The 72089-nt window shown below is 37.5% G+C and overlaps 1 protein-coding gene across 2 annotated transcripts; it reads right to left on the bottom strand.

Moving 5' to 3' along the window:
- Window positions 1-32564: 32564 nt before the first annotated feature.
- Window positions 32565-59317, bottom strand: VSTM2A (V-set and transmembrane domain containing 2A). Of its 2 annotated transcripts, none has more exons than XM_035026558.1 (5): window positions 58789-59317; window positions 56827-56993; window positions 55628-55678; window positions 51740-52076; window positions 32565-32653 (listed from the first exon to the last, which is right to left on the bottom strand). In XM_035026558.1, exons 1-5 carry the CDS (start codon window positions 58865-58867, stop codon window positions 32565-32567), a joined length of 723 nt encoding a protein of 240 aa, XP_034882449.1. In that variant the 5' UTR covers window positions 58868-59317. The 2 variants fall into 2 exon arrangements, with proteins under 2 accessions (XP_034882449.1, XP_034882450.1); XM_035026559.1 differs by lacking the exon at window positions 32565-32653 and adding an exon at window positions 32699-32775.
- Between the last annotated feature and the right edge of the window lie 12772 nt (window positions 59318-72089).

Raw genomic sequence — 72089 nt, 5'->3', positions numbered from 1 at the left:
TAGCAAGTCAAACACCCTACTGAATGCCAATCCTTTGTCAAGTGACCTGTGTTTCTTTCAGGGGGCTTTTAAGATTTGCTCGTTATCCTTGATGCTCTGAATTTCCACAATCATGATCCTTCATGTGGGTATGTTTTCATTCATTTCCAATCTGGCCAAGTTCTGTGAAAAACTCTGTTAAGATTTTTATGATAATTACATTGAATTTATAGATTAATTTGGGATGCACTGACATCTTTACAATATTTAGTCTTTCCATCCATGAACACAGAACAAATTTCATTTTTAAGATTTTGTCTTGTATTTTGCAATAAAATGTTTGATAATTTCCTCTTAAACAGCTTTACATTTCTTTTGGATATATTCTTAGGTATTTCAGTATTCCTGGGTATTCCTTTTTTTCCTATTGGGAAAGAATTGTAGTAAGAGGACATTTTATAATTGGTTTTTGCTGATACATAGACAAGCTATTGAATTCTGTATATTGGTTACTAGTAAGTTCTAATAATTTTTCTGTGGAGTATCTTTTATTGTCTTTGTAATTAATTGTGTTATCTCTAATAATGTGCAAAAAGTGATTTTGTCTCTTCCTTTATAATTATAGACCTCTTATTCATTTTCATACCTTGTTGTTATTGTCTAAACAGTATTAGTAGATATCCTTGAATTGTTCCTGACTTTAAAATGTGCTCTAATATTAAGTAGGCTAATTGCTTGGGGTCTTTGATAGACACAATATCAGGTTCAAAAGTTCACTTTGATTCCTAGTTTGCTAAGTGCGTTCTTTTTGTCATAAGTGAGTGTCATATTATCCAGTGCTTTCCCAGGATTTGTTAATATGAATGCATAATTTTTCCTGTATCTGTTAATAAAGTAGATTATATTAATTATTTTTCTAATGTTTTACATTAGAAAAATTTTACATTAGGCTATATTGGGATTAATTCTTCTTGGTCATAGTGTGCCTTGAATGCTCTTGGTACCCGCCATCCTTCCGCCAGGCTTAATACTACCCTTGCATGGCTTGGATCAGCCACCAGGGCTTCAACTGCCCCTAACAAGACCAATTCCTCTCCCTTCCTGAGATTAATCCCATTCTGCCCTATACCTCTTTTTACCTCCATTATCAAAAGAAGCCAAAGTCTTCAGGAGTTTTTTTAATCACCCAAAATCTTACCTCTTTATGGCTTTGGCTATACCTATCCTAACATGGTTCAGATTATCATCTTCCTCAACCTTGCAAATTCTTCCACAGTGTAGAGTTGGCAAAATGCGCCACATATTCAATAACTACCTCTTTTATTCCTCTTTTAACTTCTTGATGTAACTACATTTGCTATTTTCCCGGAAGCCCTCTTAGATGGTGCATGTTTTCTTTCTACACTTCTCTTACAATTGATACTAGAGTTCAGTTTATCAGATTACATTTCCCAAAGATGGCCATATCATTATATATCCCATCCCATGTGCTCTTCACACAATAAGGATGTTGATACTCTTTCATTGGGGTGTGGGGGGTCTATGTCCTCTTCTCTTGAACTTGGACCTTTACAGCTCCTTTAGTCTCTAGAATGTAGCAGAAGTGTTGCCATATAATTTCTAAGGCAAAGCAGTAAAAGGCAATGCAGCTTCTGCCTAGCTTTCTCTACCTTTGGGAGTGCTTGCCCTTATAACCCAACCAGTGTGCTAGGCCACCTGAGAGACACTTGTGGGTCCTCCAGCTCACAATCCCAGTTAGGCTCACAGCTTATATAGCCAGGAAGTGAATGAAACTTCACATGATTCCACCCTCAAGCTTTATGTTTTCTGAATGGGGCCCCAGACTTAATGGAGTAGAGATTAACTGTTCCTATTGTGGCTTGTCTAAATTCATAGACATTGATTATTGTTATTTTAAGTTTTGAGTTCATTTGTTATGCAACAATGAATAACTAATAGAGGTCTATAATGTTTCTCAGTACTGTTTCCAGATCATTATCTCAGCTTCCTCCTCACAAAACCCAAGATTTTTTGAAGCTAGCTCATTCTTTTTCAGTGTATCATGTATTACTCTTATTTCTTATTATCCCTCTTCCCTGAAATATTTTAGCTGCTAATTAGTTACCTCCTTTTCTAACTCATGATTCATACTTTTTGTTATGTCAGTATATTCATAGAAAATGTTTCCAGTACCCTGTGGCCTCTTGAGATTTCCACTTCCAATGAACCTGTCCACTAGTCCCATCAGCCTCCCATGTTTTTACCCTCAATGTTTTAGTGCCAATAATTGTAACTCCTTTATAAGCTCAGTTTTAAGTGTTCCACTTTCTAACTACAACCTTAAATTCTTTTTACTCACTACCTCTACATTCTAGTTTCAACAACTTTCGTCTCAATGAGCCCTCCAATAAATTGTCCCATGACCTGGTCACTGTCCTTCAAATTCCACTCATGACTTACTTGCTTTCTTTTCTAGCTTAGAGTTCCTGGCCCAACATTGTAATCACTTCCATAAATCTCACACTAGCTCATTTCAATTCTCCATGAACTCTGCACTTGCAACCATGGAACTGAAAGTAACCAGAGAAAAACATACAATGATAATAATGGGCCTTACATTAAACATGACCAGTACACTTAAAAGAGATTTTGGTGCTTCCTGCCAATCAGATCACATTTCCCTTATCTTTTCATTCTTCCACTCACTCAGAAGTCTCCTAAAATTTCCCAAACCCCCTTTCCTCTATCCATTCTCAAGTGATGAATTTCTGTCTTATTTCTGTTTCTATGAGGGAATACAAACTTTAAGTGAGAACTTTCACAATCCCCACCCTGATCTACCTGCATTTGTATGTAAATGTTCTGTCTTGCCTTTTATTACATTGAATGAATGTGCTCCTAAAACTAGTTCCTCCCTTTCCATAGTTACTTCGGTTCTCTCTTTCTAATTCAAGGGTGCACTTGAATCATCTCTATTTTGTATCATTAAATTTCCCTTCTACTGGACCATTTTATTATTATTATTATTATTATTATTATTTTTAAAGATTTATTTACTTATTTGAGAGAGCGAGAATGAGAGAGAGAGAGTACATGAGAGGGGGGAGGGCTAGAGGGAGAAGCAGGCTCCTTGCTGAGCAGGGAGCCCGATGCGGGACTCTATCCAGGGACTCCAGGATCATGACCTGAGCCGAAGGCAGTCGCTTAACCAACTGAGCCACCCAGGCACCCTATGATTTGATTTTTTTTTTTAAGATTTTATTTATTTATTTGAGAGAGAGAATGAGAGAGAGAGAGCACGAGAGGGAAGAGGGTCAGAGGGAGAAGCAGACCCCCCCCCCGCCAAGCAGGGAGCCCGATGTGGGACTCGATCCAGGGACTCCAGGATCATGACCTGAGCCGAAGGCAGTCGCTTAACCAACTGAGCCACCCAGGCGCCCCTGGACCATTTTAATCATCATACATGTATGCCTAAGGAACTCTTTTTTTTTTTTTTAAGATTTTATTTATTTGACAGAGAGAGACACAGCGAGAGAGGGAACACAAGCAGGGGGAGTGGGAGCGGGAGAAGCAGGCTCCCCGCTGAGCAGGGAGCCCGATGCGGGGCTCCATCCCAGGACCCTGGGATCATGACCTGAGCTGAAGGCAGATGCTTAATGACTGAGCCACCCAGGTGCCCCTGCCTAAGGAACTCTTAAAATAAATAACTCCTTTGACCCCAGCAATGTCCCACTTATCTGTCATCAATTTAAAAGAAAAATTTGAAAACATTTCCTGTACTTCCTTTTTCCATTTCATATTCTCTCATTCTCTCTTAAACCCACGCTGATAAATTTCCACTTCGACTATTCCAGAAGAACCTCACTTGACAAAGTCATCCATGATCCAAGTTGCCCATTTCAATGATAGTGTCTCATTGCTCAACTTTCTACATGACAGCAATATGTAACACAACTTGCTGTTCTGTGCTGGTTTAAATGGCATAAATGTCCAGTTATAAAAGGAACAAGTCCCAGGGATCTAATATACAGCATGGTGAGTATAGTTAATAATACTGTATTGTGTACTTAAAAGTAGCTAAGAGAGTAGATCTTAAATGTTCTCACCACACACACACACACACACACACACACACAGGGTAACTATGTAAGGTGACAGATGTGTTACCTTATTATGGTAATAATTTTGAAACATATGTGTATATCAAATCATCACATTGTATGCCTTAAAATTAACACAATTTTACATGCCAATTATATCTCAGTAAAGCTTGGGGAGAAAAAGTTTCTTCACTTGGCTTCTGGAAATGATTTAAATTTATCCCCCATCTCAAAGTGTTTCTACCAATGCAAAATCTCTTGAAGAAAAATTCCCTAGTAGTCATGTACCTCTAGGGAATTATTAAAGAGAGGCCATTTTTCATAAATAGAAATTATTTTAATCATTTAAATGGAGGAGGCAAATACACATCAGTCATTTTTCTCTCTTTACACATCTTTCTCTCCCATTTGCCCATTTTTAGCTCAGGAATAAAGCATTTTGTGGCCAGCAAAGTTTCCTCTTGTTTGGTCAACCCAATGTCTTTTTTCTTGTTTTAATAATAGTTTGAAGCATACAGTACATGGTAGATAGTGGTTGCTAATTTTATTGTTGAGAAGAAGGTGTCGTAAAGTGTAAGTAGCTTCAGGTGGCCAGAGTGGTCTTTCTGAGGGTCATTTGTCCCTATTATTCAGACACATGCTGCATCTTTTTCCATAAAAGATTTATGGCACCTTCAAAGAAAACAAAAATCCTAGAAAATGATAAATATTAAAAGTGGAGTTGACAAACAGAAAATAAACTAAAATGGGTACATAAAGTGGTGCCAAGAGTGAGGCAAATTGAATGACCTGGATCAACCATAGCATGTTTTCAACATGTCATGCTTTCAACAGACAAAACAAAAGGAAAAATGTGTTAATTATATGATGCAGTTTTCTGAAGATAAACTAAATTTTCAGAAGATGTACAGCTAGTCTGCTATAAGCACCAACCAGGACTTCCTTTGTATATAAAATGATTTTGACAGCCATCATTTTTTTTAAGGATTTTATTTATTTATTTGATAGAGATAGAGGGAGAGCACAAGCAGGGGGAGCGGCAGGCAGAGGGAGAGGAAGAGGCAGGCTCCCTGCTGAGGAAGGAGCCCGACGTGGGGCTCGATCCCAGGACCCTGGGATCATGACCTGAGCCGAAGGCAGCCGCTTAACTGACTGAGCCACCCAGACGCCCCTTGACAGCCATCATTTACGTAAGCTCTATTAATGTGTTTATAGCTTCTTTATTTTTATACCGATGCTCGTTAGATATATATGCCATTGTGCTCAAGTGAACTAGAATAACAGCAAGAATTCTCATGGCCAGTGTGGTCCAGGAATCCAGCTCAGATTTCCTTTTACTTAGAGATGAAGAGCAAGTATCTTCAGAGGAAGATGGCAATCCTTCCTCTGAAGGGTGGATTATCTTAGTGAGGTTTCTGATAACTACTGGGCAGTGACAACCTCAAGGTTGTGTACCCCCAACAGGAAGCATGGGTATACCTAATCTAAGTTTCCTAATGAGGACCAATCTTCATGACTTCACAGACAATAACTTGTGGATAGAGTTGATATTCTCTTTTGAAAGCTCGAGGTTAACAAGGCTTCTGCCTAAATAGAAATATGTTTTCATCCATTTCAATGAGATTATCTCTTACCAGTGAGCAAACTAATCAAGGAAAACAGAATGACACCAAAGAGGCTGGCTCATTTAATAAGAGCAGAAAATCACAGTTGTTAGGACACAGGACATCAGTCAAGGAGTTCAACACCAGCTCATGCCCACACAGAATAATCAACCCTTAGGCAAATTAAACATTTGCTAGAAAAGGGCAAGATTTTAATATTATTTTGGAAATTGAAGATGTTTTGGGGAGTTCTAGATGGCTCCAGATTAAAATTGGGTACCTTTTTTGCTCATGAGTTTAAAAGTGCCCCAATGTTTCCATTGTTTCAGGTTCCATTTCTGTTTTCAGATATGTGTTCAACAGTTGTTGCTGATGTGTATTTGTAATACTGGAGTCTTCTAGATTGTGTTCAATTAAACAAATCACCAGTGCATAACAAATAGCCTCCAATCACATAAAATCACTCCTGCCTTGTTAAAATCTCATTTGTTATAGGAAGTCTTAAAAACATAAGGTGCCTCCAAGGAAAAATTATTACTACTCATATTGCAAGAGGAAATAATGCTCCCTATAAATCAATACCAGCAGGAATGTTCTTATTAAAAAGGGATCCACAGGTCAATTGCTAATTTCCAGTTGACAGCATAATTTAGTAAGGCATACTGTGCCCTTATGGTGGCCGGTGATCATTTTCAGAAAGAGCAGGGGTTATTTCAGTCAGGTTCTGATAGAAGCAATTTGCAACAGAAATAAAGTAGAATCAAAGTTTCATACATCATGTTGTTTTGGATATTTCCTTTTTTAAAAAACAGCTTTAGTGAGGTATAATTGATATACAAAGAACTACACATATGTAATATGTATAATTTGTTGTTTGGACATAGGCAAACACCCATGATACCATCATTACAATCAAGGTAATAAACATATCCAACACTTTCTACAGTTTTCTTGTGTCCCTTTGTGTTTTTGTTTTTTTTGTGTTTTTTGTTTGTTTGTTTGTTTGATGTGTGTGCTAAGAATGCTTAACATGAGATCTACTTTGTTAACAAACTTTGAAGTTAACAATACTATGTTAACTATAACATTGTGTTGTACAGGCGATCTCCAGAACTTATTCATCTTGGATAACTGAACTTTATACCCATTAAATAACATCTCCCAATTTCCCCCACTTCCCAACCTCTGGCAACCACCACTGTCTCCTCTGCTTTTATGAATTTGATGATTTTAGATTCCTCACATTAGTGGAATCAAATTAGTGGATTTTAGATTCCTCACATTAGTGGAATCATTAGTAGTATTTGTCCTTCTGCACCTGGCTTATTTCACTTAGCATAATGTCCTCCAGGTTCATCCATGTTGTTGCCAATGGCAGGAATTCCTTCCATTTTAATGCCAAATAATATTCCATCATATGTGTGTGTGTATGTGTGTGAGAGAGATTTTCTTTATCTAGTCATCTGTTGATGGAAATTTAAGCTATTGTGAATGATGCTGCAATGAACATGGGAGGACAGATATCTCCTTAAGATCCTGATTTCATTTTTTTTTTTTGAGTATATACCAAGAAGTGGGATCACTGAATTTTGTGGTAGTTCTATTTTTAACTTTTTGAGGAATCTACATACTGTTTCCCGTACCTGCTACACCATTTCACATTTCCACTAATAGTGAGTTCCCATTTCTCCACAACCTTGTATGTATGTGTGTATGTATGTATCTATCTATCTATCATCTAATAGCCATCCTAATAGCTGTGAGATAATATTTCCCTGCAGTTTTGATTTATATTTTTCTGATGATTAGTTAGTTATGTTGAGCATCCTTTCATATACCTACTGGCCATTTGTATGTCTTCCTTTGAGAAATGTTTATTCAAGTCCTTTGCCCATTGTTTAATTGGGTTATTTATTTACTACTGAAATGTATGAGTTTCATATATATTTTGGATATTAACCTCTTATCAGATAATGGTTTGCAGATATTTTCTCCCATTTTGTAGGTTGTCTTTTCATTCTGTTGATTGTTTTTTTGTTGTTGTTGTGGTTTGGTTTTTGTTTTTCTTTCTGTGCAGAAGCTTTTAGTTTGATGTATCACTTGCCTATCTTTGCTTTCATTGCATGTGCTTTTGATGTCATATCCAAGAAATCATTGCCGAGACCAATGTCAAAAAGATTTTTCCATATGTTTCCTTGTAGGAGTTTTACAGTTTTAGGTCTTACATCCATTTTAAGTGAACAGTGTGTATAGATTAACGTGGGAGTCCAATTTCATTTCTTTTGCATGTGGATATTCAGTTTGCCAACACCATTTGTTGAAAACACCATTTTCCCCCATGGTGTGTTCTTGGCATTTTTGTCCAAGATCAGTTGACCATATGTGTGTGGGTTTATTTCTGGGCTCTCTCTTCTGTTACATTGGTCTATATGTCTGTCTGGCAGATATTTTCTTCAGCATTTGAATCGAAATTTAACTACGAAAGAAGTTGTGAGAGGTGATTGTCTTACACGGGCATGTTTCACCAAATGAAGCTGGGATTCCTGAAGTCAGAGGTCTAGGGAAGAATACACGGAAGGAAGAGAGGCATGTGATCTGAGTCTCTGACCTCAGGTATTAGGACAAGGTATGTAATAAGCAAGCCACCTCTTCTGTACACAGTGCTACTCATATTCACTCAAATCTCCTGAGAGGTCTTGTTAAAATGCAGATTTTGATTCAAATGGGAAGGAAGAGAACATACTGAGATTCTGCATTTCTAAGAGATTCTTAAATGATGAAGATGCTGCTTATCTAAAGGAAAACAGTTTGAGTAGCAAGGCTCTAGTCTTTTACTTTTCATCTATGACAGCCTTATCCTCTCCACAAGAGTTAGTGTTTTGTAAGAGAATATTGTTGAGAAAATATGATGCTGCCTGTTTTAATTGTCTGTTACTTTATTTTCTAAATAGGAACAACAGCTAACAGATCTTGAACATTTACTGAACACAAGTGTTGTTCTAATTAAGAACTTTACATGAACATCACATTTATTAAGTCTCAACAACTCTATGAGGTAAGTACTATCATTATCCCTAGTTTGTGTGTGAGGAAATTGAGACACTGGGTTTAACAAACATCACTAAGCCAAGTGACTTTGGACTGACACCAAAGTGTGGATGCCTGAACCTATGCTCATAAAATTTATTCTTTGTTAAAACTACCTAAGAGAGAAAACCCAGAAATAAACCTACAACTATGTGGTCGATTAATCTTCGACAAAGCAGGAAAGAATATCTGATGCAAAAGAGACAGTCTCTTCAACAAATGGTTTTGGGAAAACTGGATAGCAACACGCAGAAGAATTAAACTGGACCACTTTCTTACACCATATATAAAAATAAATTCAAAATGGATGAAAAACCTAAATGTGAGACAGGAAACCATCAAAATCCTAGAGGAGAACACAGGCAGTAACCTCTTTGACCTTGGCCACAGCAACTTCTTACTAGATATGTCTTCTGAGGCAAGGGAAACAAAAGCAAAAAATAAATGAAACAATCAACAAAACTAAAAGGCAACCTATGGAATGGGAGAAGATATTTACAAATGACATATCTGATCAAGGGTCATTATCCAAAATCTACAAAGAACTTAGCAAACTCAACACCCCCAAAATGAATAATCCAATTGCAAAATGGGCAGAAGACTCGAATACACATTTTTCCAAAGAAGACATCCAGATGGCCAACAGACACATGAAAAGATGCTCAACATCACTCATCATCAGGGAAATGCAAATCAAAACCACAATGAGATATCACCTCACACCAATCAGAATGGCTGAAATTAACAACACAGGAAATAACAGGTATTGGCGAGGGTGCAGAGAAAGGGGAACCCTCCGACACCACTGGTGGGAATGCAAGCTGGTGCAGTCACTCTGGAAAACAGTATGGAGGTTCCTCAAAGTGTTAAAAATGGAACTACCCTATGATTCAGCAATTGCACTACCAGGTATTTAACCAAAGGATACAAAAATATTAATTCAAAGGGATACATTCAGCCTGATGTTTATAGCAGCATTATCTACAACAGCCAAATTATGGAAACAGCCTGTGTCCATCGACTGACGAATGGATAAAGAAGATGTGGTATATACATATACAATGAAATATTACTCAGCCATTAAAGAATGAAATCTTCCCATTTGCAATGATGGGGACAGGGCTAGAGAATATTATGCTAAGCAAAGTAAGTCAGTCAGAGAAAGACAAATACCATATGATTTCACTCTTAGGTGGAATTTAAGAAACAAAACAAACAAACGGAGCAGGGGGAAAGAGAGACAAACCAAGAAACAGACTCTTAACCATGGTGAACAAACTGAGGATTACCAGAGGGGAGATGGTTGTGGGGGATGGGTTAAATAAGTGATAGGAATTAAGAAGTGCATTTGTTGTGATGAGCGCCAGGTGTTGTATGTAAGTATTGAATCACTAAATTGTACACCTGAAACTAATATTACACTGTATGTTAACTGGAATTTAAATAAAAACTTTAAAAAAATACCTAAGGGATGAGAAGTTCAAACTCACATTAATTGTATACTCATGAGTAAATTTTGCATAGTTCACTTGTAGGTTTTACTGGTCTCGTTTTTTCTGAATATTATTACCTTTTCACCCTATCTGGTTTAAAAGCATTGCTTACTGTTATTTCCTTGATATTTAAGAAATATATAAATACGTATTTATTTTAGATCATTTTAAAAATACAAGTAAAGGAATAAAGAAGCCCTAAATAAAAAGAATAGGAAGGTGAGTCCCCTAAGTTGAGACAACTTGGTGACAGCTCAGTGCTGAACCAACACAGTCCTTTAACATACATAAAATCCATTTTGATTTGACTACACAATTGTACAGATGGTGTCTTTTATATTGTATATGTTAATTCTTCCACCTACATTGGTGTAGGAGTATGGTAACAGTTTTTTTTTTTTTTTTTAACAAAATGACTTCACTTTCACATTTTAGAAGTAGTAGGTTGTTTCTTTTTATAAGTAAAAATTACTAAGTTGAAAAGAAGGTCTGTAAATATCCTTGATTATTATAGTTCAAAACAATGACCAATAATATTTTGCTTTATATCATGTCAGCATTAATTATGCAATATATTTATATTCATATATATGTTATTGATGTTAATATAACAGTCATTATAAGAATTTGAAACCAGAATAACTTGCTTTAAATCCTGATTCTGCCATATCATCTCCTGTGACATTAATTTATAAGTTATTTAACCTCTTTGAAACTAAGTTTTCTCATCCAAGAGAGGGGAAGGAAAAAGTGCCTGCACCATATGTTTATGAGAATGAAAGAAGTTAACAATATGTAAATATCTTAGAAATGTGTTTGCCACATTGTGAATACCTGATAATATTAGCCATCAACATGGTTATATTTTTCATAAAATTTCAGGTTTTTATGTTTTTCAATAATTTTCTATGATGTTACAAACTCTTAAATGTCTTTTACACATTAAAATACTAGTTCAATTATAGGGATGCCTGGGCGGCTTAGTCAGTTGAGCGTCTGCCTTCGGCTCAGGTCATGATCCCAGAGTTCTGGGATCGAGTCCCACATTGGGCTCCCTGCTCAGTGGGGAGCCTGCTTCTCCCTCCCCCCTGCCCCTCTCCCTTGCCCCCGCCCCTGCTCGTGCTCTCTCTCTCTGACAAATAAATAAATAAAATCTTTATAAAAAATAAAAAATAATGAAACAATAGTTCAATTATAAAACAATTGAACTGATACATAGATTATTTTTCTCATGTTTGAAGTCATTTTTTGAAAGCATACTTTTAGAATTGGTTACCAATAGTTGGACTTGATGTGTTACAACTTTTATTTTTAAAAGACTGGTAACATATGTGTCTAATTGATTTTTGTAACCAACATGAACCCTCTTTAATAAATGTCACTATTGTTGGTTCATTTGTTTTTGTTATTTATTTATACTTGAGTTTTCTTTTTGTAAAATTTGAACTAATAAAGCTCTGTCAAGGGCTTCTTTTGCTCTCAGGGTACTTGGATTAGTCTCAGCCTTTCTGACTCCCACCCTGGTCCTTCATGAATTCTCATCTCCATTCTGCAGATGCTGGACAGGCAAAGCCCCTACCTAAATGTCCAGGGATTGATCTAGTGGGTTCTGCTGGGTTGAAATGAGATCATCCTTCACTGACACCAGGCTTATTAATTGACACTGAAGAGAAGGTGGCAGAGATGAAAACCCAGTTCCCAGGTTGCTGGGACATCAGGACCCTGCCTGTCTTCTCCCGGTCAAGTCCTCCGTGAGTATGGCAGACCTCTGAGGGCAGTTCTAGATCCAGATTCGTTGTTGTTATATTAATATGAAATGCTTGCAAATCCTGGCAATGCACTAACTGTCAATCTTAGTCTTTAGAAATAGAATTTGTTTTCGCCAATGTTCATAGATGTTATTTTGGAACTTTCTAATAAGACTTCAGTTTAATCTAGGCACAACTGGTTTTCTGACTCAAACTGTAAGCTATTATAGTCTTAGGAGAAATGTTTCTAAGAATCTTTAAAGACTCTTGATCTTTTCAAATTTGATACTTCTTTTGATACCTTAAAGGCCATTTTATTTTTTTATTTTATTTTAACTGGGAGTTGGGAAATCACAAATCAGACATCAGTTTAATGCAAACCTTGATTCAGTCTCTAGTAAGGACCTGTATAGTAAGAGATTAAATCTGGTAGTTTTAATCCCAGTGCTCTTCAGCTGTCTTCCATGTCAAGATAATAAAGTGACACTTTTAATATTTTATTAGCACTTCAGGAACTCCTTCCCATGCATTATCTTATTTGCTCCTTGCAGCGACCATGTAGGATATGCAGGGCAGGACACATAATTCCCACTGACAGATGAGGAAATTGGGGATCAGGGAGGTTAAGTAGCTCATCACCAGCATGTTACTTCTCTGGTGAAAGACATCATTTTTATAGAAAGGAGCATGGTATGAGAGAAAAGACACCAGCTTAAGAAACACAGTGTCTTAGAGTCCTGTCTTTTCCCATCTTCTGTACTGTCTTGGTCTTGTCATTTAAATTCCCTGAAGTCTGTGTCTTGAAATGAGACATCTAAAATGAAACACACCCAATAACAATAACACCTTACATACAAACCCAGAGGAATAATTTGAAGTGTAAGATAATGAGTATGATTAGTAGTGAGTGGGGAAGACAGGCAAGGGTTGGAGCAGACCAACAAACAGGGAAAAGTGACAAGTAGGGGAGAAAGAGGCTGAAGATTGAGTGGAAAGTCAACTTTCAGTATGATTATTTGTATTTATTTTAATAGTGAGGAATGTGCAGACATTGTTGTCCTGGACATTATAGTATAATTCTCATAGCACCTGCTGCTTCTTCAAAATAACAGGATGGGCAGGTGTCATTTAGAGAGAAGACATTCTTTAGAAATAGCCTGAGATGTGTAGCCCCAGGCTTGAGAGATGTGTTTGTGGAGTGTAGTGTATGAGGGTGTGATGAATAAGGCTTTGGCTGGACCAGAGGGTATCTCGGAAGAATCACTGTGGGTTGAGAGTGAGACAGGAGGCTGAATCCAGACCTCAGAGACCTCTGACTGCCAGTTTATGTAATTTCTGCTGAACTGGCAAAGGAGAGACATTGACAGGTTTTAATGAAAATCATTCTGTCCATTCATTGGATGCATTTACTGGTTTCCAACCGGATTAAAGAAATTAAGTGACTTTTTGAAATTCCAAATTCTTTATAATATATGGTTTGTATATAATTATAAATGTGTACACATTTCTTAATTTATTAGATGTTGTCTATACATTTTATAATGTCCACATGTATAGACATGCTAATGCCTTATGGCAATAGGTCATGAAGCTATTCAATCTTTACATCCTCTAGTGTATATTATGGAGAAAACAGCACTGGACCTGGAATGAATAGTAGTGCATCAGTATGTATTTCAGAGCCTAATTTTGCTGATAATTTAGTTCTGGCATCAGTAATGTTATCTCTCCTACTTCTCATACTATCAGTGTAATTAGTATTTAGTTTGTAGAGATTTTTGATTGAATTTCTTCCTATAATCCTTTAAGATAAGTCTCCCAGAGCTATCTTCATTGTTGTCTAATGCCAAGAGCATCTTGCAAACTTATTTCCCAGTGCTCAGACACATTCTTTTCAAATTTATGAGTTCCCTTTTTCCATCCCTTACTCCCTGAAAGAGTAAGGAAAGGAAGGATGGTCAAATTAATATATAACAGAAATATGTGTGTCACTCTCAGCTGAGAGCACATTTAATGTCTTTACAGTTGTAATTTTAGAAGCTTATGTAAATCACTTTCATTCACTACTCTCGAATCACAGATAATAAAATGCAAGGATGCATCACAACAAACAATTAAATGATGTGCCAATGCTGACCATTCCAGCCATGCTAGAAATAGGTATATGTTTGTGCTGAGGAATATGAGAAAATACAGTGTTGCTGAATTTAAAAATGAAACGAGGTCGTCATGAAAAAAAAAATAAGGCATTCCTGTCTTAGTATACAAACTATTTTTCTTATTATGTTATGTTAATCACCATACATTACATCATTAGTTTTAGATGTAGTGTTCCATGATTCATTGTTTGCGTATAACACCCAGTGCTCCATGCAGAACGTGCCCTCTTTAATACCCATCACCAGGCTAACCCATCCTCCCACCCCCCTCCCTCTAGAACCCTCAGTTTGTTTTTCAAAGTCCATAGTCTCTCATGGTTCATCTCCCCCTCCGATTTCCCCCGCATTCATTCTTCCCCTCCTGCTATCTTCTTCTTTTTTTTTTTTTTTTAACATATAATGTATTATTTGTTTCAGAGGTACAGATCTGTGATTCAACAGTCTTGCACACTTCACAGCACTCACCATAGCACATACTTGTGGGAAACAGAACGCCCCAATGACCACTGGTGCATGTTTGCTCAGACTCCGAGGTCTCTGAGAAAACTCAAGATTGCAGGGTTAAAAATAACCCGAAAGGATCAGAGTGAAATGCCCTTGGGATGTGAGTGGTCTGTTCTAAAGTACACAGCAGAAGATGTTTTGTAGATAGGAAGCCAGCTGTAAACAGCATACTGTGCATTCCCTTCTTTCTTCTCTTATCCTATGTTAAGGTCCGAGTACAATGGTGTTTACAATTAATTGATCACAGCCAGTTACAGATTTCTTTACTCCTTCTCCACTCCCACTGCTTCACTTAACTAACCCTGTGTACGTGGAAGAATGTGCCTTACTAAGCCCCTGCTGTAAATCATTATAGACCTATGTCATTGTAGAAGGTATCTAAGAGTATGGAAAATAAACCTCGGCACCTCGGGCTGATTGCTCGGGGTCCCCTGTGCTTCGCTCTACTGTCATCTCTTTTTCTCAGTTCCTTGGCTGCCCCAGGTCCCTGACTCTCAGAGGTCGACACTACCCTCCCCAATGTCTATCACCTAGCCGCCCCATCCCTCCCACCCTCCACCACTCCAGCAACCCTCAGTTTGTTTCCTGAGATTAAGAATTCTTCATATCAGTGAGGTCATATGATACATGTCTTTCTCTGATTGACTTACTTCGCTCAGCATAATACCCTCCAGTTCCATCCACATCGTTGCAAATGGCAAGATCTCATTCCTTTTGATGGCTGCATAATATTCCATTGTATATATATATACCGCATCTGCTTTATCTATTCATCTGTCGATGGACATCTTGGCTCTTTCCACAGTCTGGCTATTGTGGACATTGCTGCTATGAACATTGGGTGCACGTACCCCTTCGGATCCCTACATTTGTATCTTTGGGGTAAATACCCAGTAGTGCAATTGCTGGATCATATGGTAGCTCTATTTTCAACTTTTTGAGGAACCTCCATACTGTTTTCCAGAGTGGCTGCACCAGCTTGCATTCCCACCAACAGTGGAGGAGGGTTCCCCTTTCTCCGCATCCCCGCCAACATCTGTTGTTTCCTGACTTGTTAATTTTAGCCATTCTGACTGGTGTGAGGTGGTATCTCATTGAGGTTTTGATTTAGATTTCCCTGATGCCGAGTGATGTTGAGCACTTTTTCATGTGTCTGTTGGCCATTTGGATGTCTTCTTTGGAAAAATGTCTGTTCAAGTCTTCTGCCCATTTCTTGATTGGATCATTTGTTCTTTGGGTGTTGAGTTTAAGAAGTTCTTTATAGATTTTGGATACTAGCCCTTTATCTGATATGTCATTTGCAAATATCTTCTCCCATTCTGTCGGTTGTCTTTTGGTTTTGTTGACTGTTTCTCTTGCTGTGCAAAAGCTTTTTATCTTGATGAAGTCCCAATAGTTCATTTTTGCCCTTGCTTCCCTTGCTTTTGGTGATGTTTCTAGGAAGAAGTTGCTGCGGCTGAGGTCAAAGAGGTTGCTGCCTGTGTTCTCCTTTAGGATGTTGATGGACTCCTGTCTCACATTGAGGTCTTTCAACCATTTTGAGTCTGTTTTTGTGTGTGGTGTAAGGAAATGGTCCATTTTCATTCTTCTGCATGTGGCTGTCCAATTTTTAAACACATCAGCCTCATCCATAACTGTCATTAAAACAGTACTTACACAAAATAGATGCTTTAAGAAAAATCTGCATAAGGTAGAGGTGGAAATGAGCTCGGTTTCAAGGCAACCAATGGTGCATCTAATACTTTCTGTATACTCTCAGAAATTTGAAATAGAAGTCGAACACAGAGGAGTTTGACTATTTTTATGATCCTACAAAGTTTGGGGCTGTGAAAAGGCTGATTAGAAGTTAGAATACTCAGAGCTCCATCAAGCTTAGACAATGAACTCAGACATTTGCATAAAGAACCTAATCAATGCATCTTCATCCTTTTCTTTTTTGGCTTTCTTTCTTCCTCCTTTCTTTTTACCTTATTTTACTTGCAAGCATTGCATTTCTATTCCAGGCAAGAGTCTACACTACTTTAGGTATACAGAGATACAATTCATGTGGGCTTATGAAATGTACCACTAGCATCTACCCAAAGATCTATGATAAGGGGTACCTGGGAGGCTCAGTCAGTTAAGCAGCTGCCTTCAGCTCAGGTCATGTTCCCAAAGTCCCAGGATGGAACCCCGTGTCAGCCTCCCCACTCAGCCTTGGAGTCTGCTTCTCCTTCTGCCCCTCCCCTTGCTCATGCTCTCTCTCACTCTCTCAAATAAATAAATAAATAAATAAAATCTTAAAAAAATCATCAAAGATCTATGCTTCACATTTTCAAACCTTTGAATTTGAAATGCAGATCGAGTGAAATCTTACAGCAAAAGAATTCCTAACTATGCATGATATAGAAATACATATGATATTGTGCTTTAAGGTCTCATCATTTATATTCTAGTTTTCTCTGCATAATGATCATCATTGTCCACTTTTTAGCAGTTTAAAGGTTTAATGTATATTTTGCATCTTGGTGTGTGAAGATTTAATTATTGTTTGACTGCATTTTTAATTGAAGATACTGACTTCATGACTTAATTAGTAACAATGGCATGTGATTTTAAAGACATAGAAATAATAGTAGAGTAATTGTTACAATGCTATCAAAATCTTTGACCTTAATCAAGCTGAGTCAGTTTGTAGTTAGAGTAACTTGATTTTTTTTGAAAGACAATAAACTGTGTTGACATATTTTAAAACACGTTAGTCATCCTTATTTTTTTTAATTAATAGATTTTATTTTTTAGAAAAATTTTAAGTTTTCAGGAAATTGAGCAGACAGTACAGAGAGCTAAGATATATTTTCTCTTGCTCCCCACTCAGTTTACCCTATAATTAAAATCTTTCATTAGTGTAATATTTGTAACAGTTGGTGAATTCATACTGATATATTATTACTAACTAAAGTCCATAGCTTCATTAGCAACTACTCTTCCTGCTGTACAGATTTGTAGGTTTTGACAAATGCACAATGTCATTTAACCACCATTACAGTATTATACACAATAGTTTCCCTGCACTGAAATTCCCCTGCACCCCACCCTTCCACAACCACTGATCATTTACTTTCTCCATTGTTTTGCTTTTCCAGAATGTCATATAGTTGGAAACATATAGTATGTAGTTTTTTCTTTCACCTAGCAATATATAGACATATACATTTAAAGTTCCTCTATACTTTTCATGGTTTGATTACTAATTTCTTTTCATCACTGAATTAAATTCCATTGCACAGATGTACCATAGTCATTTACCCATGCACTTTTTGAAGAACATCTTGGTCACCTCCGGTTTTTGGTGATTATGGATAAAGCCGCTGTGTACATTTATGTGCAAGTTTTTTGTGTGGACAGAAGTTTTCAACTCATTTGGCTAAATACTTAGGAGTTTAATTGCTAAATCACATGGTAGCAGTATATTTAGCTATGTAAGACGCTATCAAACTGTCTTCCAAAATGGCTGCACAGTTCTGAATTCCCACCAGTAATGAATGAGAGTATCTGTTGCTCAATATCCTTATTAACATCAGTGGTGTCTGTGTTTTGAATTTTAGCTGTTCTAGTAGGTGTGTAGCAGTATTTCATTATCTCAATTCAGAATTCCCCCAAGACTTATGATGTTGAGCATCTTTTCATATATCTAGTTGCCATTAGTATATTTTTCTTTAGTGAGGTGTCCACTCAGATCCTTTGTGCATATTTAAATTTTTTTCTTCTTATTAAATTTCAATAATTCTTTTTATATTTTAGATACAAGTTCTTTGTCAGATATGCATTTTACAAATATTTTCTTCTGTTCTGTGGCTTGTATTTATATTCTTTTGTAACTATCTTTCACAGAACCATCTTTTAATTTTAGTAAACTTTATCAATCTTTTCTTTCAGTATGCAGCTGGTATTGTATCTAAAACTCATTGCCAAATCTATGGTCATCTAGATTTTCTTTTATTTTTTCTTCTAGGAGTTTTATAGTTTTTGTGTTTTATATTTAGATGCATTTTGAGTTTTTGTGTTTTATATTTAGATGCATTTTGAGTTAATTTTGGGGGAAGATCTAAGATCAGCACTTATATCCATTGTTTTTCAGGTGGATACCCAGTTGTTCCAGTACCGTTTATTGAAAAAACTCTGTTTTCTTCATTGAATAGACTTTGCTCCCCTGTGAAAAATCATTGACTATATTTGTGTGGGTCTATTCCTGGGCTCTCTATTCTGCTCCATTGATCTATTTGTCTATTTTGCCAATACCACACTGTTTTGATTATTGTAGCTTTATAATAAGTCTTGAAGTTAGGTAGTGTCAGTCCTACAACTTTGTTCTTCTTTAGTATTGTCTTGACTTGAGTCATCCTTCTTATCACTGTATTGTGCTTCCCTATATGTTGATTAACTACTGTATCAGAAAATGAGCCTCATATTGATGACATAGAATTAGAGATCTGGGCTATTCTATAGTGACCTTGTCATCAAAAGTAACAATAGAAGGAAATATTTATTGTTCACCTGCTATGTGCCAGGACCTGGACAAATCACTTTGGAACTCTGCATAAGAACAGGTGGAAGGGTACTGTCTATGAAGTGTTCATTGTCAGACAGGTGTTTAATAGTTTGGCAGTATGGATACGTATAGGTTCTTGCATACTTTGGGATCTGTCATGAGCTCAGAGTTTAAGCTAAAAACAGTTATTCTGAACAAATGGCTTCAAAATTTCTATTTATTCCAGCAACAAAAATGACAGAGAGTAGTGATGTTTGAACCAAGGTTGAACAGATAATTTGAGTGAGAAAAGAATTACCTTCACAACAAATTTAATGGTAAGGCTTTTAAAAAAGTCTTAAAAGTTTCTGAGGAAAAAGCAGCTGACCAACCCAGAAATAAAATTCAGTCTGGCTTCAGACATATTTTCCATAATACTAAATGCCAAGGATCACCCAGGACATACATAGATCTACAGGTTTTGAGTTAATGAAAAGAGTATCTAATGTCTATATTCCTTCCATATTTATATTTTTAAATATATTTTCATAGTAGTTTTATAAAAAATATTCTCTTATAATTTCAGTTTCCTCTACATCATTTATTATATATATTCTTTTGTCTAAGTCTAATAACTGTTTATGTCTGTAGCCATCTAACTGGAGAGTTAGTGTCTTCTTTTCATATTTGTGATGTTCTTAAATATTAAGGATATTGTCTGTTTCTTTTTTGCCTGTCCAAGATGTTACCTTTCAAAAATTATCTTTCTTATAGAAATTTTATATTTCTCCATATTTATCTGTTAATTTCCTTTATAGTTACTTATTTCTAATGCTTTAGGCTTATAAGTTTTTTCACAAATTTTTTCATTTGTCTTTTTTTTTCCATTTGTCAAATCCACCTAGAATTCTCATGAATTCATGGTGAACAGTGACTATGCAACCCCCCTTCATCAAATCATAATTACTGATTGAATAATTCCACTTTCCTAGTTGCTTATTCATATCACCTTTATCATGTATTATTTTTTATATACACTTGAATATTTCTGGAGCATTCATTGTATTCCATTTATCTTCCTGTCAATATTTGAGCCCCAAACTACATTATTTTAATTATCATACTTTCATTATCTGGGAGGGTAACTCTGCATTCATTACTCTAAAAAAATTTTTCCTTTCTTTTCCCTCACTTCTTTTCCAAGATCAAGTTTAAAGTAATTTGGCAAAATTCTAAAAAAAAAAAAAATCCTAGCTAGAATATTTGGAAATGTGTGGCTTTGGGAAGGATTGTCATCTTTATAAATACTTTTTTGGAATATGGTACTGTTTCCAGTGATTAATTTTCTTTTGTGTCCTCAATATTTTTTGTTTATTTTCTTCCTTTAGGTCTGACATCTTTCTTCATATTGCTATTCTTATTTAATCTGGTGTGTGTGTTGTCAATGTGAATGCATTTCTTTTTTCATTATGCTTTTCTAACTGGCATGAGGAAAATGTTGTTTTTATGTATTAATATTTATCTTTTGTCATATTATAGTCAATTACTAGCCTTAATATATGCCAGTTTACCTTCTTGTGCTTTTCAGTAGATAATTATTTAACTTCAAATGATGATGATTACTTTCTTTTAAGTTTTTGTTTCTTATTTTTACATTTTACACTGGCTCAGCTAGATTATCAAATCACTGTTATCAAACAACAAATATCAAAAAATAATAACAGGGATCCCAGCTATGTTTCTTAGCTTGATGAAAGTGTTTACAGTGTTTAAATTCTAATAGTATGTTTGTTGTTGGTTTAAGATAGATTTTATTCATTTTATTGAACAAATTTCAAAATTCAAATTCAAGTTTACAAAGAGTTTTTTTTTAAAGATTTTATTTACTTATTTGAGAGAGAGAACAAGCAATAGAAAGAAAGGGAGAGAGCAAGCAAGAGCAGGGGGGAGGGGTAGAGGGAGGGGTAGAGGGAGAAGCAGACTCCCCGATGAGTAGAGACCTCAATGTGGGGCTCGAATGCAGGACCCTGGGACCATGACCTGGGTGAAGGCAGATGTTTAACCAACTGAGCCACCCAGGCACCCCTACAAAGAGTTTTTTAACACAATTTTGAACTTCATCGAGTATCATTTATCATCTGTAGAAGTGATCATTACTTTCTTAGCCATATTACAATCTTGTATTATCCTATGTCATCTTACTTAATACATTTGCCTGGGCTCCATGACTGGGGCTTCCTCATACAAAGGCTGCTTGGTGTTGCCACACTGTTGAGTATCCATCTTGCTTATAGTAAAAACCAGGGCTGAGCCCCTGACAAGGCATCATTCCCAGGAAGACCTTGTAGGTAGTAGGTTGATTACACTGGATTCTTTCCATCATGAAAGGGATGACCATTTGTTATGTCAGGAACATACAAGAATTCGTATATGAATTTCCTTCCCTTAGGTAACAGTTTTGCCAACACTATCATTCCAACGTTGCCTCTGATCAAGGAATCATTCCACAGCAGAAGTGTGCTAAAGGGTGCGTGTCCATACAATCCGCTGGTGTTACCACATACCCCATCACCCAGAAGCAGCTGGCTTGATAAAACAAAGACATGGCCCACTGAGACTCAGTTACGCCCCAGCTGGTATCAACACGCAGGAAGATAATATATGATTTGAATCAGCATCTGATATGCGGTGCTGATTTTTCCAAAGTCAGCATACAAGTGTCCAGAAAATAAGACTGGAAGTGGGAGTGGTTCCTCATACTATTACACATAATTACCCACTCACGTAAGTTTTGATTTCTGTCCCTTTCAAATTTTGCTCTTTTGGAGATTTTGGTTCTCAAGGGAGGTATGCTTCCATCAGCATACCTGTGGCTCCATTGAATTGGAAGCTGAGACGGTCACTTGCCATTCTGAGCTTTTCATGCCACTGAACTTACTATAGATTATCAAACAAGTATTTTATATTCTTTTGTGTGTGTGTTTTTAAGGATTTGATTTAATTTTTGTGTGAGAGAGAAGGAGCATGAGCAGGGGGAGGGGCAGAAAGAGAAGCAGACTCCCTGCTGAGCAGGGACCTCCCCCCCTCAACGCGGGGCTCAATCCCAGAACTCTGAGATCATGACCTGAGCCGAAGGCAGACACTTAACTGACTGAGTCACCCAGGCGCCCTTTTATATTCTTTTGTAACTTTTATTGTCTTGTCTTTTGTCTTAACATTTTATTTTCTTCCATTGTTTTCTGAGTCTATCACCCAGAATTTTGCCTATTTTATCATTTGTTCAAACAACTTTCCCTTCTATCCACTCTTTAAGGTTTTCTATTATATCATTCATTATTTTTATGTTCATCTTTATTATTTCTGCTTATCCTGTGGTTTATTTATTTATTTTTAAAATTTTATTTATTTATTTGAGAGAGAGAGAGCACAAGCAGGGAGAGAGAGTGGGAGAGGGAGAAGCAGGCTTCCTGCTGAGCAAGGAGCCCAATGCGGGACTCGATCCTAGGACCCTGTGATCATGACCTGAGCTGAAGGCAGACACTTAACCATTTAACTGACTGAGCCACCTAGGAGCCCTCCTGTGGTTCATTTGAATGATAATTTTCACTTTCTTGGGTTGAGAATACAATTTATACAGTTTTTCTTGTTTTATAGTAAAACATTTAAGAACATCCACTTTTCTCAAATTCAGATTTATGTTTACAAAACATTGATCTTGTTGTTATTGCTTTCTTTTATTTTTGGTAAGATTGAATATTTTCATGTCTATTGGCTATTTATATTTCTTTCCTTGAAAAATGTTATTTGTCCCCCATTTTTAAAAACTGAGATGTTTTCTTTTGCTTACTGATTTATTTAAGTTTTTAAAAATATGGAAGGATATTGATTTAGGTGTATCATATATGTTGAAGTGCTTTTCCCCTTAGTTCTTCTTTTGATTTGAATTTTTGCCTAAATAAAGTTTAAGTTTTATGTTGTCATTTAACTTACTCTTTCCTAACTTTATTTTGCTTGAATTTTTCCCCCAAATAGTTAATAAATTATTCCACAATTGCTGATAGAATCATTCTTTTACCAGTGATTTGGAATGCTGTCTTTATCACATGCCTTCTAATATACATATTAAATATGTACAAATATGTATATATATAATTTTGATTGTCATGAATCTGCTGTTAAAATATTTCAAGTCAAGTCCTGTATGGCCTCTAGATATCTTTTAAAAAGGGAATTTCTGGTTGCAAAACCATCCATCCATAAGTTGAACTTAAACTTTTCCCTTTATGGAGAACTAATTCCTCATGGCACTATAATGTGGGTTGATTGAGGATTGATGCTTATGGCAGGGATGTGGAAACTGAGAGTGTGACATTTTTATGTAATTATTGTACCTTTGGGGTGTTCTCAGACATTTTCTTATTGCTACATGATGGTGGACTGTTGCGGAATGTTGAACTTTATAGGTAACACTGAGTCCTGAGAGGTGGCCTAATTGCCTGGTATCCCATCTTTATTTAATCTCTACCAGGGGACAGTGATAAATGGTTTCTTAAAAGTAGATGAATAAATTGCCACATTAGACATGGCTTTCCTACAAAAATAAGTGACGTTCATAGTAATTCTCCTAGCAAGATTTTCAGCAGATCCCATATATATTAACAGGATGCCTGGAACCCAGTTGGACTTGTAGAGCTATAAGGGAGAATGGGCAGAGCTATTTCCATCATGGTCTGGACCAGGTAACAAACCTTCTTTTCCTCTGTGGGCGCTCAAACCTGGCAAACTTTCCGGTGACTCAATAAATCAGAGCTGCACAATGGACCCATGAAACATGGGACTTTTTTTAGTATTAGGAAGGATAAGATGTGACGTATTTCTCCATTTTAGAAGAAATTTTCTGGCATGCTTCAGACACTGATTCAATTTTACTTACTCTTGAATTTTGTATAAAAAGAATCCTACCATAAATATCCCTTGTTTTTAATCAACCAAGTATCAATTATAGCTTTAAAATTCATCCATAATGTTATAAATAGCCCTAGCTGAATTATTTTCTTTGCTATCCAGTATATTATTTATGAACATAGTATATATTTACATATTTTTATTGGTGTTCTTCCCAATTATGGATCATTAAAACACTTCTAAGAACATACTTATATAATACATAAATGTGGGATAATGGGCTTCATTCTCTTGTTCCTCATTCCTGAGTATAAAGGGAAAATATTCAATGTGTCATAATTGAGTATGGTATTTGCTACAGTAGTTTTGAAAATACACATTACCAGGGTGAGGAAAGACTTTTCAAGTTTTCAAGAGTTTTTAATCATGAATGGATGTTGAATTTCATCAAATGCCATTCTTTCATCTACTGAGATCTGTGCATACTTTTTTGTTCTGTTAATGTTATAGCAGGAAGTGTTGTGATCCACATCCAATGTGCCTCAGCCCTTCCATACATTCTAGCGAATTTCCCATTGCTGACATCTGCAGTTCTTTCCCTAAAGATTGTCTTGGAAGCTGCAAAAGTCTGTTCTGCCCATGCACAAGGCAGGCTTGAAGTGGTTGGAAATGAACCCTCTTACCTTCCTCCCCACATGGCCAGCCATCTTCAGCCAATGACTGGCATGGGTTGGTATTTAAATACTCTAGCTTCTCCCTTGGATGGAGATAACTCTGAGGTATGTGTTTTATACCAGATGCTTAGTTTCCCCATGGGATTAAACTCCAGTTGCCTGCAATGGTAGCTGGCTTGACAACACATTCATCTTCTGTCTTCTTTCCTTCTCTTTGATTCATGGTTCTTGAACTTCACAAATAAATCAATTATACTGCTCCAGTAAGTACCCATAATTGAACCAGCAGCTACAACTGCACTCAGCACCTATCATGCCTGTGCTAACCTGGACTCAAGACTCAGCTGGGTTTGGACTACCAAAGAAAGAGGTAAGTGCTTTATCCATGATTTTAATAGTGTCACTTATTTCTGCCATTGAAGTTTCTTATTGACTGTTTTGGTAAAGAGAAATTCCAGGTCCTTCAGAAATATGGTCATTAGCTAATTGGACAGAGAAACAATGTAGAGTCTGTCTTCTATTGCTCAAATTAGACATTTCAGCTGTGTGTTTAGGAGCTAGGAAAATAACTACAGGTGGGTATAGCGGTTTCCATGGCCAACAAGAGATTAGGGTAAATATTCTGTGAATTGCCTTCCCTTTACATCTTTCACTGGACATGCCAGGGACCCCAGGATATAGTATTAATTCTGAGTCATGGCCCAGTAACTCACCAGTTCTGAATATATCTCTTTCTTTGATACACATTTACTCTCTAAACGTCTCAGTTCCTTTGGGGGATGCTGAGAGTAATAGTGCCAGGATTCACATGAAGTATTATTATTGGGACCAGTGATCCATTTAATGAATCTGACTCTGGCAATGGGTTTGGATGAGGAGTGCAACTTTAGTGTGGTGGTTCAAAACTCTATTTCCAAGAAAAGGTAGACCACACAAATCAAGTATGTCTTCAAGAAGGTCGCTCTTCTGTTACCTCCGATTTCACAAACAACTATTCAAAACTTGGGTCAGACAATCTGATTACCTTTCTGAGGTTTCTTTCTTTCTTTCTTACTTTCTTTCTCTCTCTCTCTCTCTCTCTCTTTCTTTCTTTCCTTTCTTTCTTTCTTCTTTCTTTCTTTCTTTTTCTTTCTTTCTTTCTTTCTTTCTTTCTTTCTTTCTTTCTTTCTTTCTTTCTTTCTTTCTTTCTTCTTTCTTTCTTTCTTTCTTTCTTTCTTTCTTTCTTTCTTTCTTTCTTCTTTCTTTCTTTCTTCCTTCTTTCTTTCCTTCCTTCCTTTTCTTTTCCTTCCTTCCCTCCCTCCTTCCTTCCTTCCTTCCTTCCTTCCTTCTTCTTTCTTTTTGAGAAAGAGCAAGGGAGGGGCAGAGGGAGAGAAAATCTTAAGCAGGTTCCACATCCAGTGCAGAGCCAAGTCAGGGCTCAATCTCACGACCCTGAGATCATGACCTGAGTCAAAATCAAGAATTGGACACAACTTACTGAGCCACCCAGGCATTCCCTGGGGTTGCTTCTTATTACTGTCACCCTACATGCCTTTCCTCTAGTGATTAAATACCACCACCATAATGTCTTCTACCACTTCTCTGGTATCTTGGGATGGCCATGGTAGTAGACTTCAAATATGCTGGCATGCTATCTCTCCAATGTAGTTCTCAAAGCTTTAAAGAAGGAAATTTCTTCTGGGGGACCTCATCAGTTTTAACTAGGGGTTAAAGATCTCTCAAACACAGGAAGGGGTTCAGATGATAAGAAGCCAGAAGAAGAAAATGATACAAACTTAAAATAGAACACAAAGACCATAGACATGTACAATAACCCTATTACTCCCTTACCCCCAATATGAGTCATGTCACTTTAATACAGGAGAAAGCATGCATTTGTTTTTTTCCTTGAGTTCTCTTTGACTTCCTGGTTTTTAAAAATATAATAAGAGTTTAGAACTCAATTAAATTATGATTTTATATTATATACTGCCATTTAATTATGCTTGCCATTTATACTAAATTTTGGAATAAAATGCACCTGTGATTTTTTTTTCAGATTTTGGTTATAAAATTAATTTAGTGTTCTGTGACATGTGTTAACAAAAAGAAAGAAACAGAACAAAATAGAAAATATTAGAGTGCATTTCATTGCATGCACAGAATAAGGGTAAATACTATTTTGTGAAACTTGTTTCTTTTCATATATATACAGTAAAATACAATAAAATATGCAACGACTCCTTAGATTTAACACAATTTCAGAGCTCATATGGTAGACAGTTTATATTATGCCTATTTATTTTTAAAATTATATTTGATTCTTAGTTGGAACATATAGGAGGTAAGCATAGCCTTAAGAAGAGTAGATATATACAATTTTTCTATGAGCCTTGCCTACCTCAGAATGATTTTGTTTATTTCCCTAACAATGAAAATATAACTTAACTAAGCATAACATTATTTTGTCACAATATTTTTCCCACGGTACTCTTTAATCCATTGTCTTCCGGGGTTTATATTGTGGAAGACTCCATGATCCTATTTTTTTTTTTTTGATCACTTTTTTTCTCTGTACATGTAGAGATTTTCCCCTCCCTTTATCTTTTTAATGACAATGTTTTACCAAGTGTCTAGGAGTCTCTTTTATTTCAACCTATCTGCACTTTTAATTCATATACATGTTTTTATTTCAAATTACATTTCTAATTATAACTACTTCAGTACTATACTAAAAACAGTCCCGATTATCTCTCATTTTTTTTCTTTTCTTCCTCAAAATTATCAACTGTAAATTAGCATTAAAATGTTAAATTCCTTCATGCCTAAGATATCCTTGAGCTCTGATACAAAAGTATTACTTGACTATTTGAGAGATTCAATTTTGTTTCCCAAAGGAATCTTGCTTACAGCAAAACTATACGCAGTAAGAAGTCAGGTCTGGAGATAGCTTGTGTCTGGATCTCAGAATAACAGCTCACCTTGGAGTTTTCACAAACTGTTCTGTTCCTCTGTCCTTGCCTCATCTCTCAGGCTCTCCCTTGCCTGGTCTCATCTCCTGCCACTCTCCCCTCACTGTACCCTGGCCTCTTTCTAGTGCATGAGGCAGCCTAGATGGACTTCTCTTTGGGAGTTTTGTGCGAGATGTTTCCTCTCCCTGGAAGTTTCTCCCAGATCCTCCCCTGACAAGCTTCTTGTTCTTCAAGCTTAAATGTTGCCTCCTTCTGAGCAGCCTCCCCTGATCACTTTCAGTCATGCTCCTTTATGTCATCCTACTGGGTTTTCTTCTTAGAATTTATCACTATCTTATATTCCCTTGGTTTTGGATGTTTCCTGTCTCTTTCCCTAGGTACAGGAAAGGACTTTATCTATTCCATCACTGGAACGATGAGGTTTATAACATTTTCGGAATGATAGACTGCTCCTTTATTAATGAGCAGTTCTAAAATTAAAATTATTTGGGGGCCCCTGGCTGTCTCAGTCAGAAGAGCATGTGACTCTTGATCTCAGGGTCATGAGTTCGAGTCTCACATGGGGTGTAAAGATTACTTAAATAAAAAAAACTTTAAAATTAAAATTATTTGGGCTTCCTATTTGAAATTATGTGCACATGTATTTTGTAGCTTCCTAGTTTTAACTCTAAGACACAATCATCACAGTTTATATATTATCTCAGATTACATTTACCTTTTGCAATTATTTTTTCCTTATAGGAACTACTACTAAGTTATATTTACTATTTTGTATTTTATATAAGATCAAAACCAAGACTGCTTATTTGAATGCTATCTGTGTATATCTCATAAAATTATATTTTAAGTTCTTAGCTTTGGCTCTAAGAATTCAATGACATCATACCATATATGTTATTCCATATTGTATATGACAAATTTAAAGGGACTTTTTTTCTGGATTTAAAAATATGTTTTATTTTATGTGTATATGTATATATGTATACAAATACATACATACACACATGCATGAACGCGCACACTATTTCCCTAAACATGTCTTGTTTCTAAGAACTTTAAGGTAAATTAATTCAAAATAATAATCAGATCCTTTTAGGTGCTCAAAAACATCTAAGCATTCTTCTTTTGGGCCAGCAAATCACAATCAAATCGCTTTCAGAATCAATGAATGGAAGGGACCATCTCCATAAAACAAATATGCATATATCACCTCACACCTGTCAGAATGGCTAAAATCAACAACACAATAAACAGGTGTTGGCCAGGATGTGGAGAAAAAGGAACCCTCATGCACTGTTGGTGGGAATGCAAACTGGTGCAGCCAATCTGGAGAACAGTATGGAGGTTCCTCCAAAAGTTAAAAATAGAACTACCCTATTTTCTAGAGAGAGAGGCAAACCAAGAAACAGTGCAATTGCACTACCAGGTATTTACCCAAAGAATACAGAAACACTAATTCAAAGGGATACATACACCTCTATGTTTATAGCAGCATTATCTACAATAGCCAAATTAGGAAAACAGCCCAATGTTCCTCAACTGATGAATGGATAAAGAAGATGATACACAGGGCGCCTGGGTGGCTCAGATGGTTAAGCGTCTGCCTTCGGCTCAGGTCATGATCCCAGGGTCCTGGGATCGAGTCCCGCATCGGGCTCTCTGCTCCTTGGGAGCCTGCTTCTCCCTCTGCCTCTCTCTCTCTCTCTCTGTCTCTCATGACTAAATAAATAAAATCTTTAAAAAAAAAAAAAAAAGGAAGATGATACACACACACACACACACAATGGAATATTATTCAGTCATAAAAAAAGAATGAAATTCTGACATTTGCAATGACATGGATGGAATTAGAGAGCATCATGCTAAGCAAAACTAGTCAGTCACAGAAAGACAAATACCACATGATTTTACTCATATGTGGAATTGAAGCAACAAAACAAATGAGCATCAGGAAAAAAAGAGAGAGAGAGGCAAACCAAGAAACAAACTCTTAACTATAGAGAACAAATTGATGGTGACCAGAGGGGAGGTGGGATTAAGGAGGGCACTTGTGATGAGCACTGGGTGATGTATGGAAGTGTTGAATCACTAAATTCTATTCCTGAAACGAATATTACCCTGTATGTTAACTAACTGGAATTTAAATAAAAACTTTAAAAAATACACATATGCAAAAATATTCATATAATTTTAGTGGGTTCATAGACCCCACCAAGCTTGTTTACTAACTCAGATTAAGAGCTCCTGCTTTACACAATTTTTGCTATTTTATCCTCAAGTGTTTTCATTTGCATTGTTTCATCTGTAAGCAATTTGTAAGCCTTTAAGAAAGAACTAAAGAATTTGTTTGGATTCAGGTAAGCAATTTCAACTTTTTATGACTTCCTCTTCTGAAAAACATTTCATAATCTTAGAAATCAAAGTTGAGAATATCATATAACTTATTTTTTAATCTTTGTTTCTAGAGTCATTGTTACCTATGAGTAGTAGTCCCAGAGATACAGATACAATGTGAAAACCACTAGACAGATTTGTTAATTTTTTAAAGCTTCTGTCCAGTATTTAAGGTTACACATTAACTTTTCAAGTTTGGAGATATAGTGTGCCATGTTCTTTCTCACTGAGGCCAGTGAGTCAGACTCTCGGTATCCCACTGACAAAGAAGACTTCATTATTCTGGACATTGATACAATGAATCTAGCGAGTATTCTTTCCAAGCCAGCATATATCCTTTATTACGAGCGAGCATGGTAAACATCATTGATACAGATACACGTCTGTCTTGCTTTAGAGGTGACTAATCTCATAACCTGAACTTTGGGTAAAAGTAAATTACATGGTGGATTTTCCCAGCCTGACTGAATTTGAATCAGTATGCTAATTTACGCTTGAATGTATGTGATCTTTAGAGGCCAGATAGACTTAATAAATATTTATCTTACCATTAATTTATGCATTTTAAGTATTAAATTTTGAAAGAAAATAAATTTCTAGGTTAATAAAATAGCGCAATTAAATCCTTTATTTTTCTCATTAGACTGAAATAATGAACCAAATGGACAAAAAGAAGTCAATAAAAGTTTTAGCCTGAAACATTATTTCTCAAAGATAATGTTAAGATATTATGAAAATATGCACATTGCTTGTAATTGAATAGCAGAAAATCAATGCATTTACCTTTGAAAAGCAGAGGTATTCATTGCCTTCAAGCTTCAGTTTAGGACCTTAGCCTACGAGCTGCTGGTCCTACAAAGATGATCTTCTGGTTTTGTTATGAAAGAAAATGGAAGAATCTCTAGGTAAGGAAAACTTAGGTCATTTCTATCTCAATCTGTATCTATTCCATAGTGTATATGGAACACATTAATAGTTCTGCCTATCATTCTTTGCCAGAGTAGAGAACAGTTTCCAAATAAAATAATCTGAATTATCATAAAGCCAAAAATAAGAATGAAATATTTGAAATTATAATTCACTTAACCAGTGAAAACTTGAACACATTATCTTCTTTAGTTGGGGATTTGCAGTCATCTTTTGCATATTATATTTAGCCAACAACCAAATTTTAATTTTTAATTAGGAGACATTAAAATATAATTAGCAGCAAATAACAGAGTGACAAAGCTACAAAAATCCATAAAGGTCAAAGGAAGCAGCATCTTTAGCCACAGCAAGAAGTGTTCTTCCATGAATTTAGGTAATCATGGTGACCACTTCACCTTCTCCACATTCACCTCCAAGGCAAATTTTCTAGAAGCAACATTGTTTTTTGAAAATAATAATGATGATAGTAATATAGGGATAGCTGTCAAAACCAGAGAGTGTACATTCCTCAGAGTCAAGAGACCCTCAAACCTCAATAAACACCATATATAAAGGAACATAGCAAATTTCAACACAGCATACACACAACAAAATTAATTCATTTATCAGAGACCAATACAATTTTGAATATGCATTTTCCAGAAGGAAGCAGAGGGCAACAGTGACCATCTGCAGCTGTCAAACCTGTGGAAGTGAAACAAGGCATTACAAAATTCACACAATATATGAATTATAAATGAAAAACAAATGCTTTATCTAAAAAAAGTTGGTTGGTGGCCCAACATATAGATCTCTATATGTATATATTTATATATTTAATGATAAAAATCAGCTTGCATGAGGGTCATAGTCTATCTACTTTGAAGTTATATCACACATACTATAAGCAATTTACAGAATTTGTCAGGTTTGCATATACAGGAATTGCAAAATGAATTAAAATACATTGAAATATAGAACACTCAAAATGTATTTATATAAACCTCCCAGGATTGACAGGGATTGGCCGTAATCAGCACTTGCCACCATTGAACAAGAAATATAATCAAGAAAAAGGTGGAAAAAAATCCAAGAAAAAAGAGAAAATTAAAAAAAAAATCTTTCCTTTATTGTGTCTTATTTAAAATAACGTTCTCCTTGTTGACTCGCAGTGTTGATGATTTTGTTGTTGCCCCAAAACCGGGGTTTTGTTTGATGGTAGTTTATGTTCTGTAGCTTTTTGATTTCTGTTTGTTTCCTGCAGGTAATGTGTCTTTTAGTAGGAAATCAGTGGTATCCATAGTAAATATTTACTATACTGATGACGTTCAGGCCAATCCCTGAGCAGTCAGATGATGCTTTAAGTAGCCGAAAGAAAAGGAAAAAAAAAAAAAAAAAAGATCTGGCTATTAGAAAATGTCCTATCACTTCACACTAATTTTCTTGAAATAAAAGACCAGTGATTTGCCCAAGAAAATGTTATGAACAAAGCGTGTGATAGCCTCTTCATTTATGCTTCCGGAAGCAGGCGCTCCTTGGGTAGGTAATTAGAGAACAGTGGGTGCAGAGTGGTGCTTGGAGTTTAGGGTCAACTTTGCTGTCCGCTCCGTAGATTTTACAGGCGATTTGCTCTTTGCTTTAAGAAGAGAAAGTGATATTGGAAAAAAGTCAGCACTTTAGATTAAAGCAAAGCACCCTTCACAAAGCCACAAACAAGAAGCAGGACAGAAAGTCCATGGCTTGTAGCTATCCTCGCACCTGCGGAAGAAGTTATAAGATATTCGCTCATCTTGAAGATTTCCAATGCTCCTTATTAGGCTGTTTTAAACACATACATATATATATTTAATTAGCTCGCCAGCTTGGCTCTGGTGCTCATGAATGTCTTGGCATGCACTGCAAATAACAACACATACAAAGTATTTCAGTCCCAGGAAGTTGGTCTTGTTTTGTTTTGTCTGTTTTCAAACAATGCCATCCCATGGTTGGGAACCCTGAGAGAAACAAATCCACATACTCGTCCCTCAAGTAATTCTTTAAGGATCATTCACTCTAGTCATTTGGTTATTCCTCTATTGGTACCAAAAAAAAAAACAAAACAAAAACAAAAAACGCATCCCCTGTTTTACTACTGCGTAAGCATAAAACCACAGGAGTAGAACCAAAACAGAGCAGCAGGATTCTCAAGGGCGGGGAGAATGTGTTCTGGGATGGGTGCATGAGAGCATTTTGTTTTAGAGAAAGAGCTTTCTCAATTGTTTACTCTTGAAATCTGAGGAAAAGTTAAGTGCTATCAAGAGTTGGAAATTTTTGAAAGAGCTTGAGGACACTGTAAAGGAGAGAACTAAATGGTGTTCTTGCATTTATTTCTTCACGCATTTAATTCAGTAAGCTTCTAGCTACTAATTATGTATTAAATACCTTTATTTGTAAGAAAACAAAAATGTGATGAGGCTCTAAGAATTTCTTTCCTTTTTGGGGGGGGTCTTTCTTTTTTCTTTCTTTCTTTCTGTCTTTTTTTTTTTTTTTAAGATTTTATTTATTTATTTGACAGAGAGAGAGAGACAGCGAGAGAGGAAACACAAGCAGGGGGAGCGGGAGAGGGAGAAGCAGGCTTCCCACGGAGCAGGGAGCCCGATGCGGGGCTCGATCCCAGGACCTGGGATCATGACCTGAGCTGAAGGCAGACGCTTAATGACTGAGCCACCCAGGCGCCCCTGTCTTTCTTTTTTTTAAATTGGAGATAGATTGAAACAGTTTGAAGGGGTAAGGGCATGGAAATTCAATCTTTTGAATATTTCCGCTAAATCATGTTCAGGTCCATATTGCCAAATGATAAAAATTGAGGCAAAAACACATGCTCTCAAAACGTCACTGTAGAATAAACATTTGGGGGTTCTAAGATAGCCATTTAGTAGACTAAATCAAATCATTACTGTTTTGTTGTTGTTGTTTTTGGTTAGGTTACTCTAGTGCTGCCATTGATTGTCTTTGTTTGGTAGCGAGCCATATATTTAACATAGTATCTCCTCATAGAAACCTAATGGCTGAAGACCCTGCAGTTAATGGTGAGTCTCAGCAGGGTGCCTTCATTCAAGCCGGGTAAGAAGGTTCAACAATGCAAAAGTGATAGGTCATGTGAAGCTCTCAGCACAAAGTTCATGCAAGGGAAATATATACAATCCATGTAGAACCACTAGCATCAGAGCTTTCCAAAATTAAATATGTATTCTTATTATCTTTTGAAGAGAAATTCTTTGACAAGGATTCATTTAATCAAAAAAAAAAAAAAGAAAGGAAAAAAGAAGGAAAGAAAGGAAGGAAGGAAGGGAAGAAAGAAGGAAGGAAAGGAAGGAAGGAAGGAAGGGAAGAAAGAAGGAAGGAAAGCAAAAAAAGAAATGATTACATGGCTCTTTGAATAGCCAACTGCACTTGACACAAAGTATGTCTGATATTGATTGGGTAAAGGTTCAAGAAATGCTAAGAGCAATAAAAGCAAGCAAAATGATTCACTCTTCAAGAAAGATATTTTGTGAAATAATGGTTTCCTTTTCAGTGTAGGCATTGCAGATTGGCTCACACTTGCTCAGATCATGTATTTTGCTGCCCCTTCCTCAAATAATCAACCCTTCATAGGAAATGCCTGAGCCCATCGTTCCCAAAAAGATATGAAGGGAACCGCTACTTCATTTTGACCCAACATTTCCAACCATACTATGTCCAGCATGTGCAAGTTAAAACAAAATTTACATAAGCAGGGTAATCAGAAAGAAGCCCAACTGCATACTGTAAAGTGTATTTTAAGGTTACTAAAATTTTGAACTGCCATCAGATACGCAATATGCCATTGTAACATAGTATTTTTTTTTTCTAGTAATCATTCATCTGCTCTAGATACATGCATTTCCTAGCATATTTCTATTAAATGAAATGTATTTCTGTCAGGACAATTATAAAGCTTTTTTTTCCCCCCTGTACATTAGATTCTAAAGCAATTTTATCATCAAATCACTGGTTGTTTTTCTCTTCTGTTTTAGGTCTTGAATGAAGACATATGGACTCCTTTATCTTTGTAAATCCAAGGACTTAGTGAAACCTAAGACTCTGAAATGCTGTCATTTGTCCTATGTTCTTTTAACAAATAATCATCATAGTCCTTTCCATTCAGATGTACACTATTCTGAATATCACATTATTATCAAACATGTTATTATACTCTATTCTATAGAGAGTTATTATTATTTTTCTTAAAGTCAAACTTTGGCCACTCATCATGCTTTATTCTTACCTTCACTGATAGAAACATTTTACTTTTGTGAAATAATGACAGCCAGGACTCAGTTAGGAACCCTGAGCTCCAATTTCTTCTGCTGCCTCTCATTTCTAAGATCCCAAATAAGAAACATATTTGTTCTACGTTTTCTAAGTTGAGCATAATAACTGTTTGTGTATTATTATTATTTTTTTCATATTAGTATGACAGACATTGTGTTGGATCACCTATTTTGCTTTATTTGGTTTCTCTTGCCTTATGCCCAGGCCAGGCAGGGTGATCTGTTATTCCCTAATACGCCCATGAATTTAAGCAACTCTTCCCCTCAAATAACCTGCACCCATTTTGTGTGTTCCCACCAGCCAGTTGTAATCTCACTCCCCTCTGAACTTCACAGTATATGGGCGTTGTCTCTCCAATGGCCTCAGCATGGCCTACATTGACTTGTAATTCATTACATTCACAGCTTATCCCACTGATTACATTGTAAGCTCATTAAAGGCGAGGGACAAAACTTCAGCAATTTTTTTTATGACTCAATGTCTAAAACAATGCCTTGAAAGTTTTAAAACTTTTCCCCTTACACAAAGTTCCCTGTAAAGAAGAGAGATACTATTATCTAAATCATGCGAAGAAAATGTGCAGATAGCATGCCCAAAGAGCAGCCTAATAGAACTTAGAGATTTCTCTCTGACTCAGCATGCCATTTCATGATGTCCTTTGACTTCTATTTAATAACGATGACTTTCATTTGTTTTTATGCTTAAAGATTTTCATAGTGCTCTCTCTCTCAGGTGTAATTCCCCAAGCCTTTGTAACACAGGAAAGGTATTTTCTCCATTTTGCAAATGGAAAGGTCTAATAAGTCTCCTTAGAAGTCTAAGGAGTGCAGAAACTTAGCTTCCAGTTTTCAGCTCTTCTTATACCTCATGCAACAGCCACTGTCACATCACCTCCACTGAGATGTGGAAAAGCAAGCCTTTCTCAAGAGGCTGACTGTACCAAAAGAGAGTTTGGCTAAGGAGAAATACGAAAAAAGAAAAGAAAAGCCTCAAATATTTATCTTCACTTAATTATTATCTCAAAGAACAAAAAAGTCCATCTGTTGCTTTAAAAAAACAAAAAACAAAAAAACCCCCCAAAAACCAACCAAACAAAAAACAATCACAGCTCAGGAGTGAGACCTTGGCATTCTGTGCAATCCGGTGGAGATGGGCTGCAGTGACACCGCATCGTGAGAACCACTTCCATCAAGAGCTCAGTCCTGCATCTCCCTGCCTCATTTCACTTAGCACAACTTCCCAGACTGCAAAGTCGGCCTTGCCCCTCTCATCTGTCTGCCAGATGGAAGAACTTAGCTCCCTTTTAGCACCTTCCTTTTTAAACTATTCCATCTGTACTGCCATTTCTTCCCTGCATGCACGGTCATGAGGCTGGAAGACACTGGGCATGTTTAATAATGTAGCATCCCTCTTGTTCACATCAATTTCCAAAATGACTAAAACACACTGGGCATCTACTATGTGTCAGGGAATCTGCACTAGGTAATTTGCATGCATTGTCTTAGTTCATCCCCTCAACAGTTCTGTACAGTAAATGTACAGATCAGGAAAATGTAACTCAGTGACATGGAATACCTCACCCTAAGTCACATGGATAATAGGTGGTAAAGTAAAGAAATGAAGAAACAGCAATGCGAGTCAGATCAATTTAGAATAAGGACGTGCTTTTTTTAATGAGACTCCCTGAGGCAAATGATCTTGCTCCATTGTCTCCACATCTGTTCAGTCAAGATGTGAAGCTATTATTTGAATGTACACTAATCTTTTCAGAGAAAAATGCACTGGCCATAACATGCTTCAGAGAAAAAAAAAAAATTGATCTAACATTTCTTCTCCCCAACTCAGAATTGATAAATACGGGATACAAAAACATCATCAGACTTTTAGTTTTCCTAAACCTTAAGAAGACGTAAAGCTTGCTTTGCTCCATATAGTGTACCAAATGTCGTATGACATAATAATAGTTTGAACTTTTCATATGATAGAATTTTAGAGCTTAAAGGTTCGTCCAAATTCATTTAAATATTTGAGTAAAAGGTGGCTCCACCATCATTCCTACATGTCTTCTTCTAAGAACTTCTTTTTCTCCAAGCTTTTTACTCAATTTGATAGCCTAGAACTAAGAAAGCTAAGCTGATTGTTTTAAGTGCCACCACTAGTTAGTGATGGAGTGAGAAAGACCACCCGAGCTCTTGTCCACCAGAAAAAAGCATCAGAAGAGGATACGGGTATTGAAGTCAAAGAACTAAGAGGAGCGTTTACACAACTATCTGGATAATTTATCCCATCTAAATTATACCAGCTCTTCAAATACCCACTTTCTCTTGGCTGTGAGTATTTTCTGATAGGTAAATTTCCTATGTGAGTCCAACTTTTCATTGGTTTAGATATGAGGTACAGTCAATGCAGGGCATCTGTCTATAAATTGGAGTATAATTCTCTTCTTTTTCCTATTTAAGTATCAAGTGGAGTCAAAAGGAACAAGAAAAGAAAAAGAAAACAATTTCTCTCCTGCTGTGTGGCTCCACAGTCTGACTCCAGAGTCTTTATTTTATAAAAGTGAATATTAGTGAGGCTTATCAGCTGAGCAAACCTAAAACTGAAAATACTCCAATAATAAAAGAAGCATCAGTCAAATAATTTTGACTGTAAGGAGCCAAGTTTATAAAGAACGGAGTGTCCATTACAGCTCTAGGAACAGACAGACCCTTTGACATACTTCTCTTTTATTACAATGTCAGCTTTAAGAAATGAAAATAGCTGTGTGAGAAAATTCGAGCTGGCTTTTAATGCCATTTTTATTCAGGTTTGCACATACTAAATCACTACTTAAGGGGAAAGGTCAAATAATAGGATGATTTTATCCTATAATTTTTTGAAAAGAATATCTTTTTATTAGAATTCTTACGGATCCATTGCCAATTTCTTCCAGAAAAAAATTTTTTTTTATACATATATAATACATAAATTGCCTATTTTATTGTGCCCTGGCATGTTGGCAGTAGTTGTGTAAGTTTCCTTTTCTTTTTCCTTTTCGTCAGCAAATTTATACCTCTGTTCTAGTCATGAGGCCTCTTCTTGTAGCTGAGGGAAGGAAAAAAAAAAAGTGCAGATGCCCAAGCACACACAGTCTAATTGCCAAGGTGCATGGCTGATACGCCACTCACCACAGAATCTTCCAGACTCTATCCGTGGCAGGATATCAGGGTCCCTACCTCCTACAGTGCCTTGAGAAGGAACATGTAAAGTGCTGGTTCCTCCCACCTGCTAAGGCCATAGTGTGTCTTAAAACAGCACACGCTAGTTGTAACTCATTCATCTAAGTAAGACTGACCTTGGTGCACACAGGATGAGCAAATATTTCTTGAACACTTAGTATTTCTTTACCTCTGATAGTGGTCTCGTGAGGTCATTATAATCATCTTCCAAATGAAGGACCTGAAGCTGTTGAACCTGCAATGTGTTCGAGTTTACCCAGCTAGTAGGGGGTGCTGCTGAGGTTCAAAACCAGGTCGGTTTCAATCTACACGCTAACGTGCATCACAATTTCCTCTGGAGATTCTTCATGACTGCAAAAAAACTCTAGACTCTCAATTCTGCCTGTTAGAAATATTTGGAAATATGAGCTGCTCTGACAAAATGGAATGGAGAGCAATATAAATTAGGGGAAAACAAAATGTTTCCAGAGAGTGAAGTTTTTAATACCATGTATATTTAATAACTCTTTTAATGCATGGATAAGAATGATTTATTATTAGCACTACATTTACCAGTACATAAATAAACGCTGCTCAGGGGCTTGCAACTATTTACTCATGGAGTTTAAATATGCCTTTTGCATGTGTGTTTTCACTCTTAATTAGCATATTCTTTATTCATAATGCAAAGGTAGATATTAATCCACATCTTGTTGGAATGATCACAAATTCCCTGTTAGGGACGACACACGCACGGATAGTATTGTAGAGCATGCCAAATTTCTCAAAGGCCTTAAATAAGCACATTCAATGTGGGGAGTGGAGGAAATAATGAGGACAACTGGGGTCAAAGGGGGATGGCTCTGCATCAGAGTGGGCTGGACTGGTGTGCCCTGAGGATGCTCATATAAAGTGCACCACAGCGAGAATTACTGACTCCTGAGTGGAGAGAGAAGCAAGCTGTATTTTCATATTTGAGCCACCACTCACTAGTTGGTGAAATAAAGGATCTCTCTTTCTGCCTACACTTTGCCGCACTGTGACAGAGATGCCCCTCGCCAACATCAACAGAGAAGAATGCCTCATCAAAGAAAGAAACACATCTCACATTTGTAGGGAAATGGCAACTGAGGCACTCAGAATAAAGGCACAGAAGTAAAGGAAAGAGAAGGAAAAAAAAGTTGCAAATATGCGATTTCAATTTTCGCTTATCTTCTTACATAAATTGGAAAGTTAAGATAGCAACATAATTCATACAGTAATTTGCCTACATTTAAAAACTAATTTTAATTGGTCAGCAATGTTTGCTTTTGAGCAAAAAATTCCTTGAGGACCTAATGCCAACAGGTTATAGAAAAACACCAATTATATAGCTTCAGAAAACACACTTCTTTTGACATAAGAACAATGTTTTAAGACTTTACCCATACGCTTTCCAAATTTGAGCCAATGGTTGTAGTTTTTCCTTAATCCAGCTGTTTCAAAATTATCTAAATTAGAATGTTTTATAAATGAACTTCATAACAGAAATGACCTTAGCCATCAGAATTAAATAATTAACAGAGATGAAGCAATATATAATTTTAATCCATATCCTTTTTATCAAGGCATGCAGATACAATAAAAGTACATAGTTGCCAGGGACTGCTCATCGAACTTCCTAAACATAATTTGATACTAAATATAATTTTAAATAAATGAATATTGTTGTTATAGTATGCAACGATGGATGACCCAAGTGTATTCTCCATTAAAACATAGGTGTCTGGGTTTGTTTTGTTAGAGGTTGACCAGATTATGTAAGAATTCATGCATCCTCTCAGCAGTGGTATTATTCTAAGTGGTTTGTACTATACATAAACCAAAACATCATACCCAAGCCTTAAACATCTATTTAACTCTAATTACATGCTAAACACAATGTTAGACACTGCAATAACATAAAAAATATCAAGACATAGTTCATATCTTCAAAATACTTATATTTTCAGACTGTTGGAAATTGAGTTTTTACATTCTAAAGGGTTTTTTTTTCTATTGAGTAGTTGTGTTTCTACTGCTTGCTCTGTACTATTTTTCAAATTAACCATTTACAGCGCTAAGAGAAATCAGAAAATTAATAAATTTATTTAATTAGAAAAATTAAAACTCAAATATGTTCCAAATGGCTGAAGAAGATGCTGCTAAGAATGTGTCTATAAAATAAAACATATAAATGACACAAGAAAGAAATCAGTCCCATAACAGACCCCCTCATTTCACAACGCTTAAGACCCCCCCTACTTTACAATGTAGAGTGGCTGCTTTACTTAATCTTTATTAAAATGCTCGTGTCTGTGAAGATAATGAAACTGCTTAATGTAGTTTCTTACTTTTTATTTTTTCAAATACAAACTCTACAAAATACAAAAAATTGTATTTTTTCAAATACAAACTCTGTGGCTCCACAGTCGTCAGCTTTGTGGAATGAGGAATCCTAACTCCTAGTTTTACAATTTGCTTTAATTCCAGCATTAAGAGTTTAACCTATGTTGGGATTTTTTTAATGCATATAGGGTTCGAAATTCATGCAAAAATGCTCTCTCAGACTTTTTAAAAGACATATTAAATAAAACATAATTATCATTTATAAATCTTCCAGGGTACTAATTTTCCTTGACAGTACCAATGACTGCTCACCGCTCCGAACTCCCTCTGAACTGGGGGCTGAATGAGTCATACTAGTGAGAGGAAAAATGATTGCATGATATTTAATTTATGGACTTGACGTGTGCTTGATTAGTTTAATCAAAATAAATTTATCAAAGTCACACTCACTATATTTAGAAAAACAAAAAGAATAATTTGAGGGTCAGATTCTCCATCCAGCTCCCAGGAAATAACATACAGTGTTCTTAATTTCCATGCTACTAGCAATTTCCGAGTATGCCGCTTTCAAAGTAGTACTTTTACTATCTATATATGCACACACGTACACATGTACGTATAAATGTGTGCATGTGTGCATACATGTGCGTGTATATATATTTTTAATTTGTCACTACCTCCGCAGTCACACCCGTTATTTTACTTTGTCTTTTGTAATTGGTTGAACATATTTTATTTGTTAGTTTTCTCTCTCATGAGCTGTCATTGGTCTCTCTTTTTTTTTTTAAGATTTATTTATTTTAGAGAAAGAGAGAGAGAACACGTGGGGGGAGGGCAGAGGGAGAGAGAGGGAGAGAGAGAGAGAGAGAATCCCAAGCAGACTCCTCACTGAGCATGGAGCCCGACGTGATGCAGGGCTTGGTCTGAGAGCCCCAAGATCATGACCTGAGCGGAAATCAAGAGTCAGATGCTCAACTGACGGAGCCACCCAGGCACCCCATCATTAGCCTATTTCTAAATCTGGGAAATTTTAAATAATGTGTTTTTTTTTTCCATATAACAAAAGCAATGGATTATCATTGTATAAATGTTAATTATACACACAAAATAATCAAATAATTAAAAATCATAACATCTTGACTTTTGCTGTCCATTTTCATACATTTATCATCTTTCTATGCAAGTATCTCAGATTGACTTAAAGTTTTGTATTCTTTATTTTTTACTTTAATGTTTTGTAGCCTGTATTTCTCACGTTGTTTTCTGTATTGAGTCTTATCTAATTTCATTAAAACTTGATTTTAGAACCTGCGTAACACTCACTGCATGGTTTTAACATTTTAACACATTCAAGTAACTTCCTTACTTTTGGTCATTTGGGTATTTGCTGTTTTGGGAAGGCCTCTGTGAGAAGCATCTCCGCTCATGCCTCTGGGCTTGCTTCACTACTGATCTTTTTGGACTTTCCTTCCAGGAACATCACCTCAGGTATGAGTGGGTCACACGGTCTAAAGCCCTGTGACTGAGCTTTCCAGATAAATGTTCCTCCAGAAGGAAAGTACCAATTCACCGTGCAAGTAATCATATAGCAAAATGCCTGAGTCACTGTAACCTTGATGATACATGTTGATTCTAAAAATCTTTGCCAAGATTATATGTTTCAAGTTTTAAAAAAAGACCAGGGTTTTGACCTACAAATACTTTTGAAAAACCTGACACATTTAAAATTGAGACTGTCCATCCAAAAACATGCATATTCATTCATTTATTCCAACTTAAACTCTCTGAACAAAGTGTTCTAATGGTCTTCATATTTAGACTACTTGCGATTGTTTTTAAAAAAGCTAGATATTTTATACTTTTTGTTGTTGTTGTTGTTACTATTGAAAATTATGTATTAAGCCCCAAGTATTTTCTATTTCAGTTTTGCTGTCAAATAGAGAATTAAGTTTATTTTGATATTTCTAAATCATTTGGAATGGATTACATAATTATAGCATATGTAAAATTGAGATTATTTTCTTCTTTTCCTAAGTATTAGACACACATATTTCCTTGTCTGCTGTATCACTTTTTACTTAAATTTGATTTAATTAAACAAATGTTTTGAATTACTTATAGTAAAATGTTATTTTCACTTGCATATTTTGTAACTCTAAATCTTCAAAGCCTCAGGCCTCTGATTTTATGCTAATCTTTCTCTGATTTTTCTTTTCTGCTTAGCTCTTTAATTAATTTGAGTTCATTTGGATACATATCATAAATTACAATAATGTTTCCTTTTGTCACTTATTAATTAAATAAATCCTTCCTTAATTCTTATATTTTTAGCTCATCAGATATTAAAATATTTTATATAATTTGAGGGATTTCCAGGCTTATTTTCTTTCATCTCTATTTATTTATGTTCCTTTATTACCCTTTTAAATCATAGTTATTTAATAATACGCTTTAAAATCCTGTAGGTAAAGAGGAAGGAACCAACCATTGCTGAACTCTTTGCCATGTTTACTCTGATAGATGTTTAAAATACATCATGTCTCTTAATGCAGAAAATGGCCCCTTAGGGCATATGTGTTAATATCTGTTTTATAAATTATGGCTCTTGAGGCTCAGAGATATTTTGTACACAGCTCGCTCAACAAACAAGCTGGGGTTTACTGGTTCTAAACCCATTTTATTTTTTTCTTTTTAAAGCTTTTACCTGTTCTTACGTTTTTAGATGTATCTATGATCATTTTATGACTTTAAAAATTCTGAGGGTCTTTTTTGAAAGCTTGAATTTAATTAAGTTAGCAGCCAGTGAGCATAATTGTGGTTTCCAAATACATGCTGTTTATTCAGGCCACATAGTTCAAATTCTTAACAATCCTTTGGAATTTTATTACGCTTTACAGTAAGCATCTAGTTACAACCTTGGGCAAGACAGCTGGTCACTAATATATTTAGTATGGTTATATAGGGGAAAATTTATCATCAATTAATGGCATTGTGACAGAAGTAAAAAAGAAAGTTCTGAAATTATACATGATAAAACATAAGCCAGGAACGAATCCTTCTTTAACCCCTCACCTACACTCACCCAATAAGGAAAATACGCACCACAGCGGAGCCAGGTGGTGTAGACCATTTACTCTCAGCACCTCATTGCTCCTAACAATAATCAGAATAATAAAAAAGCATATGCAACAATATTAATACAGCAACTAGTTATCATTTCTTGAGGGCTTGATCAATGCCAAGCTCTCTCTGCATATGATTTCATTTAATTCTCAAAACTTGGTGAGGTTTATACCATAGTTCCCATTTAACAAATGAGGAAAGGGAGACATGGCCAGCTGTGAGTGACGGAGGTGACTTGGGAAGGGCCTTCCTCCTTAGCTGCTGGGCCCATGGCCCCTTGTGACTGAAATGAATGCACCTGTGTTAGGCTTTAGGCGACAACAGTGTTCCTTGGGAGAGGGGACGCCTGTCTTTTCTAGGACACGTGTTACTTTGACCAACAGAATTAAGTCTTCCAGCAACTTCTCAAACCTTTGGTTATCTATCCAGAAAGCTGCTCACCTGGCAGCTTTCTGATATCTCAAATCATGCAATCGTTAGAGACGAGCTTATAACACGGGCAATTCTGCTTTATGTCTCCTCAACTACAGAGCTCCCGGCAATCACAAGTGAATCCTAATGTGACCAGTGGTGCATTGAAAAGCCCTTCCAACATAGAGCTGGGCCTTGGTTTTATGGGCTCAGCTAGTTACTGAATTTCAATGAGTTAAATATGGGTTTGCGAGCGAATTTAGCCAGTATAGACTTTTAATCTACTTAATTCCGGTTCAAACACAGCTCTAGCAGATCCAGTGGCCTGTATTACCTAAAGCACTGCCTCAAATCTATTTTTCACCTTATTCATCGACACTTGATTTACATAGCAGCCATTTAACTGATAGAATTACAGTGATCAAATTAATTTAACCTGTGTAAGCAGCCAAGTTGGATCATTTAAACCAAAATCAACATTGAGGTCTAAATTATATTATTGGCTCACTACCGGAAGGCAACACACACTTTCCTCATATTTTAAATGAGGAAAACAGCCTCCTGCAAGACCCTCAGCCCCTCCTCTGCCTCCCCGCACCAGCTTTGAATTCTGTTTCAAGATCATGCTTGCTAAATCCGGCCATTGTTGGAGAGGAGCCATGTTTATCAGCCACAGAGGAACTTCGGGGAGCTCTTGGCTTCTAGCAGCTGTAGGAGCAGCTGTCTCTCAATGCTCAGGTTCAGCTCACGGTGAAAACACAATAATCATATTTTGGAGTTCAGAGAATCAGCATCCCTGCTGAGTGACTAGAGGCTCCATACGTAGAAACATAACTACCCCTCAACCACGGCCAGTTTTCTTGTAAGTGCCAGCTGTTGATCACCGGAGCGAAGAGAAGAGCTTCACAAAAGTCCATCTCAATCGCAGAAAATAATGGCAAAAGACCAGTTTCCGTACAAGTATTTTGTAGCATTACACACATGCATGCCTATCTCATGGTAAGTGATACAAATGTTTTCCTCATCCATAAGAACTTGTTAGAGCTAACGATTTTCATAATTTGCTGCACATAAAAATGCCTATTTTTGGTTCTAGATTCAGAGACTTCCATTCAAAAGGTGCTAGGTGGAGTCTCAGAATATGAATTTTTAACAAGCTCCCTGGTGAGTCTGGCTTGAGTCGTCTGCAGGACACTTGGAGAAACACTGTTTAGTCTCCGTCGGTTTTGGAATAGTGGTAGTATTATCTATTTATGCAAATATAATTATAAGGAAAAAAAAATAAAAACAAAGATTTACTGTCCCTGTTTTCCTTTTCTCCTGCAAACATGAACTCCATTTGTTCTAGGCACCTGGAGGAATACAAATGCAAATTGTAATGTCTGCAGCCTAGAAGTTATTGTTGGGTGACCAACTACCCCGTAGTGCCTGAGACTGAGGCTTCCCAGAACGTAGGGTGGAATCCAGCCCAGAAAGGAGGAAAGCCCCGGGGATGACTTCCTACACTACAAGCACAACAATGGATTCAAAGGAAGCATAAACAAGTTGCTGCTGAGCCTTGAAGGAGGAAACAACCAATTCTAAGAGGATCCAAGGAAGCTTTACAAAAGAATTTGCATTTGAGTAGGAACTCGGCTAGGAGGGAAAGACCCACGCAGAGACAACACATTTGCAAAGTCACAGAGGTAAGACGGTATCTGAAAACATTCAGGAAATACTAATTAAGAAGATTATGGGCGTGAGGATTGGGAACTCAGGAGAAACAAGGCTGGAAATTAGACCATGAGAAAGTTTGTGATAGTGCTTTGGAAATAGTAATTCATACTTGCTCTGTTGTGATCTGTTCGGTGCATTAACATTTAAAATTGGGAGGAACAGAAAAGATGCAGTTGTTCAAGGATATTTTAAAGAGACAGTGGGACTGAATATCGAATTCCCTGTGGCAACCGGAGGAAGAGAAAATAAGAACGTTTTCCAGGTTTCCACAAGACCTGTGTTTGTGATGATGTGATTAAAAGAATTTGGGAACACCAGAGGAAGAACATTTCTTTTTGGTGAGGAAGCTAAGATAAACTCAGTTGTTTTGAGTATTTGTGTTTAGGGGCCTCACCACCCTAAAACCTAAAACCTTGTACCCTCAAACAACATTTTTTTTTTTTTTTTAAATCTCTCAGGGTCAGTGTCAGTTGGGCTCAGCTGAGCAGTGCTGGTTGAAAAGGCAGCAGGGACTGAAGTTAAAGGCTGGGCGGCTTGGGCTTCACTCAGTAAGGTGGTCTCAAGGTAGTTGGACTTCTTAACTGGTGCCTGGCTTCCAAGAGGCCACAGCTGATGCTGCCTGCCCTCAGAAAGGCTAAATCTAGACTTGGCATTGCATGAGCCGCATAACTACTTCATACCCTAACTGTCAGAGTGGCCACGGGGCAGCCCGGGTTGGGGGCCAGGGGGGCAGGTGCTACATCCCAGTGGGTGCAGCATCAACCAACGTGCAGTCATCGCTACCTGCCACGGTGCTTGTGGAGATGGACTGGGGGACCAGGGCGAAGCCTAGTCTGGCTCTCCGGAGAGACATCGGAATCGGAGACGTGAGTGCAGGAATTTTGTGGGGAAAGTTTAGCAGTCAAAAATCTTAAAAATGGGTGATTAGATCAGGGAGTTGAGACTAGAACAGGGCTGCATTTACGAGAGAGCTCGAACTCTTTTTTTTTTTTTTTTAAGATTTTATTTATTTATTTGACAGAGAGAGAATGAGAGAGAGAGCACATGAGAGGGGGGAGGGTCAGAGGGAGAAGCAGACTCCCCGCTGAGCAGGGAGCCCGATGCAGGGCTTGATCCCAGGACCCTGGTACCATGAACCTCAGCCAAAGGCAGACACTTAACCGACTGAGCCACCCAGGCACCCCTCCTTGCTCATATTTGTAATATGTGGTTTCTCTTTTTTCCTGTTGTGTCTGGAGGTGTTTCAATTTTACTTATTTATTCAAGCTATCTGCTTTGGAGAGGTTCAAAAGTTTTCTTGAAAATCTTAAAAAAAATTTTTTTTTTAAAGATTTTATTTATTTGAGAGAGAGACAATGAGATAGAGAGAGCATGAGAGGGGGGAGGGTCAGAGGGAGAAGCAGACTCCCCGCCGAGCAGGGAGCCCGATGCGGGACTCGATCCAGGGACTCCAGGATCATGACCTGAGCCGAAGGCAGACGCTTAACCGACTGAGCCACCCAGGCGCCCCGAGAGCTCGAACTCTTAACAGCCAGTCGGAGGACAGATGCTCCTAGCAACTGCGCAGGACAAGACAGGAGAGGTGAGGGGACAGGTTTGGAGACTGCAGGGCTGGCGGTGAAGAAGGCGCTAGGAGTGGGAGTGGGCGACGGCGCCCCCTGCCGGATGGTGGCTGGCGGCTGGGGGAGGCAAGTGGGGGCTGGAGTCAGTCTGGTTTGCCAGTTTTCCAGGGCTTGGGGAGGGGTCAGTAGCAGGGAAAGAAGACAGGAACACAGGGAGGACTGGAGGGGTGGCCTATGGAGGGCATCTTTGGCTTCTGGAAGGAGGCTGAGACAGGAAGACTCAAGTAGAGGATGGTGTAGTATAGTGGGGTATTTGGGGAGGGGAGAGGCTCAAGGAAGTCTCTGCGTTCTCTGTGAAGGTGGAATGAAACCACTCCGGGCCAGAATCAGGAATTCTTCCTCCTCAGAACATCTTTATAGGACATTTCTTCTAATGTTAGCTATGAGTGCACAAAACTGGAGAGAGTTCAAAAGAACTGGGGATGAGAAAACAAGGGGTTGCAAAAGCCAAGTTTTGTTTATCTGTTTGCTTTACCACTTTTCCTCATTGTTTTAATTATGGATTTTATCAAATGAATTTAAAAGGAGATGTCATAAAGGTAAACAGTTTAAAGCAGGAGGGTACAGTCACATGCTCACTAACTTTTGGAAAAATACTGGAAAAATACGGGAGTACTATATTAAATGACAGTTAAATCTTTTCTTTATCTTGTGGTGTATAGATGGAAATAGGCTCTTTTTCCATCGTTTTTTTTTGTGTGTGTGCGTAGATTTCTGCTTTACGAAAACTGGTTAATTGTATGACAGTTTGAACGTTATATATATGTATATATACCAAATTCCTTTCAGCCAATACTTTTCCTGCATAGAGACAGAAATTCTTTGACAGAAAAATACTACGAATTAAGAATTGAGTAATTCTGGGGCGCCTGGGTGGCTCAGTTGGTTGAGCGACTGCCTTCGGCTCAGGTCATGATCCTGGAGTCCCGGGATCGAGTCCTGCATCAGGCTCCCTGCTCGGCAGGGAGCCTGCTTCTCCCTCTGACCCTCCCCCCTCTCATGTGCTCTCTGTCTCTCTCATTCTCTCTGTCTCAAATAAATAAATAAATAAAATCTTAAAAAAAAAAATTGAGTAATTCAGCCTAAATAATGTAATCAACTAAGTCTAAGACTATCATGAAGAGAAAAGGCCAGATAAACCAGCCTTTTGTAACACATGTACCATGGATAAGCATGCCTCCTTGTATCGAGTGAAAACAGACAAAAGTCTACTATAGCACTTGGCCTGTAAAAGCAAGATTTTAATTTTTGTGTTTTCATCATGTCTTGCCTTTACTAGAGTAAGAAAAAAAAAAAAGATGCATGATCAGTGGAATTTACAAATATTTTGTTTGCTCACAAATAAAAATATACACTCTTTGAAGAGAGGAAGTATGTCTCCCATCTTTGTGTCTTGTGCCTGGCACAGAAGCTCTCAAAAGGATGGAGAGTGAATAAATGAAGCATGAGTATTGAAATCAGCTTTATTTGGACATAACCTGAAAAATTATAAAGCGGAAGTATAAACCAGGCTGTAGGTATTACAGTGAGTCTACTCTATACATATCCATCCCAGAGACTGTATTTTATACAATAATTGTGCAAGCACAGAAACTTACACATAGACAGGATGGGTGGCTAGGTAACCCCAGCTTCTGAACTAGAAGCTGAAAAGTATGATTAAACGTATCGAAAATATTTTCCAGTATTCACTGGTAGAAAAAAATAGAAATTAAAGATTTTGATATATTTCATATTAATCTTTGCTATAAGCAGATGGCTTTGGATGCATATAGGCTTTCATGAAGTCAGCTTCCCTTCTTCCGTCTTGCTTTAGAGAAAGCAACAAGCAAGGCTTGGTGTGGTGGAAAAGAAGCAGTGATTTCTGTTTGAAAACTGTTAGAAGATATTGAGAGTTTTACCATTTAGCTCCAATCACAACACCAAGAAAAATATATTAAAATAGATATTTTTAGAGTATATTATTTCATCTAAAAGTAAATAATTTAGAACTAGGACATTTCATTCCATGCTTAGAACCCTCCACTGGAATAGGTAATCCATTTGATTTTATTCAATGAAACAGATTTATGGTATCTAGTTTGGAATATTCTATGTAGGCTAGTAATTTGACTTTCATGATTTGGAGTTCTCACGAATAAGGTCCTAAACTATCTGCTGAAGCTACTCTGTAATTTTGCATATAGTGTCTGGCTTCTTTTTTTGTTTTTGCATGAAGGAGAGGGGGACAATGTCTCCAGAAACACTGACTCTTTGTCAAACAATGGCTACAAAAATTCTAACCATTAGGCGCATATATAAATGTATTTCTGTGTGCTATATATGTATATGTCATATCTATATATGTATATGTATATGTATATATTTGTATACATATACATATATATGTATATGTATATCTATACATGCATATAGATATCTGTGTAATGTACATTCTAGCTATGGTTTTGTTCTTTAACTTGAAAAACAAAAGCGATGAGAAAGAGGAAAATGAAACAAAGCCACACACATTGAGCCTTAGGGTGGCTAAGAGACTAAGCTATTTGTTTATCAGATTGGCAGAAACTGCCATGACCAAGGGATGCTGGGATACTTGCTCACCTCCATTTAAAGGCAATGCAAACAAACTTCCAGGGACCCTTAGTCAAGCTGCCTACAAATCATATCCATTAGCACGTGATGCATGAGTAGGAAACCTAGGTTGACACACATTATTTTAAAAGTGCATATATATATATACATATATATATGTATGTATGTATTTGAAATCCTCCTAATGAAATGACCAGGATTTTGTATTTAATGGCTAAAGTGACACTGAGTGTTAGCAATGTAATTTTCTTTTTTTTTTTTTTGATTTTTTCTTTTTTTTTTTTTTATTTGCGAGAGAGAGAATGAGAGACAGAGAGCATGAGAGGGAGGAGGGTCAGAGGGAGAAGCAGACTCCCTGCCGAGCAGGGAGCCCGATGCGGGACTCGATCCCGGGACTCCAGGATCATGACCTGAGCCGAAGGCAGTCGCTTAACCAACTGAGCCACCCAGGCGCCCAGCAATGTAATTTTCTATTACCAACAGTAGTATCAATAATTCTTCAATGATAAAGTGTAAAGGGAAAAACTTAAAGAATGATAAATTAAGTATTTTTCTGCTCCCTTCACCCTGTAATATTTCGTCAAGTGTTTGAACAAAATACAGAACAGTCATGGGGTTGTGCAGGGTACTGCTCATTCCAAGGAGCCTTTATCCCACATCAAGGTTAAAACTTCAATGAGTTTCCATTGGCTGAGTGATTGCATAAATTAATGTCATTCAGAACAGCTTTAACTTGCACAGCTGACTTTGGAAATGTGTGACTAAGCTCCTAAATTGGCATCGAAGGCACATTTACGGGAGTTGCCTTATCTCTGCACCACTTACTGCCTTTCATCCCCCCCTCACTTCCTCCCATTATCATCATCACTTTCATCACAGGCAGCTGAAGTTTCTCCTTCAAAATCAAAAGCCCTTGGAGAACAATCCTGCCTTAAAGCTATGGGCCGCCGAAAATGTGTTGTCTCTTTCATTTACATTTTGATTAAGTGAAAGTCTCTTAATTTGGGCCATTATCAATACATAAATCTGTAGAGAAAATGAACATGCATTTATAATGCAACCAACATTACATGATTTACTGTTCTTATAGTGTGTAAATACAGAAGGGGAGAAAAAAAAAAAAAGTCTAGCTCTGAGGTCCCCCGGACATGAGGCACTGTCAGCGACTCACAGGGCAACTCACACCCTCTGTGAAGGCGAGCCTCAAGCTCCCCGTGTCTCCTCCCATCATTATTTCAACTGAACTAGGTCTCCAATTTCAAAACCATCACACACAAATCTGTCTACTCTACTCGACCAATCTTCCCGCGGGGAGGTTTGTGAGTGGTAAACTGAAAGGCTCAAAATGGGTTTCCATACCTGATTGTGGACTTTGTTTGGGGATTTTGGCTACCGCTTGAGGGCTGGAGGTGGCGTACATTCGCTGGTTGGCAGAGCTGTGGATGCTGCTGGGAAGGGCCGCGGAGACATTCTTGCGAGGCTTCGTATCTTGCAGCCACATGGGCGAGGCTTCGAAGGCCTGCATCCTCCTGGCATGGCTGTTGGCGTTGACTTTCAGGTAGGCCTGGGCTTTGTGTTCCTGTAGTTCTCCGTAATTGGCATCGGTCACCCTGCATTCGTATAAGCCTTCATCCTTTTTCCTCACTTTGGAAATCTGAAGCTTGTGAGAGATGTCATTGCCTTGGACTTTCACGGTCTGAAAAATTGCAGGTAAAAAAAATAAAGTGCTACCTCAGACGGTTTTGTTCCCACACTTGCTCCTGAGCTTGCTAATGCTGGAAAATTAAAGGGTCTTAATGGCCTCATAGCCACAGTCAAAGAACTATTTATTTTCTCAACAGTCAAATATGCAGGTCATATTTATCCCATTGCACTAACAACTGGCTTCACAAAATCATGGAATAATTAGTTCAGTCCAGCCAGCGCCAGATTCTATTAGCCATGTGGTCCCCATTTCCCAGGTTCCAGGAGCGGTCCTGCCATTTTTCCAACCACGAGATTGACCTCTGCCTGGATAGCTCAGTCAAATGAAGCACAAACAGAATATGGTGAATGATTTAGTTTTACAGCCTCTCTTCTTCACTGCAGGCTACAACTCTGAGAGATCACAAAATTGTTTTGTTGCTCACAACAGAGTTTGAGACTGTGTTTTTATCCCCGCACTGGGATGCCTTACTAAAGGTAACTGACAAAAATAGGTGTGAATATTTAACAGTCTACTCAAATGTTTGGTGCAGTCTTACCAATAGTCTTGGAGTGGTATGGCTCAGGGTACAGATTAAGGTCACCTGGAGTCTTATGGTCAGAGTGCATACCCCCTGCCATGGTAGGGTCTTTATGCTACTGGACCTGGAGATGCCATCGATCAGACACTGGTTTGATTTTCAAAATTAAAACTGGCTCTCTTATTTCTTTTAATAATGTTTATGCCAGATTAATAGCAAAATTATATGTAAATATTAAAAGATTATAAGTTTGTATTATGTGTAACATACATGAACACATGTATATCCATAAACATCTTTATCAGAACAGTTAGATTTTACATACATCATATATTATCCATGATAGGATGATGGATTTCATAAGACACTCAGGATTTAAGGATTTGCATGATTTTGGAAGACAGAGAAATGAAGTAAAGAAGGCATACACTTTCAAATGGCCATAAGTAATTAAGAAAACTAGGGAAATGTTCATTGTTTTTTACATACAGAGTTATATATACGAATAGTTATCAGTATTTGAACCATAACCATAGTATGTATTTATTTGTATGCAAAATTACATATTAAGATACTCATACTATGAAAATAATGGGGATTAATAGTTTCAAATATAGTCTCAGTTGAGTCTCCTAATAAAGTTTGAGATAGTTGGGGTACTTATATGATTATTATTTTTTTTTAAAGATTTTTTTTTTCTTTCTTTATTTGAGAGAGAGAGAATGAGAGACAGAGAGCATGAGAGGGAGGAGGGTCAGAGGGAGAAGCAGACTCCCTGCCGAGCAGGGAGCCCGATGCGGGACTCGATCCCCGGACTCCAGGATCATGACCTGAGCCGAAGGCAGTCGTTTAACCAACTGAGCCACCCAGGCGCCCCTTATATGATTATTATTTTAGAGAAGAGTAAACTGAGGTTTGGGGGTTTGGGTCCTCATTCTCAGCATTGACTGTACATTAGAGTCATCTAGGGAGAGTTGTTAGTAAATGGTCTCATTTGGGGGCACCTGGGTGGCTCAGTCAGTTAAGCTCCAACTCTTGATTTCAGCCCAGGTCATGATCTCAGGGTCGTGAGATTGAGTTCCACACGGGGCTCTGCACTGGCCCAGTGGAGCCTGCTTAAGATTCTCTCTCTCCCTCTGCCCCTCCCTCCCCTCTCTCTCCCCCTCTCTAAACTAATAATAATAATAAAGAAAATGGCCTCATTTGGATTAATGTGGAAACATTAAGCTTGCATCTCAAGGAGGCACAGCTCCTATCAGTGTTTGATAAAAGCATTCCTGAGAATTCTAAGTTAACAACTGCTGGTTTAAGACAAATGACCAAGGTCACCCAGTTAAACTGGGAATAAACTTCTTTCTATCTCAGTCTGTAACCAGAACTTTTGCTGATTCACTAGATACTATGAACTTTTAGCATAGATAATACTGTTAGTAGTTATGTGCATGATCATGTATATTAACTGTATGGCTCCCTAGTTCAGGATGTGTGAAGCTATTCCTTACTGGTCTTTGGAGGATATAATCATGGCCGAAGGGTGAAGCATGAATAGTCAGTGAACAATCTAGCTACTACATATATGTATAAAAATGAAATATTTAAGGTAAGTATTGTCAACAATTGATTTTACCAGTAAAACCTTTCTAGCACTGTATGAAAACAATAATTTCTGTAATATCATAATAATTGAATTGAAATATTCTAAAAAGTCAGTGAGTTTATGAATATAAATTGTAGTTTTTGGTTTATGTCTCATTTTTGTTTGATATTTGCTTCCATGTTGAGATTATACACTTACATCACAGAATTTGGTTCTATTAGTACAATATATTTTTATACTTTTAGTTGTGATATAACTCCAATCTTATATGACTTTTTTACTATTGTAACAGCTTCAGAATAAATTTTCTTTTTTAATATAGGTCATTGGATTTTTAGATTCTTAAAATGAATAAATAGTAAGAATATATACTTATATATATTCCTATGTATAGTATATATGCTAAGCAGACCTTGTACTTTCTGACTTTATATAACTATTTCATTTCTAGTAATGAAAACTTGCTTACTATTTATGAATGAGTTAAGCAGTTCTATCAACATAAAGTGATTCTAGGAGGCTTCATTGGTGGTGTAGTAAAAAAAAAAATACTATTTTCTTTTTATTTCTAATTTCACATAGCATTATTAAAAGTCAAAATACAGGGCGCCTGGGTGGCTCAGTTGGTTAAGCGACTGCCTTCGGCTCAGGTCATGATCCTGGAGTCCCGGGATCGAGTCCCGCATCAGGCTCTCTGCTCGGCAGGGCGTCTGCTTCTCCCTCTGACCCTCCCCCCTCTCATGTGCTCTCTGTCTCTCTCATTCTCTCTGTCTCAAATAAATAAATAAGATCTTTAAAAAAAAAAAAAAGTCAAAATACAACTCTTTTCAATAGGTCAACCTCCACGAATTATGTTTTATATTTACACTGCCTTATGGTTTTATTTTATATGATTTTGAGCATTGTCATTAGAAATACATTGCATGCATTATGAATCACATTGAAAATTGAGTTGTTTTCAATACAATTTCAACATCCTGTTGAATGCTTTAATTTTTTCCTGCCTAGGAAGATTTTCATAAGTTAGTGTTTTACTTCCTATTATAGGATAAGTATTTCTGTGATTTTGAATGAATATTAGTATTGCAGCCCTATACTCCTACAGTTATGTAAGTGCCAAAAAGAGTAAGAAGAAAGTGTCACACTCCTCGGCTGGCAAATGATTCTCTAGTAATTGTTTAAATATTTACGATATTGAAATAAATAATTTTATTGTATCAACTCCAAATCTGCTTCAATTTTTATGTACCCGGTAAATAAGAAAGAGAAAACTGGATCTCGTCCTGCGTTCGTGAAATTGCCTTTTTCCGGGACAGTAAGTTAAAAGGCTTTTAAAAGCCTAAAGTTCCCCTAATTTTCACCTGGGGCCTGCCTGGCAGCTGACACAGGCACGCGCCCCCTGTCGCCTGTCGCTGTGATACTCACACTGATCTTGGTCCCGTCGTTGTCCGGGTCTCGGTCGGGCACCAGCTCCACCTGCGGGGGAAGGAGACGATGCTCAGGCTCGGGACCCCGACGGTCCCCGTCCCGATCCGGAACGCAGCCGCGCCGAGCCAGCTCGGCGACACCCAGTCGTGGCAGCAGGAACGTCTCGGTTGGGGGGATGTGGAAAAGAGACCGGCGAGGACCCGCGCAGCCCCAGCCGGCGGGTCGCCGCCGAGGCCAACGCGGCGCGGGGCGGCGGGACCGCGCGGGGGCGCTGCCGAGTCGCGCGCGCTGGGATGTGGCTCCCGGACACCGCGGGCTGGTGAGGGCCGGCCTCCCGGAGGGGGCGCGGGCGCCAGTGGAAGTTTGCGGGGACAGGAGTCTGCGTCTTTGCCCGGCCTGCCTCCCCTCTCTGGGGTCTCTTCCAGATTTTCTTTTTTCGCTTGGGCGAGTCCGCCGCCTCTTTTGCTGAACTGTTCAATCTCGGCTCTGGCCCTCTCTCCCTCCTCTCCCCGCTGCTTCCCTTTCCCAGTCCCTACTGCTTTTCTCCACACCTCCCCTTCCCCTCCCACCCCTCCCCTCCGCTCTCCTCTCGAGCGTGTTCAAGAGTAGCCTGCGCTCCCCTCCTTCACTCACTCCCTATTCCCTCTACCTTCGCACCTCGCCGCCTCTTTCCACCGCCCCTCCTTTCTCTCTCCCCCCCCCACTTTCTTCCCCTTTCCCTCCCTCCCACGCCCACCTCCCCTTACCCCTCCTTTTCGCTCTTCTCTCTCTCCCCCCTCCTCCCAATCTCTTTTCTCCCAGCCTCAGTCGTGAGAAGAACTGACAGGTGTGTGTGTGTGTGTGTGTGTGATGGAGACACAGAAAAATCCCTCCCGACCCCACCGTCCTGGAAGGGGGAGAGTGTCCTGGGCTGTAACGATACAGTAGTCCCCCCCTTTTGACAGCTTGACAATAGCCGGTACTAAAAGGAGGAGGTTATTCCCAGTTTTAATCTGGAAACACTCCACAACCCGACTTCCTCCTTGGTTTTGACGTAATGTCACCAGGACACATTCCGGCTCACCCCCTGGCATCACTCACGCTAAGAGAGCCAGGCGGGTCCCCAGGGGCGTCCAGTACCCCTGGGTGCACCTAGAGGACCAAGGGGGTGAGTGGGACAGACGCACGCGGCGTTGCGGGCGACGCGACTCTGCTACCTGCGCACCAGCCACCTCGGCCCCGGGCTCCAAGTCCTCGGGCCCCCGCAGGAACCACCACTGGATCTCCAGATACACCGAGGCAGAGCCACTTTGGAAAGCGCAAGACATCTCCACATTCTGCCCCTCGGTCGCCGTCACGTTCCGCGGAAACTCGGTAAATTTTGCTGCAAAACAGAAACGCATCCTTTTGGAATACCCACACCACTCTTGTCTGCGTCTCGTTCCTTGAGAGCTCTCTACATTTTTCCCGGGCTTAAAAAAAAGGGGGGGGGGGCAACAAAACCCCTCTGTGCCTTCTCGGGCTTTGCCTGGTTCCCCAACCCCTTTTCCTTTGCCTCATTCATGTTTATTTTTGGTATCATCCTAAATAACTTTGTTGTTGATGAAGTCCAGGTAATGGAAAGGTTAACAAGCTGCCAAATAACTCACCTCTGTTAGCCAAGTTGCCCATAGTTCGATCCATATACCTTTTGTCAGATTGCAGCATTACCCAAAACTTACAGAGGGATTCAATGAGCTACATTTTTGACAAATCTGTCAAGTTGATATATGGGGAGAGCCTCTTGCTCTAAGTTTCTAAACAACCTATGACTAACTGGTTGTTTCAAGTAATAGAGAATGGATCATGATTACCTGTCAAAATGCACATGCCTGATATATCAAAACAATTACTAGCAACTGTGGTTTTAAGGCCACAGCAGCGAAAGGAGTTGCACACTTTCTAAGCTGTGAACATTTTTTTCTTTCTAGATTAACCTTCATATTTGTTCTCATCAAACTGTATTGTAAATTGCCATATATCATGGCATATAAGAATCACACACCTGGTTTTAGTTCAGAGTGAAGACTGTTTTGAAGTCACCAGAGATTTTTTTTTTCAGTCTTCTCGCTATCAGTCTCGACACTACCTGTCTGCAAATTCAGAGTTAAGGTGAAGCTCACAAAAATGAAATGTTCCCTTTCTCCCAAAGGCATTTCTTTAACATGGAATGCTCTGAGTGGTTGTTCTTATCTTGTCTGAGGAATACTTTGTGAAGAACTGATGGTTTCCCTAAAAGTAATCCTGGAGAGATTTGTGGCTGATGGAAGTGCACAGTTACAATGCACACTCGTGGACAGGAGGACTGAGGGGCTGCAGGACTGATTTAGGGTGGATGCTCTTTCCCCCCACTTTTTAAAGAGGCACCATCAGAGTGTCTTTTCAAAATTTTAGGAAATACCAACACGATCTCAACTGAAGGGGAACTGTATTTATACTTAAAGGAAGAAGCAGATGTTAAAGAAGACATTCTGATGTGAAAATGACTTTTCTGTTTAAGCTGTAAGGAGGAATATGGCATTTCTGCTTGCAGAAGTGATGCAGTCTTTTGGCAGCAGAGATGTGATCTGTTCATGGTGCTGAAATGATCACTGCAGCCTGCGAAGTCCCGAACAACTGGATTCAGCAGGCTGCGGCGGCTTGTAATGCAAGTCGTGCCTTTTTATGGGTCCTCAGAGGACTCTGTCCTTTGATAAACACACATGCAAACGAAGTCGCAAGGACCCAGAAAAAGGAAACTAAACCAATTCTGCCTACACTGAGGACTGGCAATGGAGAGCCCCCCATCCCCAGCTGTTTGTTTGCCATGATTATGTATGCATGAGTGGTTACCCAGTGCATGCACACAGATACAAGGCGCACACACACACACACACACGCAACCCTGTGTTTGCACTTGCCCAGGAACCCACTTCATTGTCAGGCACAAAGTAGATTTGCTCTCAAATCTAGCTTGCCTACTATTTAATAAACTTTAAATAAAAACGCCAGACAGAACACTATTCCACTGTTACTTGCTAAGAATCTCACTACATTTGCTTGGCCGTTCATGGAATATAGAGAACACACACAGAGAGACACACACAGACACACACACACTCCGCAAGCAAATGTATATTTGCCAATGAGCACAGACTTACCTTGAGAAGACAGCCCTTGTTGAACATATAAAACGGAAAAGAAAACAAATCCAACATATGCCAAAAAGATCCCCATCATTCCAAAAGAGGGGGGGGGGTCACATCAGTGTAGCCAACAGCCAAAAAGCCCAAAAAGATAGGAATGCAAACGTATCAGAGGCTCAGTCTCAGAGCCCTGCGCGCGACCCAGCAAACATCCTGCTGCTCACTCCGCGAGGACTGGCTCTGGGGAGAGGGGAGTGCAATTCGCGAAGGTTCAAACCAGCTGGCTCGGATTCGGAGAGGCTTCGAGTCCACACTCGGGCTTGCAACGCGGGGAAGTGCCTCCGCTGCTTCGCTGCCTGCTTTCAGCTACCTGGCAGCTCGTCCAACGTCAGCCCGCTGCTCCGGCTTGCGTGATCACTGCCCTCCCTAAACGCCGAGCCCGCTCGCGAAGTGGGGAGTGGGCAAGGGGGGCGGGCTGGAGGACTTCACCGGGCTCGCCGCGCCGCAACTTTTCCCTCTGATGGCTGCGATGATGCCTTTAACTCTCTGCGCGCCGGACGGCTCCCCACCTGCCGGGAACGCGGGCCGCGCAGCCCGCGGCAGGCTCGGGGCTTGGCGGCTCCGTGTACGTTTTCTTTCTGGAGAGCAGGAGCATTCATTTTTTTCCAATTTGCCCTTTCCCCCCATCGATTGAATCTTTCTTGCCTCGGCAGACTGGATCGCTCGGCGCTTAAGAGGACAATACAGTTGTAGGATTGCGGTGTAGGATTGCTGGGGGCTGGGAGCTGGAGATTTGGGAAGGAAGTTGGGGCATTGTTGAAGGTGGGGAATGGGATGGGGTGAAGGAGACTGCTTTGGGGCGATGAAAACAGTCTTTTGAGGGAAATGTCGCTTAACCAGTTATTAACCGCTTTAACTAGAGTGATCACATGCTATTATCCCTCACGAATTTATTGCTGAACAGCCTCCCGTGGAGGAGAAACAGCTCGGGCAGGCACCATACCACTCCTGCTGGCAAATGGAAAAGACAAAAAGTAAAAAGTCACGTAGTGAGAGAATTTTCCAGAAAGAAAAGCCCATCATAGTGTGATTACTTTGATTTTATTTCATTATTATTTTTTAAATTCATACACCCCTCTGCCTTTCCTGCTGTCGTCTGTGTTGTGGAATGGGGGAGGGGTTTTAAGTACCAGTAAGGTCTTCATTGCATGATTTTTCTTTTTGTTTATTTGCTTTTCTTTTGCATAACAATAACTAATGTTCCTTACGATACATGAATAAAGAATATTATTTTAGGGGGGAAAAAAGCACAGTAAGTTTTAGGATTTGGAACAAATCTACTTATTTGTCCTGGAGAGGGTTTGAGATTGAGATATTCTGTTTCTTATTAAGAATCTACAAACAGTATGTTAAAGACTCCATTTGTCCTTATGAAGTCCAACCATTAGCCAATGAATTTAAATCTTTTCAACAAAATTAAAATCATTTGCCATCTAAGCAGAATACCAGATATTTTATTCCCATTATTATTTCTATGCAACTGTACCACAAATCTTCAAAATTATTTCAAAATATGACTCAGCCTTAACAATGCTGTCAGGAAACCAGTGCAATATATGTATTTTCATTTTACTGATAAAGAATTTGTAGTTGGCTAATTCCTTCACTGACCAGAAAGAAATTAACCTTATCAGAGCTGTTGGATTTCTAAACCACTTATCCTTCTACTGCTAAACACAGCAATAACTTAAATGATCAGAACATATTATAAAATACAATATTATTTATTTTCTGAAGATATATTTACCTTTCACTATGGGTAGAGACAGAGTATAAGATTTATAAGATTTGGAGAAAGTCATGGGGAATATTTTACATCTGTTCATGTTTAGGCCAACAAGGCTCCATATCCTTCTTGTATTGAGCAAAGGATTCTGAAGTATGTCATTTCAAGAAAAATAAGTCTCTTTACCTCCAAATACTCTCTCGTGGAGAATGTGTTCAGAATATAGAAACAATCCTAGTTAATATACTTACCCCATACTTAACATTATTTGGAAAATAAACAAAACTTTGCAGGTATTAGTTGCAGAGTTTAGTTGTCTCCAGCTTTAAATTTTATCCCTTACAAGATATGCTCAATGTTTATTTCACGGTTTTAGAGTTAGTTGAAGCATTTGACATAAACATGAGATTAATATGTCATGAAAATGTCCTGACTTCAAGGTTATCTGCTGTTAGAACAGTTTCCAATATAAAGAAAAGGGCATCCATTTTAAACAAGGGAAGTTCCGAATTTATTTAGCAAAGCACCTGAAATTCTCTCAAAGGGAGCTTGATCTCGTAACTATAAAAATACAATAAAAATAAGTTGAAAAAGTGTTAAAGTGTGAGAAAAGCTTTTATAAGACAGATAAACTGTCAAACTATAAGCATTTAAGCAACAAAAGAAAGAAAAAGAAAGAAAAAAGAAAAGAAGAAGAAATAAAGTAACAAGGAAGACAAAATTGGAAAAGGATTTATGTTCTTTTCCTTCTGAAAAATGCCTGATTGGTATTTTATTTTCAATTTTGCCAAGATAGACCAATAATTTTATCTTAAATATCATTTATATTGTGTGTATTATATTATATTGTATGAATTGATACTATTGTATCATTTCAAGGACTATAAATAGTGTTGGTAAACACACTTGTATTATTTCCTTTAGAACATTTGCCTTATTAAAGCCAAAAATGTTTCTATATTAACAGTTTGAAATGATAAAGTTTAATTAAAAAGTAAATATATCTAATATATCAAAATGTCACAGTTCCGAGACAAAGTCCCACTATTTTTATAAGTCCTTATAAAACACCACATTCTCCTATAAAATTGGTGGTAACTTACCAGGATGGATTACTTGTTTGCATCCAGAAATGGGAGAGACATTTCCTTCCCATTTCTCCTTTCCCAAAATGGTCATTGCTGGTGTCTTACCCTATAAAAATGACTGCAAATCTCTTCTTCAAACAAACAAACACTTTTCTGTGAACTAATCCTCCAAAAATAAAATCTTAAATCTCATTTTTTAATTTGTTTTTTTGTCTTCTAAACTAACTTTTGTTTTTTTTCTCTATTTTAAAATTTAAATATTTGTATCACCATGCTATTTTCCCCCTAAAATATGTAATAGAAATTCTTATTTGAATATGCTTCTTCCTTGGGTATAAGTCAATCTTTGAGTTCATTTCATTGCCTTTCTTTTGGTATCTTATTTAGATTGCATTGCACTCTTTTCTTGTATATAAAAACTTGTTTAACTTTATCTTGCAAACACTGCTGACTTATGATGTCCACAGTCTTTCCTAAACACTTTCAGAGCCTTTGATCCACCCAAGAGCTAAGCAGGAGAGGGGTTCTTCAAGATCTGTGATTGTCAACTGCATTACCCACTTCTCCTAAGACAGCTTTGGGGCATTTGTTCACTTTGAACTTGACGAGAATCACCATATTTCAATCCTAAAGGCTCATGATAAAATTACTTTCCCTATTCTACTTGCATAATCTGTCCTAAATTGGGGCTTAAGTGCCCAATGTAAACTTTTAAAATTGTCTCAATAATTGGAAAACCCCAAATTAAGTATTTTATTTAGAAATAACCTTTAAAATAGAACCATCTAAGAAATTAGAAGATCATCCTTGTGGATCCAGAAGCATAAGCTTAATTTCTTCACATCTCTGGCAAGCGGTTTAGTTGAACTGCTCATAATTTCCATCCATGCACCAAGAGGTTCATTCTACTGTGTTCTCAAACATGGTCTTTGGAGGAGCTCAAAACTGCATAGAAGAGACTATTTCAGGGCCTTGAGAAATATTTTCACCTGTAACCTCATGCCTAGAGTTTTTTTTTTTTCTAACTTGGGGAAATAAAAGGAAATAGACCTCTTTAGATATGGAAGCAATATAAAAAATCCACAGAGAAACTCTTTCAACAGAAGAAAATAAGAGTCAGGAGAAAGTCACTAACTCGTATTAACTGAAGATGAGCTTTTAAAATTTGTTTTCTGTTGAATTATAGAAGCCAATGCCCTGGTAGTGCTGGGTTTACTGGTCTCCACATGTCACATTTTCAAAGATATGAGAGAGTCAAGGGCAAGATAATAACAACAGAAACAACTTATAAATGACATCTCTTTCTTTACATGTATATAGCATGTATTCCTAAAATGAATGAATTTCAGAAATGGTATAGAGCTTAGTAAGCAATCAATCCAAACTGCTCATTCTACATATGACAGGCCAGGGACTACAAGTAATGACTGCTCACTTGCGTCACAAAACCAAATCAAGACTTTCTTTCGTCAAGATCCCAAGATCTACAATGCTTACAACAAAGGATTGAGGATTAAATATCGTAGGGCAAGCAAACAAAACTTGTTCATGCTCTTAGCTCTATAGGGTATATTGAAAAAGTGACCACTAAAAAGAAAATCAATTGCACCCAAACTCTCTCCTAGATGCTACAAAACAAGTCACTTGAAATTCCAGATGCTGAGAATAGTCTGTGAATCTCCTCCACACAATTTCTGGTTGTCTCATATTTTGCATCTTATAAAATAAGCAATTCGGAGAGGAAGAATAACCAGCGGTCTTTGGAAGTGATCAGCATTGTAAATAGCCAGGTGGCCTAGATTGACTAACTGCCCATTTTATGGCTACTGGTCATTTTAGTCTTCCACATGGCATTTCTCCCTTTTTCTTTTCCTTTAATGCATGACCAAAATATAAATTACCTAGATCTAGCTTATATTCTGTGAATCTCTATGTAACTTTGTAGTTGCAGTTCACAAAGTCAGAACTCAAATTATTCATGAGGTCATGTTATGTCATTTTCAAACTGTAATATCTGGTCTAGATGTGACCTCCAGAAACGGCAAAAGGAAGTGTCATATTTTCTGTAAAAGTTAATATCACGATCTGCTTAGATGTCCTCCCCAAAACTCATGGACCCTTACCTTTATCTTATTTTTCTCTTGTGAAAGATTAAAATGGGCTCATAATCAAACATAAATTGTGTCTGTTAATTTCCTAATTAGCAAAAGAAGTTAACGTGGAACTAGGTGCCTACCCTTAGTAAAAAATCTAAAAAATCTACAGCTAAAAGCCATGAAGTTAGGGAAGTTGAGGCTGCTGTAGCTGCATCTACCATCTCTGGAATGTTTCTTCTTGCTTCAAAATTATGCCGCAGTCAGTTGAAACTTGGGGCTTGTGATATTTCTCAATTTCAATATATGCTTTCTTTCATTAAAAATCCCATGGGTTTGATTAGACATGAATAATTACATTCTACATCTATTTTTGTGCAACAGATAATTATTTGGGGGAAAGAAAACCAAAATACAAGAAAAGCAGCAATTTTTGGTAGAGTCCATAATTCTAAGCTTGTCCATGATTCTTTGCCTATATTTACAGTATGCATGAAAGTAAATAATAACTTATAATAATGCTACTGAACATCTTTCAAGGAACGAAGCAATTTACAAACATTTGACTAGCCTTACATTTTTAAGTATACATATTTCCTAATTCAAAACATTTTTAAGTATACATGTTTTCCAATTATTGAATATTACAGACTGGGTTCAAGCTTCCCTGTAGCATTTATTATCTCTATGACCTTAAGCAAGTGTCTTATCCTCCCCGAATGTCACCCAGTTGCCCTGTGAATAACAGTTCCTGTTTTATACTTTGTGAGGACAATGCCAGGTACATGGTAAGTGTTCAGTAAAAGCTGACTATTATTTTTATTTTCATTTATTCCTATTTTTCACTCATGAGCCTGAGATCTTATGCTATTTATTTATGAATAAAAAGGAAAGTCTTGTTACCCTTATAGTGATCTTTTAGGAGAAATGTATGGGCTTCCCCACAGGCAAATAGTGGCAAATTATAATCATTTGTACTGGTGGAATAAAGAACTGATATTTGAGAGAAACACTGGAGCTAGTTCAAAATAATAAGACTAAATTAAAAAAAATACAATAGGACCTTGAAACTTTATTCGTGAGATGCTATAAGAAAGTGGCCAACGCAACAGAGTTCTGTAACTGATTTAGCTGTGTTCTAGCAGAGTTAGTTATATTGAGGAAAGGGCTTTGGTCTGACTCCACTATGTATGGAAGTCCCACTCATCTCTCAGTAAACTAAGCGAGGTATGTTAATAAATGGGTATAAGTGATTTTATATGGTAATAAATTTAACTGGAGTTAGTCTAACTGTAGTAAGAAGGGCTGAATGACTTAAATAATCGATCCCTGTCATCATAAGAACTTGGTACATTTCCCAGCTCAGACTCCTGAGCCTTTTAAAGGAACATCACACAAGTCCTAGGTTGGTTAAAAATATAGAATGGTCTTGGTTCATGTCAACTATCTCCCCATAATTGTTAATAGGACATACGTTTGCTTTCAAAAGCAGCCCGTTCTGGATGACAAATGATATGACCACCCTAGTTTAAGAGGAATATAGAGCCCTTAGTTCAGTATCAAGTTGAGAATCATGACTGTGTAACTTGCAAGGTATAAGAGGAAAGACTATTTAAGACTCCTATAAATGGCCAGGATTTAGTTGTGAAGGTATTTGAGGTTGAATGAAAGAAAATTTTGATCCCAAGTCAGAATTTTCTAAATACAGAGGGTAGGAGTCCGCTCACATTCTCTTTGGAGAGACCCAGAGGCCCTGTGGGAGTAGTCCCTGATGGCTGGGCTGAATCATCAATTAGTCCTGGTAATTGCTAAGAGGAAGCAAAAAGGCTTTACAATTAAAGAAACATAAGTACAGGAAACTATACTTTGGGAAAATGCTTTGCAGTTCAAAAAAGAGGGAATAAAAAGATAAAGGAGGTCTTTAGAATTTCCTGGGATTTGTTTTATATTTGGAGGGCTTGATTACTAATTACAAAAAGTGTGTTCACTACCCCATTTTCAAAGGAGAAGGGTGTGTGTGTGCGGAGGCGCGTGCACACGCAAAGTGCTGCAGCATTGAAGTTCAGGGGTGGGATGGGACAGGCAAAAGCGGAATAAATACATACAGGATTAAAAGGAAAACTGTAGCTGGCCTTCATTCTCTTGCAGTGTTTCAGCCAGGTGACAACTTTACCAACCACACGTGTATCCAGCATGCTGTATCCACTTTGCTCCCCATGGAAGATACATGCCAGCCTTCTCTACGCCATGGAGTCCTTACGCGCCTGCTCTAGCCAACATTCTCCTTTGGATCTCTCTCCTGGGCCTTAGAGTTCTGTCGTCTAAGATTAGGAAACTTCTCTACATCTTCACCCTCTTCACTATTCTTGTCTTTGTACACATCCAGTGGCTTGCATGGTTTTGTTCAGCTGATACCATACCACAAGAAACGTCTTCACCTGTGTAGACCACTTTTGCGCTAACACTTCAAATAATTGAAGATCAGAACTTCCCAACCTAATTCCTCCTAGTTGAATTTAACTGTGTCCCTTTGGAGCTCATGCTATTCAACTTAGAGCATGTTTCCCTTCTTAATTTATTGAGGTTTCAGCACCTTATCTCTTAATCCCTAACCTGTCCCCTGCCCTTACCCCTTAGTTACTTCAACATTCAATTGGAGGATGCTTTCAAAATACTGGTGTCTCAATCTTTAATTTCTTATCAAATAAAAATATTGTTCACCCTACTTCAATCACACACCTCCTTTGTCTCATTGTGGACTTGGCTATTTCCTAGATCTGTTGTGTCTTAGAAATAGTAAATATATTCAAAAAGTAATGATGTAATGTATGGTGATTAACATAACATAATAAAATTTAAAAAAAAAGAAAAAAAAAGAAATGTCTGGAATAAAAGAAAAAAAAAGAAATAATAAATATACAGCACCCCCTCATCACTTACCAAAACCTTGTATCCATTCAGTTATTTTGCTCCATAACTCCCACATTAGTTGGTCAACTATTTCACAAAATTCATCCCAGTTTCTCTTAAGACATTTCCCCATATTATCATTTCACTCCTGTCTTCACTTCCTTCTCTCAAATGTAGTTCAGTGTGCTATCATTTTAACGTTCAGCCTCACTTGTTTTTGCCAAGGAGTCATATAAGGATCCTGCAAACTCCTCAGTATATCTTCCCTAACACCTTTCAGAAACGAGGGAGATAACTATCAGGTTGGTCCATAGGCTCATCAGATCCAAGATTCTGTGTATGGCCTGATTTCCATAAGCCTCCAATATGGTAAACTATGGTGGCATTTTAGGTCCCCAGGCACTGGTGTCAGGAGACTTCTTCAAGAGGACCCAGAGACTCCTACATTCAGGGTTTTTTTTTTTTTTAAAGATTTTATTTATTTATTCATGAGAGACACAGAGAGAGAGGCAGAGGGAGAAGCAGGCTCCCAAGGAGCAGGGAGCCCGATGTGGGACTCGATCCCAGGACCCTGAGATCATGACCTGAGCCGAAGGCAGACGCTTAACCATCTGAGCCACCCAGGCGCCCCAGGGTTGTTTTTTTTTTTTTAATGGTGACTTATGATCCAGAAGAATAAGGAAGTGATATTTGAGAGAAAAACTAGTATTAGTTCAAAACAAAAAGACTAAGTAAAAAAAAAAAAAAACACTTGGGTCCTGAGATTGTATTCATGAAATATATATGGGAAGGGGATCAACATAACAGTCTATAGTTCTATATTTGATTAAGCCATGTTCTGTGTAGCATGGAGTTATAGAAAAAGGTTTGGTATGACTCCCCATTTTCTATTTAAATTGTGTCTGGGGACTTGGTGAGAATACCTTTTTTTTTTTTTTTGTATTGACTTGTTTCTGTTCAGACATAAGGTTCTTCCCCCTTTCACTTGTATAGATTGAATAATACCTTGAAAGATAGTCATCTATTTAATTTTTAAGTCTATCATGATCAATTGACCAATCTCTGAAGGGCAAGGCCCTCTGATTGCCATGGCAATCCTTTGGCTTATTATCGTAACTTTGTGGTTAGTTGCTGCCCCAAAGTAATCATTCCCATAAAGAGTTCATTACAATGATGCCCTACAGAAGACTGACCCCAAAGAGCCAGTTTCATGGAACCTGGTGATACTTGACAGAGGTATTTGTCAATATCTTAGTGAATGGGGTGTATTCTGAGCCCTCTTAGGGGATAGATAGTAAGTAGGTGAATGTGTTTCACATAATAAATACATACCACATTCCTATGTTTCTAAATCTTTGGATATCTTCCTCCATATTATGGAAGTTCATTATTTTTACCTCACTGAATGTAGGTCATCTTTAAATTCAAGTTTTAATCACCTAGCCAAATAAACTCTTAAAGTCACTTTCAATTTTGGATGCTAGCTTCTTAAAGTATGAATCTCACTCAGTGAACCATGATAAATTGATAAAAATGTGATAAAATTTAATATCCATTAATGATTATTGTAAGAAGTGTTCCTGTTATACAGGAAATAGAAGAGAACTTCCTTAACCTTATAAAATACATTTATTAATACTAATATTAAATATCATATTTAATAGCAAAATGTTAATGTGTGCCTCTGAGCTTGGGGCTTAGACAAAGATGCCCATAGTCTTCACTACCATCCAACTTTGTACTGGAGATACTAGCTAATATATTAAGGCAAGAAAAAGAAATAAAACGTGTAAGGATAAGAAAAGATTAAAACAAAACTGTCAATATTTGCAATTGATATGATTATATATGTAGAAAATACAAAATATAAATTGTTAGAATTTATAAGTAAACTTTGAAAAAATTGTTGGATATAAGGTCAATATATCAAATCAATTGTATTTCCATATCCTAGCAACACAGGTTAGAATATTAAAATTATTTTAAAAATATAGAATTTTCAATAGAATAAAATTATCAAATATCCAGGAATAAATCTAATGAAAAATTCACAGAATCTCTATATGGATAGCTATAAACATATTGGGAAAAATAAAAGAAGATCTAAATAGAGTGAGAGTATTCATATCTTTATGGATTAGAAGACACATGAATGTATGTATCTATCTAATTTCAATCAAGATGTCAAGAGGATATCTGTGGTAATTGACAAGCTAATTTGAAATTCCTCTTGGAAATTTTTGAATGGAAAAATAAAGATTAAAAAAAGAAAACAGAGAAATGAAGACCTGATCTGGTAGACATATCAGGACAGTATAAAGAATTTCTAAGACATGATCACATTGGCATGATTACAAATGGAAAAAAAATGAAATTAAAATAAAGAATCTAGAAATCTTCCTGTGTATACATGGACTTTTATATGTAACAAGGGTGAGATTTCAGATACATGGTCAAAGGAAAATCTTTTCTATTAATGATTCTTGGCCTATTAGCTATCTACATAAAAATAAAGGAAAATACAGTCTCTGATTTATGACACATAGAAAAAAAAAATCCAGATTAACTATGACCTAACTATGATTACTGAAATATTCAAATTTCTAGAGGATAATAAAGGAGAAAATCTTCTTGACTTTGGCATAAAGATTTCTTAAACAGTTACAAAAAGCACCACCACCAAGATTGATTGGTAAGTTGGACTTCATTAAAATTTAGAAGTTCTGTTCACCAAATGGCATCATTAATTGAGTAAGAATGAAAAACATAGAGTGGAATAGAGAGTTGGAACCCACATAACCAACAAAACACTCATATCAAGAATATATAAAGATTTCCATAGATCAATAAAAAAGCATACTATTTTAAAAAATGGACAGAAGACTTTACACTCCTTTGCAAAAGAGAATAAAAGTCAATAAAAATATGAAGAGATGTTAAATTTCCTTAATGGTAATGTAAACACAAAGGAATGGTGTAATGAGATATCCCAACAGAATACCTATTTTTTTTTTAAAGATTTTATTTATTTATTTGACAGAGAGAGACACACCGAGAGAGGGAACACAAGCAGGGGGAGTGGGAGAGGGAGAAGCAGGCTTCCCGCGGAGCAGGGAGCCCGACGCGGGGCTCGATCCCAGGACCCTGGGACCATGACCTGAGCCGAAGGCAGACGCTTAACAGCTGAGCCACCCAGGTGCCCCAGAATACCTATTTTTTTTTTAAATGAAATTCTCAATTATTGGCCTGCATGTGAAGCAACATAGGGGAACTCATGAAATTTGGTGAGAGTAGTACTAGTCTGAAACACAGTTTGATGTATCTGTTAAGTCTAAGATGTACTTACACTGTGAACTATAACTCTACTCTTACGTACAAATGCAATAAGAAAATCTGTATATGTACTCTAAGTAACCTGTGTAAGAATATTCACAGTAGCCTTACCTTTAATAACTCAAAACTGGAACCAGATATGTATCTACAGTAGAATAGATAAATCGTGGTGTATTCATATATCAAACATTAAAGAAAACTAACAAACATGACCATAGACTACAAAATTGATACATCTCCTAAGCACAAAAAGTCAGATACCAAAGATTATGTACTACGGCATACCATTCAATAAAATTAAAAAAAAGAAAACACGTAGCTATACTATAGTGATTAAGTCAATATTGGGAAAGGAAAAAGTACTGTATGAAGAAATTCCAATGGGAGTTAGTCACATTCTACTTCTTGCCCTGGAAACGGGTTATATGGGTATTCTCTGGGTGATAATTTATTGATTTGAAAATTTATCTTTTCTGCAATTTTCTTTAATAAAAATTAAGCAACAAGAAATCCAAAACCATTACCATTGAACTGACGTCATTAAACATTTATTATCACCAGCTTCAAATGGGCTCTTGATGACACCTGTAACTATATTATTTTCATAGTAATAATAACTAATCTATTATTTTCCTAGTTGGCTCACTCCACATTATCCTCAGTTACTATTTCAAACTTTTGCCAGTTTCCTAAAACCTTCAACCACAAGAGTCTCCTTTTATGATGTGCAAATACCCTCTGTTCTCACTCCAAATATTAAATAGCAGGTATCAGAAGAAAAGCTCATCTACCTTCCTGTCACCAAACACACAAACTTACCTGCAGAATTGAAGCTAGTAATTTACCTTTTAAAAAAAGTTTATTTATTTATTTGAGGGGAGTGGGGGTAGAGGGAGAGGGAGAATCCTGAAGCAGACTCCCTGCTGAGTGTGGAGCCCGGAGCAAGCCTCGATTCCAGGACCCTGACCAAAATCATGACCTGAGCTGAAATCAAGACCGACAATTTTGTAAAGTCAGTGTACACATAAAAAAATCAACTGTTTTAGGTATCTCTTAGTAGGAAATAGTTAAATTGTTTATTCTTTTGGTGTATAAAAATGAAATACTGATAATAGTGTATCACTGAAAAATTTATATAATAAATTGGCATATAATTCACTTTGGCTCTTCTTCAACTTTTAGATTTATTTTCCTTTCATTGGGTTTGAAGTAGGTCATATAAAATTGGGCTATTTTTTGTGTGAAATAAAGTTGGTAATGTTTGCCTATTGTTTTTATGGTAGGGAAAGTGCTATAAAATTCAATATGGGGCAACATTAACAGTTGTAGGATGATTTAAATATGTAAATAAATTAGATACTTAAAAGAAGTATTTCAATGGTCTTTATAGAGAAATAAAAACAAACTGGAGGACACTACATAATTTTTGTTGTGTCCTGCCTTTGTTTAAATTGTGATCTTGCCAATGGTGCTCTAAAAATTATTGGGGAGGGAAAATTTTTCTTTCTACATTTCTAGTTTCTCTGGCTGGTTTCATAATCAAATTAACATAAGACAGATTAACAGGAGAAAAACAAATTTAATTACATAAGTATGGGGCCCCATAAGAATATGAGACCCAAGGACAAGCCAAGCAATTGAGGCTTATATACCACCTTGAGCTAAAGAATGAGCTAGGGGCCTGGCACTTCAAAGGGGGTGAAGATGATTAACAAGATGATAAGAAGAGCAGATGTTTGGTAATTAAATGTTTGTCCTGCCATACACTAAAGGTCATTCAGATAAAAAGTTATCTCTTAGCAATAGTTTTCTTTTGGGGCCAGACTTTTTTTTTTTTTTAAGATTTTATTTATTTTTCAACACAGAGAGAGAGACAGCGAGAGAGGGAACACAAGCAGGGGGAGTGGGAGAGGGAGAAGCAGTCTTCCGGCCGAGCAGGGAGCCTGGTGTGGGACTCGATCCCAGGACCCTGGGATCATGACCTGAGCGGAAGGCAGACGCTTAACGACTGAGCCACCCAGGCGCCCTTGGGGCCAGACTTCTTATCTAAATTTTTTTGGTCGCTTAAAGGAGAGGTAAAAGCTATTCTTGAGTCAAATGCGTCTT

This window comes from Mirounga leonina, unplaced genomic scaffold (assembly GCF_011800145.1).
Source record: "Mirounga leonina isolate KUSES-001 unplaced genomic scaffold, KU_Mleo_1.0 Mir_199, whole genome shotgun sequence".
NCBI classification, from domain to species: Eukaryota; Metazoa; Chordata; class Mammalia; order Carnivora; family Phocidae; genus Mirounga; species Mirounga leonina.
Note: the sequence above shows the minus strand (reverse complement) of the source record. Positions and strands in the feature narration are given on the sequence as shown.

Excerpts from the sequence above, each read along its gene's own strand:
- VSTM2A (XM_035026558.1), bottom strand. The coding sequence starts at position 58,867 with ATGATGGGGATCTTTTTGGCATATGTTGGATTTGTTTTCTTTTCCGTT. Across the intron at positions 56,994-58,788 it reads ACAAGGGCTGTCTTCTCAAG|CAAAATTTACCGAGTTTCCG; the intron begins GTAAGTCTGTGC and ends TCTGTTTTGCAG. Across the intron at positions 55,679-56,826 it reads CCGAGGTGGCTGGTGCGCAG|GTGGAGCTGGTGCCCGACCG; the intron begins GTAGCAGAGTCG and ends CTTCCCCCGCAG.